General features: G+C 34.9%; 5 protein-coding genes and 3 long non-coding RNA genes across 14 annotated transcripts in view; 4 read left to right on the top strand and 4 right to left on the bottom strand.

Moving 5' to 3' along the window:
* LOC145636324 (putative 3'(2'),5'-bisphosphate nucleotidase, mitochondrial) overlaps window positions 1-2,328 on the bottom strand; it is a 9,527-nt gene extending 7,199 nt beyond the window's left edge. For all 6 annotated transcript variants that reach the window (XM_081687852.1, XM_081687853.1, XM_081687854.1 and 3 more), the window contains exons 1-5: window positions 2,161-2,328; window positions 1,920-2,016; window positions 1,621-1,723; window positions 884-1,095; window positions 318-377 (exon numbers count right to left, since the gene is read on the bottom strand). In XM_081687852.1, the coding sequence (XP_081543978.1) occupies window positions 318-377; window positions 884-1,095; window positions 1,621-1,723; window positions 1,920-2,016; window positions 2,161-2,267 (579 nt within the window). In that variant the 5' untranslated portion in view covers window positions 2,268-2,328. The remainder of the gene's footprint in view (window positions 1-317; window positions 378-883; window positions 1,096-1,620; window positions 1,724-1,919; window positions 2,017-2,160) is intronic.
* A 10,122-nt stretch (window positions 2,329-12,450) lies between these two features.
* LOC145635303 (COP9 signalosome complex subunit 6a-like) lies at window positions 12,451-17,678 on the bottom strand. 2 transcript variants are annotated; one of them, XM_081686584.1, is made up of 10 exons: window positions 17,527-17,678; window positions 16,991-17,263; window positions 16,810-16,898; window positions 15,536-15,629; window positions 14,723-14,784; window positions 14,524-14,602; window positions 14,333-14,425; window positions 13,898-13,998; window positions 13,703-13,758; window positions 12,451-12,881 (listed from the first exon to the last, which is right to left on the bottom strand). In XM_081686584.1, the coding sequence occupies exons 2-10, from the start codon at window positions 17,259-17,261 to the stop codon at window positions 12,800-12,802; spliced, it is 927 nt and encodes a 308-aa protein (XP_081542710.1). In that variant the 5' UTR covers window positions 17,262-17,263; window positions 17,527-17,678; the 3' UTR covers window positions 12,451-12,799. The 2 variants fall into 2 exon arrangements, with proteins under 2 accessions (XP_081542710.1, XP_081542709.1); XM_081686583.1 differs by having other exon boundaries at window positions 16,991-17,271; window positions 17,527-17,670.
* A 1,745-nt stretch (window positions 17,679-19,423) lies between these two features.
* LOC145635302 (protein FAR1-RELATED SEQUENCE 6-like) lies at window positions 19,424-25,664 on the top strand. The gene is made up of 5 exons (XM_081686582.1): window positions 19,424-19,650; window positions 19,852-21,133; window positions 23,587-24,620; window positions 24,744-24,839; window positions 25,095-25,664. Exons 1-5 carry the CDS (start codon window positions 19,606-19,608, stop codon window positions 25,155-25,157), a joined length of 2,520 nt encoding a protein of 839 aa, XP_081542708.1. The 5' UTR covers window positions 19,424-19,605; the 3' UTR covers window positions 25,158-25,664.
* A 3,608-nt stretch (window positions 25,665-29,272) lies between these two features.
* Window positions 29,273-31,315, bottom strand: LOC145636322 (F-box/kelch-repeat protein At1g30090-like). The gene has a single exon (XM_081687848.1). It carries the CDS (start codon window positions 30,661-30,663, stop codon window positions 29,443-29,445), a length of 1,221 nt encoding a protein of 406 aa, XP_081543974.1. The 5' UTR covers window positions 30,664-31,315; the 3' UTR covers window positions 29,273-29,442.
* Window positions 31,316-40,845: 9,530 nt separating this feature from the next.
* LOC145635301 (uncharacterized) lies at window positions 40,846-41,847 on the top strand. Its single transcript, XR_014113831.1, has 2 exons — window positions 40,846-41,342; window positions 41,623-41,847. It is a non-coding gene; the product is annotated as an uncharacterized LOC145635301 (long non-coding RNA).
* Window positions 41,848-44,187: 2,340 nt separating this feature from the next.
* LOC145636320 (vesicle-associated protein 4-1-like) lies at window positions 44,188-53,878 on the top strand. Its single transcript, XM_081687847.1, has 7 exons — window positions 44,188-44,699; window positions 50,849-50,919; window positions 51,111-51,192; window positions 51,307-51,428; window positions 52,810-52,887; window positions 53,269-53,388; window positions 53,488-53,878. Exons 1-7 carry the CDS (start codon window positions 44,429-44,431, stop codon window positions 53,545-53,547), a joined length of 804 nt encoding a protein of 267 aa, XP_081543973.1. The 5' UTR covers window positions 44,188-44,428; the 3' UTR covers window positions 53,548-53,878.
* A 606-nt stretch (window positions 53,879-54,484) lies between these two features.
* LOC145636321 (uncharacterized) lies at window positions 54,485-56,682 on the bottom strand. Its single transcript, XR_014114104.1, has 2 exons — window positions 56,526-56,682; window positions 54,485-54,973 (listed from the first exon to the last, which is right to left on the bottom strand). It is a non-coding gene; the product is annotated as an uncharacterized LOC145636321 (long non-coding RNA).
* A 5,639-nt stretch (window positions 56,683-62,321) lies between these two features.
* Window positions 62,322-63,919, top strand: LOC145635300 (uncharacterized). Its single transcript, XR_014113830.1, has 2 exons — window positions 62,322-62,568; window positions 63,559-63,919. It is a non-coding gene; the product is annotated as an uncharacterized LOC145635300 (long non-coding RNA).
* Window positions 63,920-72,089: the final 8,170 nt, after the last annotated feature.

Here is a 72,089-nt window from a genome sequence, read left to right as displayed (position 1 = left end):
AAGTTAGATTAGTTCTGTTTTAGTCTACACTTGTAATCTATTCCTGCTTTGCCAGTAAGATTAGGGGTAAAATGATAGTTTTACTATTTCATATGTCTGCACCCTTTAGTCCTTTACTTGCCTGTAGTATCCTACAATAGCACGTTGCACTAATAGCTGGTTCATCCACAAGAGCCAGCCTCCATTTCTACAACCCATTCACTTTTTTGGCAGACAGGAAAATAACACTAAATCATCATAATATATTTCCTAAACAGAACTGCAGCAGCAATGTCCACTAATCAGAATAAGAAAAGTAGCTAAAGAAGAGGGCCTACCACATACAATGCCCCACCACCTTTGAGAAACCCTCGTGTCCCATCTATTGGATCCAGCACCTGCAGCGTAAATGCATATTCAATGTATGTAAGAAGTGAGTTTCAACTAAATCAGATAAACTTTGCACATGTTATTAATGGAGGACATGATGTGACGAGTATGAAGACACATAGAGAGTGGAACAAAAGGACCTTAGAAAATATCCTCTAATCACCCCAAAAATAACATTACCCCCTTGAAAACCAACCCTTGTGGTGATTTCGGGGGTGTTTTGTAAGACTCTGCTGTAATGATGACTGGAACCACAAATAGGAGGCAATAACAAAGAACCTTGGGTTCAGGATAAATTACCAGGAGGCAGGGATGCAAGAACTCTAAGAAACTAAAATACTTATTAAAAACAGATAATGTATGGATATGTTGAAGTAATTTAGCTTCGACGATGAGGGCGATACATAGGCATGACAATTTGGTCACAAAAGAAATAGTGAACAGAACATAAAAAGCTCATACTGCAAAATTAAGTCTAAATTCATCAAATGAGTAAAGTTATCTAAAAAATTACCCAGTACGTAGCCGGCTTGGGCTCAAAAGCAACAGCATCACTCCCTCCTCTGTCAATTGCTTCCAACACTTCCTCATCTGTTAATTGTTCATGTGCGATGCTTGTGTTATCTTTGACAACATTAACCACAGCATCAGCAAGATTATTAGAACGTAAAAAAGCAGAATCCTCTTCAGCCACCAGTGGAATCGACGGAAACTGGTTTTTCAGCTCTGTCCAAAAAAAAGACAAAAGGTTGATAATGAGACAACATATAATATAAAACAAATTTATTTAGGCTCCAAGATTATAACCGTGGCCAGTTAGATCTTCATGATTAAAAGTTAAAACCTTTTAGGCTCATTTCTGGATTATTCAACTTTTTAGTTTTATTTTTAACACAAAAGCACTACCAGATAGTCATTTCTACAATGTCAACAAGCTTAGTATCAGCCAACAGCACATAACATGATTTTAATACACGGATACACCTCCATCACATATTGATGTTCTTGGTTTCCGTATTTCAAAATGACATTCCTATGGTGAATTCCCAACACTGTTGGCTATATAATTCTCCAATATAACCTCATAAATCAAATTTATTTCCCAGAATAACTGTTTACATTGCTTTAGCCTATTCAATTGTTCCTTCTTACCAAATAAAACTTGATTTTCCCCAAATTACATAAAAAATCAGAAAGAGTATCAAGTTAATATATATAATAATTCAGAAAGATTTCAAAATTTAGTAGTACCTAAACTAATTAAAGCTTGAACACTGAAATCTGCAATGGTGACTGGAGTATTGTCATTCTTCTCCAAAACCCCCTTATTATCAGAGAATAATGATTTTTGCACCTGCAATTCAGTTAATCATACAACTCCGATTAACAGATTCGTATACGAAGCATATTAATGGTCAAAGACGTGCATTGGAGATTGCGAAAAAGCAAACGAAACAACTAATTAAAAACGGAGGTAGTATCAAACTATCAATCAAGCAATGTAATGGTTAAATTCACAGAAAAAAAGAGGAGAGAGAAAGAGGAAGTACGTCAACACAAATGCGACAAGCTCTATTAACCACATTAACAGCAGCTTCAAGCTCTTTGTAATACTTAGCTTTCTGAGGCGAAAATGGCAAGCTTGACCTAGTTTTGCAGCAAAATAATCATAAAAATTAACACAAATGCTAGAAAATTAAACAGCATAAAAACAATTTAAGATCATAAAACCTAAAATCGACTGAAGAAATTGAGTTATTGTGATTTTGGTAAGGAAAAAGTGACGAATACCTGATAGTGAAGAGCTTAGAGGAATGATAATGGCGGAAATTGGAGGACGAAGTAGGGTTAATGGAGTTGAGTCTAGAAAATCGAAGTGAAGAGAGTTGGAGATTCATGGTGAGAGTTGAGGGAAGGTAAGATGAGTGAAGGAGAATTGATGAATGCAGTGATGACAGATGAGTGATTACCAATGTCAAAACAAATAAAATGTAGTTGCCAACGGTTAAGCAAGCTTCAAGTTCTATTTCTTCCGCGCCTTTGGTTCACGACTTGACACGGGTGTAAATTCAGTACTCCGTACTTCGTAAGTTCGTATACGGAGTATCAATGATCAATTTTTTTTTTTTTTTTTGATGCAGAGGTGGGCAAGGCCCTAAACATACAAACAAAATAGATAAAACTACCTAACAAAACGAGGTGAGGTAACCCCGACTAAATCCTCCCAGAGCAAGTTCCTTATTTCGATTGGAGGAACATCGAAATAAGTCACTTTCTCTTCAAGGACAACTCCTAGATTGGCCAGACGATCAGCCACTTTATTTCCCTCTCTAAAACAGTGATTAATGACTACATTACAAAAACGATTTAAAAGGTTACGACAATTGTTCAAGATGTGATAACACTCGCCTCCTTGATTTTTAGCTTCCTTAAGCGCTTCAATGCATGACTGATTATCCATTTGTATAACTAGCTTCTCAATGTCCCTGTCAACAGCTAATTGGAGTCCAATTTCTAGAGCCAAGAGCTCAGCCCTGTAAGAATTGCACACCCCAAATCGAGCTGCAAAACCTTGAACAAATTGACCAGTAGCATCTCGAATTACGCCCCCTCCCCCAGCTTGCCCTGGAGTCCCTTTGGCTGCTTCATCTGTATTGAGAGAGAACCAATTGATTGGGGGTGCAATCCATTTCACAAAAATTTCGTGCTTAGGCTTTCTTCCCAGAATATTTCCACCAATGGGGTCAGCAGTTAATGCTATCCATGTTTCCTCAACTCTAGCCTTGATGAAGGCCCCTGCATCAGTTGGAATAGCGTCCCCTCTGCCAAACGTAATGTTGTTTCTCCACCTCCAGATCCACCAGAGAGAAGTTGCAAAACAGGTTTGCCATTTCTCTGTGAGATTATCGTTATTGCTGTCCATATTGCGAATGAACCATTCATCAAAAGATCCAGTAGAGAAAGTAGTGGATAGAGCATTACTTCCCACACTTTCCCAAATAATTCTAGCCTTTGGGCAGTCTCTTAACATGTGCAGGATCGATTCTTCTGCATTTTCATTGCAAACATGGCAGCGAGGATCATCCGTTAGTTGTCTCTTGAATCGATTTACATTGCAAAGTAATCGATTATGAAGGCTTAACCAGAGAAAGCTTCGGACTCGTTGCTGAACAGGAGCTTGCCATGCCAATTCCCATTTAGGATGCTTGACAAGATTATCTTGCAATTTCATAATCTGCATTGCACTCTTTATTGAGAATTTTCCTTTTGAAGAGCCCTTCCAAAAACGTAAATCCCCTGCTTCAGGATCTTCTATAAGCTTGTGCGCTGCTATCAATTGAAGGCTGGCATTCGGCAGTAGGTGAGCAAATAACTCCCATTTCCAACCCACCTCATTATCCCACATTTCCTGCACGATTAATCCATCTAATTCAGGTGGAATAATAGCAGTAGCATTATCTCTCAAGGGTGCCTCTGAGGCCCAACAATGATCCCAAAACAAGGTGGTTTGACCATTACCCACCGCAACCTTGGACCCTTTTTTCAACCATTCGGCATTCTCAGTAATGCCTCTCCAAACATTCGACATGTTCGAAGTTGGTGTGAACATGTCAATATCACAACGGCCATGACAATACTTGAACCGTAGCACTCTAGCCCATAGAGAATTAGGCTCTGTGAGGACTCTCCAACCAAGCTTGAGTAAAAAAGTCGAGTTCGATTGTCTTGCAGATTTCATGCCAATTCCGCCTTTGTCTCGAGGTAGTTGAAGCGTGTCCCATGAAAGAAGGTGCACACTTCTTTTATCTTCGGTCCCTCCCCATATGAACCTTCTTGTTATCTTGTCAATATCATCACAAATTGACCGAGGAATCTTGGCGGTTTGCATAGAGTAGTTGGCCATGGTGGAAATTGTAGACTTTGCTAGAGTGATCCTACCCGCCAAGGAAAGGTACTTGGTCTTCCACCCCGATAATCTTCGATCAATTTTCTCACATAAGTGAGAAAAAGTTTCTCTGGACACACGATTGGTGAGAGTGGGCATACCTAAGTAAAAACCCAAGTCATCTGTGCTTTCCATCCCAAGCACCAAATTTATGTTGCGTTGTTCAGCTTCAGTCACATTTCAAGAGTAATATACTCTCGACTTAGGTAGACTTACTCGTTGGCCAGAGACTTTACAAAATCTCTCAAGACAGTCCTTCACCACTGCTGCTTGATCAGGAGAAGCTTCCGCAAATAAGATTAAGTCATCGGCAAAAAATAAGTTGGTCAAGGCAGGGCCTCCACGGCTTGCAAATATCGGCCTCCACTTTTCTAAGAACACGGCTTCCTCAATCACTTGATTTAGGCGCTCCATACATAGAACAAACAAATAAGGGGAGAGGGGGTCACCTTGACGAATTCCCCTCGAAGGATAGAACACTTCTGATTTTTCACCATTCCATAGAACTCTCATAGAAGATGATGTTACACATTGCATTATAACCTCAACTAGCAAGAGTGGAAAATTCATATCGAGCAACGTATCTTTAATGAAAGACCATTTTAAGCGGTCATTTGCCTTCTCAAAATCTATTTTGATGGTCATATACCCTTTCCCTCCTTGTTTACGTTTCATTGTATGAAGCACTTCTTGCACTATTACAATGTTGTCGGTGATTTGTCTACCCGGCACAGAACTCGCCTGAGAATTCACAATTATTTTGGGAAGCACGGGTTTAATTCGATTCACTATAGCTTTAGTGATGATCTTGTAGGCTACGTTGCACAGTCCAATGGGTCGAAATTGGGCTGGGGTTGCCGGATTCTCTGTTTTCGGAAGGAGAACAAGAAAAGTTTCATTGATGGTCTCCGGTAATCCCCTGCCTTCGAGAGCTGCAAGAGCCATAGAATATACATTGGGGGCCACTAATTCCCAATTTTTCTGGTAAAACAAGGCTTGAAAACCATCGGGTCCGGGGGCTTTTAGAGAACCCATCGTATTGATAGCAAGGTCGATATCGCTCTTAGTGAAGGGTCTGACTAGTTTGCACCAGTCATCATGAGCAATGGGTGTGCTCACTCCTGTAGGAATATTGTATTCGACCACCCCACCTTCATCTGTAAAAAGTGAAGTAAAATACTTCACAACGAGAGCTTGGACTTCCGCTTTATCATGTATCCACTGGTCTTCACTATTCTTTATTGCCACAACATTGTTTCTCCACCTTCGAACTATCGTGCTTAGATGGGAAAAAGTAGTGTTGCGATCCCCGTTCTTCAACCATTCGACTCTTGATTTTTGGTACCAAAGGAGTTCCTCTAGGTTAAGCACCGTGTCAAGCTCCCTTCTAAGTTTCGATTCCAACTTGATCAAGCCTGAATTCCTTTCGAATGCCAGCTTTTTTTTAACACCTTCAATTCTCGATAGTAAAGAGCGCTTCTCACGGAAAATATTGTGAAAAACCTCTTTATTCCAATTTTGCAACTCCATTGATAAGGTCTCGAGCAGCGGCATCAATGGGGCTGTTTTATCCCATTTGTCAAGAATAAAATCTCCAAAATTCTCGTGAGTTAGCCAAGCGGCTTGAAATCGAAAAGGTCTATTGATTGAATCCAAGGGAGCAAAGCCGTTCCGTGAGATAAATAAGGGACAATGGTCAGATTGAATTGCAGGAAGGTGTCGAACTTGAGCTTTGTCAAATCGCATACTCCATTCACCCGAACACAGGGCTCGATCAAGTCTAGCACTCCTTCTTGATTCTATTGAATATCCCCTAGCCCACGTATGAGAAGGACCAGAAAATTCAATTTCTATCAAGTTATTTTCGTGCACCCAAGCATTGAATTTGTGACTTCTTCTAGTAGTGTCAGGACAACTAGAATTTCTCTCCCAACTAAAGCGAGTTTCATTGAAGTCACCCGCTAAGATCCAAGGCTTGTTATTCCTAGTAGCAAAATCTGAGAGTGCATCCCATAGCTCCATTCTTTTTGATGGATCGGGGCTTGCATAAATTGCCTAAAAATACCAAGGTTCTTCACCAACCTTGGTAATTTGCATAGTGATATACTGGTTTGCTTGTTCAATTGGATCTACCATAACTAGCTCCGGCTTCCAGTATACCCAAATACCACCACTAAATCCCTGAGCATCGACACGAGTATGACCATTATACCCAAGAATAGTAGCAACACGGTTAGCATGATCACCTCCCATGTGGGTTTCAACCAACGCAAGGACAATTGGTTTATTAATTCGAACAATTTCCTTAAGAACAGAGAGAAATTCTTTATTTCCAGTACCTTGAGCATTCCAAACCATACACGTGATGGGATAAGAATTGGATATCATGTTATGGTTATTATTCATCGGATCAGTTGATTGAGGGAATTTGGCATAAAAAGCTCTTAAGAGATGATTAAAAGCTTGATTAACCTTCCATGGTAACCTCAAAGTCACCATTAGTTCCGGTGTCATTAGCCTCGACACCAACCATGAATGAAACTCCACCTCCATCTTGTGAATCAGGGGGTCGAGAATGTATAGATACGGTTCTTCTGTTGGCAAACTCACGCATAGTATCTTCTCCGGGGGAATATGGAGTTGAATTGGATTGGGCCGTGGGTGAGACATGGGTGGCTAGGGGTGAAATTTGTGACAAATTTGGTAGCTTGGGGGTGGCAGTTTGTGATTCGATTTGAATGGCTTCTGTGTGTGCTTCTTGGTTGGCTTCAATATTGGCTTCGACAACAATGGGGTTATTTTCTTTGCCTAATTTAGCTTGCACAATTATATTAGGAGTGGGGCCTGAGGATAAATTATTTGATTTATCTTTTAAAATATTCTTTGACAAAGATAGATCTCTCTTCCTAACTTCCTGCCAAATTTTCAAATTTCCCATAAATTGTCCACCAATCTTGGGATTTTGATTTGATTTTCCCATAGAAAAAGGAGTCTTGGGTAATTTTATATTATCAATCTTAGAAGTATTTTCCAAATTGATAACATTTTCAACCTCAGCAGAATTATCTCCAAGATTCACTATCAAATCTTTATTAATTCTGTTGTTCAAATCCCCTGCTTCCATATCATCATCCTCTTTTTGCTCCTCTAAAATCACATATCTTGACCCATTTTTGGCAACTGTTGACTCCTTGGCTTCCACGGCTCGACCAAGGTTAACCCCCTTCGATTGACCATCCCTGTTTGACACTGCTTGCACCTTGTCTGGTTTGGATGGCCTTTTTCTAGGTGGAGGCTTCTTGACTAGCATCCAGGTACCGTAGTCCTGTTGCTCCACTGTAGGAATAGCTTCATCTTTCAAAGGAGTTGAAGCTTCTAGAACTAAGCTAATCCCCTCCTCAGTATGTTCCAGTGACTCACACTTGTCTCCTTGATGCCCAATTTTCCCACACTTGAAACAGATCATACGCAGGCCTTCATATTGTACTTGCCAAACTTTCCCTTTCAGCCAGAATTTCGAGAGTAAGGGTTTAGTAAGATCAAGTTCGACACTTAATCTAGTAAATTGTCCGCGTTGAGCCATAGCAGTATTGTTATCAATCCTTATGACCTTGCCAATCTTCCCACCAACTCTCTGTAAAAATTCTTTATCAAAATATTCTACAGAGAGATTTGGAATTCGTACCCAGACCGTGAGGAATCTCATTGGAGCGTCATCTGGAATGAAATTGGGAACCCATTTCCGAATGGTTAGGTAATTATCATCAAGCATCCAAGGACCCTGGGTGAGAACATGATTATAATCACCAATGCTAGAGAAACGAGCGATGAAGTAATCATGACCTAAATCTGTGAGCACCAAACCACCTTTCAGTTCCCATTTGCGCTGCAACCTCTTCATTAGAGACATGTACCCTATTTTGCCATTGAACATTTTTATTATTAGGGTATGTTTCCATGGCTGCCTGAGACGTTTTTTCTCTTCCTTTGTTAGCAGAATTATAGGACATTTTGGATCGTCCTCAATTCCCTCCGAAGGTTCGTCGTCATCAGAAGTTTCATCCTCGTCTTCCAGGATTGATTGCATACCTTGAAAGACTCCATGGCTGTCTGTGTTCACCATATCTCTAAAAGATGTAGATTGATGTTGTAATGGAGGAAAATGTCCCGCCTTATTCCCCTGCTGCATAGCCTTATCTGGATTGTTGTCGTTATTAACAATCCCATGATTAATTTTGCGTTTTGGTTTCTTAGATGAACGAGTGATTAAGTCATCTTCCTCCGAAGATAACCCTTGGTTGAGGGCTTTTTCCATGAGAGCGTTTATAGTAGGCTTTTCCATGAGAGCGTTTATTTAGTATCAATGATCAATCAATACTCTGTTATTAGTAAAGGGATGGCAATGGATATCCACTAACATGCTCCAACCGTTTTAAATAAATGGACGAAAATCCAAATTATATGAATAAGAAGCAGGATTGGACGTGAATGATACTTTTTTCACCCGCTAACCATCCAACCAGCCGTCTAACATATATTAAAATTTTAATTTAAGAATTTTAATGATAAAACATGAAATGTGCAGGAAAATTACTTGTTTTTTTTTTTTTTTTTGCAAATTAATTTTTCAAAGAATATGTTGTTATTGTTGCCTTTTATATTAGGGTAATGCTATATGCAGCCCTTAGGGCTGCATATAAGCATTTAATATCTTTCCTTTTTTAGTATTAAATTGGGAATTTATCAACAATTCACGAGTAAATCGGTGTAATAATTCTATATTTATTGTCAATTCTTTCCACTTTTAGCTTCTTATATGCAGCCCTATCTTTTTCCTATTAATAAAACAAAAAAAAATGTATAAATAATCGAAAATTAGAGTTTGTGTGAGTTATTTTCACTTTAATATTCATCTATTAGAATAATTCATGAATGCGGGTAAAGCTTCACCCGATCCGAATCCGATTCATTACCATCTCGAGTTGCTATCAATTGATTGTTGGTGCAGTGGTGATTGAGATTGTCCTTAGTAGGGAGGACCCGTGTTCGATCCCCTTGCAACAACAATTGGAATGGGACTGAAACCCAACCATCCAGAACTGATTCTCAAATCCGGATTAGCCCAAGGGGTAAACCGGGTGGAACAACCAAAAAATCAATAATCTGTTATTTTTTTTATTACTAATATGAAGTAAAATTATTAAAAAAAAAATGATATTATCACGTATAAAATCGAGACGAATCTAATAATATATAACTGTTGACACCGAAATTTTGTTAATTATTAGGTGTCGGATATATGTAAATAAGGAGATAACATCAAAAATTATAAGATATTTATCTTCTGAATCTCATAGATTATTATCTTTTACTCTACGACTCTCTATATAAAGAGGGTCGAATTTAGGGTTTAATTAGGCTCAGATGGAACAAGTCACATAGACCCCATCTCCTCCCTACTACGCCCAGTATTATAAACAAATATCAAAACCTAGCCCTTTGGAGAGAGGAATCAAGAGATCCACTTTCTACCTCTTTAAATATATATTGCAGGTTTGAATTTTTATGGTTAACAAATTGGCACGCTCGGTAGGACAATTTTCGCTCTTCATCTCCGCTCTTCAAGTTTCAAAACTCGTAGGTTTAATGGGGGCATGACAAATTTGCTTTCAAATTCTACAGGAAAGTTTCGAGATCAAGTTGCATCCGATATCAAATCTCCACAGCAGGTCTCGAGGGGGCATTTGTTGACACCGAAATTTTGTTAATTATTAGGTGTCGGATATATGTAAATAAGGAGATAATATAAAAAATTATAAGATATTTATCTTCTGAATCTCATAAATTATTATCTTTTATTCTACGATTCTCTATATAAAAAGGGTCGAATCTAGGGTTTAAGGAGGCTCAGATGGAACAAGTCACATAGACCCCATCTCCTCCCTACTACCAAACATTGTAGGTACATAGTATGGCCGACAACGCCCCGTACTATAAACAAATATCAAAACCTAGCCATTTGGAGAGAGAAATCAAGAGATCTACGAGAGTTGTAATCCACAAATTATCAATAAAATAATTGTTCCCGTATATTTTTCTACCTCCTTAATATATATTGCAGGTTTTAATTTTTATGGTTAACAAATTGGCACGCTCGGTGGGACAATTTTCACTCTTCATCTCCGCTCTCCAAGTTTCAAAACTCGTAGATTTAATGGGGGCATGCCAAATTTGCTTTCAAATTCTACAAGAAAATTTCAGGAGTCGGAATTAGGGTTTAATTAGGCTCAGATGGAACAAGTCACATAGACCCCATCTCCTCCCTACTACCAAACATTGTAGGTACATAGTATGGATTAAGCCGACAACGCCCCGTATTATAAACAAATATCAAAACCTAGCTTTGGAGAGAGGAATCAAGAGATCCACTTTCTACCTCTTTAAATATATATTGCAGGTTTGAATTTTTATGGTTAACAATAACGTAATTATATATATATATATATATATATATATATATATATATATATATAATAAAATCAGTAAAGGTAGTATTACAATACAAAATATACAAAAATATACCTCGTATTAAAAAGAAAAATTATGCATGCTTGACAATGCGAAACTTTGAATAATGATATCCTCAATGTTGAAATTTGAAAATTTGCATTTAGACAATTCTAACAATCAATTATAGAAATATATTCAATTTTATTTACTTATAAAGCTCAAAAGGTGATCAAATCAGTGCATGTGAATAGTATCGAAGACAATTTAAGCCACTTAACACAAAAACAGAGGGATTATTTGATAATAAAGAGTTTGTTAAAATGTTCAAATCCAATGCAGACCATAACAATGGATCGAACCAAATATGAAGAGAACCAGTCCATGTTATTATTAGGGTAAAAAAGAGAGGAAACAATCCCTAAAGAGAAACAAAACAATTTAACAAACCAACACTAGGGCAAAAGAAACAAAGGTTATGCCCAAATGCCTAACTCAAGGATGTCGGCACTAAACGAGACAGAGTCTCTCCACCCAAGTCCTCCAACGAAATAACCTCATCTCAAAGATCACCACCGCTGAGTGTGAGGGATAGCTCAAGTGGTTAAAGCTCCCCTCCCGATTCCAGGTGATATTGGGATCGATTCTCATCACCCGCCCTTTTGGCTCTCTAAACACCAAAAAAAAAAAAAAAAAAAAAAAAAAAAAAAAAAAAAAAAAAAAGAAAAAAAAAGAGATCACCACCGCTTAAAAGCTAGCAAATCGACTACATGGCTATAGAGTAATTTTTTAGTGGCTTGGTCTAATTCCAAATCTAACATAAGTAGCTTGGTCTCCAAGTCTTGAATTTTGGTTCTTGGTACAGTCCAATACCATTTTACGCCATCTCAAATAACTGCAAATGAGATAGGAGGTAATCTCCAACTAGGGGTGTTCATAAATCGGTCCGGACCGAACAAATGGACCGGACCACCCCGGACCGAACCAGGACCGGACCAGACCGAATTAATCGGTTCGGTCTTCGGGTCTTGAAATTCATTTTTCCTGTCTTCGGTCCGGTCCGGTCCAAAACTCTATAAATACCGGTTTTGGACCGGACCAATTTTTTTATAAAAAATATGTGTGAAACCTTAAATAACGTTTAAAATTATCCTTAATAAGCTTAGAATACTTTAATTTTATAAGTTTTTTTGCACTAAATATACAAAAAAAGACGCAAAAATGACGTTACAATATCGTTTTTCCAATATTTTTTTTGTGTTTTCCTTGACTTTATTAAAAATTAATATTCTTTTTAAAAAAATTCTTAAATCGGTCCAAAATGGTCCGGTTCGGGTTTTGGACCGATTCTTTCGGTCCGGTCCGGGTTCGGTCCTAACTTAATCGGTCCGGTCTTCGGTTCTTAAAATTCTAATTTTCGGTCTTCGGTCTTATCCGGGTTGGTCCGGTCCGGTCCGGTCTTGGACCGATGAACAGCCTTGTCTCCAACTTCTAAGCATAAATTTTAGGGAAGCCCTCGTGGGATAGTGTCCTTACTCCTTACCATAGAAAATAAAAATTCCAACTACAAATAGATACACATAACAAAACAATGAAGGGAAAATTTTGAGATGCCACACCAATTTCACTAGAACTCGCTGAAATTTTGCTTAACTGCCTTAACCCGTTTTCATCACAATATTCACAAAATAACCCATGAATTGGCCCACCACAGTAAAAATAATCATAGACACAATGCACTTAAGAAACCACCTTGCTGAAATGGAGACCTAAAAATCACTAGAAAATGCACTGTCGAAGTATTCTGTAACAAAGAGCATAACTACTCTAACAATCTACTTTTGATTGCCGCATATTTCAATCATAGACACCAAAAATCCTGATCCCAAATCAGCTTCGGAATGAATTAGACTTCTTCAGTATCAAAAACTCAGCTTCAAGTAAAAAAAGATTCCTGTAGAAATGAAGCTGCTGCGCTCATATAAAAGCACTTCGTCCTCCCCTTCTACCGTGCCTGTCATATGCAGTATTGATTTTGTCGACAAGCTCATTCATCGAACTGCAATGAAGAAACAAAAGTCAGCCTACAGACCTGAGCCTTACAAGCATAATAAATTGAGAATAGTAAGCACAAATGTAGACATAAAACAGAACAAGAATCTACAGCCAGTTCAATCCTACTTACTGTCATTAAAATAAACATCATCAATTTGCATTCAGAATTACAGACCCACATCAATATCCCTCAAAAAAAAAAACAACCATGCACTACAGTAGGCCTTCCAACTTGAGTTAAAAAAAAATGACATCGTTCCAATTTCATGTCTAGAAGTCTCAAGCAGTAGCACAGTTCAATTTCACACATCTCAGTACAAATGGCAACAGGGATTGGAGAGACAATTATAACCTAATTTTGTGTATCAGATCTAGGGAGAGAGACCGGATATTTCTTCTACGCACGTATCATAGCCGCTTTTGTTTTGTCACGTTTGTACATCTTACTTTGTTATACCTCTAAGTATAATCATTATACTAATCCCCCTCAACTAAAATAAACCTCATATATGAACTCATAAGCACATTTATGATTTATCTATAAATGTTCCAACAGTCATGGTGAACACATCACTATGGTTAGCAATGGTCTTATCAAGTATGAATTTCTTAGTAGTAATTAGTAAACTAGTAGTGAAAACAGTAATTGCCAAAAATAAATGTAAAAGCATTGCTAGATTTTTAATAGCGAAAATTAATTGGGAACCGTAGAGGGAAAGTAAGCATATAATAAATAAATAAAATTAAAAAAAAAATTGCAAAATCAGGACTGAGGAGGAGAAGGAGGGGGGTTCAGGAAAAGGCTTAATATTGAATGTCTATTACCTTGAGCAGTTGGTCAACATGGCAAGATAAGTAACCAGCACAGTGTCATTGTATTCCTGTAAAAGTAAGATCTCTAACTAAGAAATTTCTTTTAGCATAACTGTAAATAACCAAAAGATGTATACAAAAATCATATCTCTGAGTTAAAAAGTATATTCACAATCCTATAAGTTGACAGCGTTGAAAAGTATTCACCATCAGAAAATCATCTTGAAATTTCACAGATTCGATAGCAGGTAATCTCCGCAGAAGGCTTGAAACTTGTCTCAACAGTGAATTCTCACAAGGAATTTCACCTGCAATGAAGAATGAAAAAAATTAAAGACCAAGTTAATAATTCAGCCCACATTAGTCAAACCGATACTATACCTCTCATCTCACTTTTATCATGCTAACATAACGACATAATAAGCCTGTACCCAGAAGTGATGTGAGAAATTGTTATCATTAGACTAGCAGCTTAGCAGGATTGTATTGAACAACATATGAACTATATAAACACCCACTTCTAAAAAAAAACCATAGACATGCTTCATCCTAGATCACTAAAAAAACTAGCTGTAACCGCGTCCAGCAGCCCAAACTTAATGAATGTTCTTACCAAAAGAAAAGAAAAGAAAAATAACCAACCTTTCTGCATTGAAGAAAGATACTGAAGCAACACTTTAACTCGGCTATTCAGCATCTTTATTGCACTGTGAATACCAGTCAAATGAGCAGCCACTGCATACAAAAAGCAATTTGAGAGAAGCATAAATTAAACCTATCCAATTTTGTTTTATCTTATGTCATCAAAAGAGAAACTTGGCAGATGAGCTCACATTGGGTAGCGGCAGATCCACCATCAGCTGGTTTTAAATGTGCAACATGGTCAACTGAGATCCTTTCTGCTTCTACTGTCTTCAAGGAAATCAAAGAGAAACTCAGTCAAGCAGCAAAAACCATGCACAGTATTTGAGGAGACGCCAGGAGAAGGAGAAAGTTAACACTAAGCAGGGATGATTATGGGATCTAGCATACCTCGATGGTGTAGCTTGAACGAACAAAGATCAACTGTGGAAGACCATCAATGACATGCAGCTCTGAAATAAAAAAATCACAACAATTAGAATGACATGGAGGGAAAAAAAAAAGGCATCGCCTTGTCATAAGCTGCAACTTGGAAGAGACAAAATTCCGATTTCTTAATCCTACCATCTAATTCAAGGGACAAGTAATAAATAAAGTCAGGTTACAATCAATTTAGAAGCCGAATAATTATTAACAACCACCACCTCCACTTTATAGCTCTTGCAGATAGACCAGCCTAACTGGTCAAAATTAATAAGGGATTGTTTTATTAAGAAGTAGACCATTAGAGAACTTATAAAAGAGTATTATCTCTTTAGTTGAGAACAAAATATACATCTCTATATAGACACAGTCCAAGTCTTGCAGAATGGGACGGAGAACCTTCACGTTAATCTCACACATTAAGCCAACAAATACTAACCTTAACTTCACAATCTAAGTGCAATACAATATATCTTTCATGCAAACATCATCAATTTCATCAGCAAAAAAAAAGCCTCGAGAGTATCTTACATAAATAAAGAATTCTAATTTGCAACAGACATCAAGCATATAAGCAAAGCGTTGAAAAACCATTTGGAACCAAGCTTAAAGAGTTAACGTAATTGCCAATAAAAAATTTCTGAAATAATGATGATACATTCATAAGCCAACTCAAGTTAAGAACAAAAAAGAAAAGGGGTACTAGGAACTCAAGTTCACATGAATCACATCAACATGCCACAAGTGAAGAAAGAGATGGATAGGAGAAATCAAACATACCGCTTTCAAAGATGGACACTGGGAGATCCTTCTGTGCATGGTTGATGGAAGGGTGGAGTAGGACATAAACAGGACTTTCGTTGATATCCATCAGCTGTACCAGGACCACAATCAGAATTTGTTACCAGTGGAGAAAGAAGTATCAATAATGCCTCACACGTTCATGCTTCTTGAGCAAAACATATTATAAACCCAAACAACAAAAATAACCCCACAGTGGTGTTCTATGGAAGAAGGAATATGGTACAGAGAAAAAGAAAGACAACATGAAGTATGTCACAAACTGCCCTTAAGTCTTAGTACCTCTAAAATTGATGGCCGTTGAATAGACTTCTGAATCAAGGGTCTAACAGAGTCACTATCCAACTGAGACACTGTTAGACCCTTGATTACCAGTGGAGAAAGAAGTATCAATAATGCCTCACACGTGCATGCTTCTTGAGCAAAACATATTATAAACCCAAACAACAAAAATAGCCCCACAATGGTGTTCTATGGAAGAAGGAATATGGTGCAGAGAGAAAGAAAGAAAACATGAAGTATGTCACAAACTGCCCTTAATGTCTTAGCACCTCTAAAATTGATGGCCGTTGAATAGACTTCTGAATCAATGGTCTAACAGAGTCACTATCCAACTGAGACACTAGTGCATACATTTGACCCCTCTAGTGCACTCTAGATAGAGGTCCTGTAAAAGGTATAGGACATTGGAGTAATGACATAGAAGTATAGAACACATCGATTATTTTTTTTATTGTTCTTACATTTAAGGACAGAGAGAGTGGATAATAGAACACCATCAGACCACATTAGTTTACAAAAAGGCAGCTTCAATGATGGCTATATGAAAACTACTCAAAACTATGTTTGCTAGGAGTTAACCCTATTCGAAACTCAAACTATGGCATGATGAATGCTACTATTCAAGCTCAAACTGACCTCCTTTTCCCTCTTTAAAACTCCAACATCATCAGTAAATTCTCGGCTATAAGAAATTAGGCCAAGTACTAGAACATGACGTTCGAAGGCTGATTTCTTTTGAAATATGATTTCCATAGACAATAATTGTAATCCAAGTGTCTTCTTTCAAACCAAATACAGCCTAGATTAAACTCATAAATAGCAACCAAACACTATGATATTAAACTATAAAGTAAAGGGATATACCAAGAGAAACCCTATTGATTTAATCAATCTACTTAAAACCCATATATTTGCACATTATTATTCAATCAAAGAGCTCTAAATTTAAAGGAGAAACATAAACAACTCACAGCTTTATGTATATGCATATCAGATTCTTGAGCATCAATCCCAGTTGAATACCACCCCAATATATAAAAATTTGGGAAAACCTTCTTATCTGTCCAAAAAACACAAAACAAACACCCAAAAATCAATTCGATCATTCACAATACCAACTCAAAAAACAATTGAGCAACAAAAGAGGCTCACAAAGCTCCTGCTTCTTTTCGAGGAAACCGCGGTCAAGCGAATGAGTGGCAGAATCATATAAAAGCTCAAAACTATTGAAGATCTCAACAGTTCTTCCCTTCTGAACACCAATCACACAACCATAAACCCTTGGCGGAGGCGACGGTTCGCCGCCATTGGAGTGAGTTGGGTGCTGCAATTGAGACTTGACTCGGGTGAAATGATCGGAGATGTTGAGAATTACAAGAGGATGAAGCTTGAAGGTTAGTCCACTACTTGATGATGCCGCCATATCTACAAAACTTCAGAGGAGAGAGAAAATCGCAAATTAGGGTTTTTGCGCACGAATGCTGAATAACAATCACAAAAGTGAGGAATCAAAAAGGGGAGAGAAGTGAATTGCGAAGATTCTAGGTTTTGAATTCCAAGTTTTTCAATTGATTATGCACAGAAATTTGAAAAAATTAAGATAAACAATCGTATTTTTTAAAAACAAACAATATAATCAGAAATTGAAGCAGAAAATAGATGAAAGAGAAGAGGTTGAAGATCATCACCTGAAAGCAGGAATTCTCTAGAAGGCGGTAGGGCAAGGAAGGGAGGGAATACTGTGATTCGAACTCCAGGTGCTGGAGAATTGTTTAATTTTGAGGGGAAATTATATAAGCTTTGAACTTTGGAGGGTCAAATAGGGATGTCAATGAGCCGATGCCAATAAGTTTCGTCAGACTTAACCAGGGCCGCAAAACTCGAACCTAAACAAATGAGTTTGGACAAAAATCGCTCAATACTACAACTCACTTTAGCTACTTTCTTTTAGTATATGTTATTTAAGGTTGAAAATTTGGAATAATATGGATTCGTGTAAAATTTGGAAATTGTAATCAAAGCAACACTTAAAAAATCATAATTCTTTATTTTTATACATAGTATATCTGTGATTGTTATATGTAGGCAAGTTCCAAAAGAGGAAGAAAATACAACAAACAAAAATCTTTATATCAGGCACAATGCAATCCAAATGTTTCTAAAGGCGAATGAGCTTCATGTTTGCACAAGTTGGGATGGTTAAACGAGCAATAGAGTGTGTAGAGCAACAGGTCAGTAGTATGAAAGTGCGGTGAGAAGAAGCTGCCAACAAGTGGTGTTTCCCAAGAGATAGTTAAGGTTTTTTTTTTTTTTTTTTTTTTTTAACAATCAAATAAGCAAAACAGGGGAGATACAAACTAACTACCCTTCCTTGCTGCAACGACAAGGTTATGGGCCTCTACTACTTTACATCTCTTTACTTTCTTAATTGAAAAACAGGTAAAAAAAAATCCTAGTGTAAGACTTGAGTTGTTCCACCACTTGCTTTACCTCCCTTTTCGCGTTGCTTCCGTCTTCGTAGCTCTTACGAGGTCCAAGGAGTCAGTGAGAATGGTGATGCCTTTTCCAGCCAAATTAGGATTCTTTACAGCTTCGAGTGCTGCAATAGCTTCTGCTTGTGCTGGGGATATTGCAAAGACTGGTGCTTGGCCTCTATCAATTAACATGATACGATTACTGCATATACTTGTTTAATGTAATTTACTATTTTATTCATATTTTATTATGAAGAAAACATATATTTTCTTTTATCTTTCTTTGTGTTTGTTTTTAGTGTCTCTTAGTTTTTTTTTTTTTTTTTTTTTGGAGAGAGTCCCACTTCATCATGATAAACAAAATCATTTACTTAATGAGTAATGACATCTCTGTAAATAAATCAACAAAAATTCTCAATCAACATAGCATTTTCGTAAATTAATCATTCACGACACCCACATTTGTTAATACTCCCTCCGTTTCTTTAATTACTTAGAAGAACCTATTTGGTTTTTTCAAGAAAATTAAGAAAGATGGTGGAAATACATAAGTGCATGTGGGGTTAAAGAGAAAAGAAAAAAAGTGGTTGGGAATAATTGAAGAGAGAGAGAAAGTGTTAGAATTTTTTTTTTTTAAAAAAATCATTATTAGAACAGAGTATAAAAAAATGATGACAGCTCATTAAAAAGTGGAGAATATTCTCAAATAGTATAGCCTTAAAATAGAAATAAGTTCTTAATTTTGATTTGCCAAAAAAATAATACATGTCCTTAATAAAAAAGCGCAGGGAGTAACTTGTTTACAGAATTGTCAATAAATAAATACTAATCTTTGTGTCATATAATATATTTCATGTTTTCCTTTTTTGGGGAACCATAATATTATTCATGTTTCCATTTTGGGATTGCATATAAAGATCATTATGCCCTCACTTTTTAAATTTTATTCATTGTATTTCTTCATTTAACCTTAAATTTTGCACATGTCTAGTATTTTTATCCACCTCTCTCTAACTTCGAGTAAATATCATGGGATTGAAGGGATAATTTTTATTATTATTTTTTTAATTTTTACAATGAAGATCAACTTCTTTGTGTTATGGGCTAAAAACAAAAACAAAATTGTTCTATTCACTTGAAACAATCCCCACCACCACAAAACTCCCCACCACCGCCATCCACAAATCACACCACCACCAGCTCCGCAGCTCGCCACCCCACTTCCCCTGAACATTCAATTGGGTCTGTTCATAAATTCGCGCAATTGGGTAAATCATAAACAAAAAAATTTCCATGGAAGAAAGCTCTAATCAAACTGGGAATTTCCATCATTTTGAGGTATCTAATCTTTCTTTCTTATTTTTATTCTCTATACAATACTCATTAATTTTCATGTAGTGTATCAATTTTTGATAATCAATATATTTGTATCTATTAAATCAATATTTGGTAGTCAATACTTTTTTATGAAGTGAATTATCCAAATAAAGTTATGAAATTGGAAAATGTTGTAATGGGATGAATTCAATTTCTATGTAGAACTTGTTTTATGAGGAAGGTGAGAATGAGGAGGATGCCGTAGCGGAGGCGGAAGCCGAGGAGGAGGCAGAGGCAGAGGGGTGTGAGGGTCAGAATACTGTCATAGATATAGAGACTGATTGTAGGAATAATGGGTTTAGTAGTGTAGTTCCTCCACCATCTGTTGGCATGGTATTTCCCACTTGGAAAGATGTTGATGTGTATTATAAACGATACGGGAGGCAGGAAGGGTTTCGTGTTGTTCGTTCCTCCGGTGCTTATAAGCAACAAGGAGGACAGACGACTAGAGAGAGGAGGAATTATAGTTGGAAGTGTGAGTGTAATGGCAAGGTTGATCGTAGGCGGAGGGTCAATGGTAAAAGGGTTGTTGTAGGGGAGGATGTTATTCACTTTGGCTCTAGGAAGTCCAAGAAATGTGATTGCCCGGCTATGATGTATGCCACTGTGAGTAAGGAGGGGGAGTGGGAAATTAAGAAGGCTGTGGTTGAGCATAATCACAGTCTAAAACCCTGCCAAGAGGACGACGTGCCAAACCATGTGGAAAGTAAGCCTTTGATTGACCATGCTTTGGGGGTGAACATACCCCAATTGCATAGTAGCTTGGGTGTTAATGGGGTGGAGAACATGACAAGTACACATATGGATTTTTGTAATGTCATCGATAAAGAGAGGAGATTGAAGTTAAGGGACGGTGATGCAAATGCCATGCTGAAATTTTTCAGTATAATGGCTGCAGATAACCAGAATTTTTTTCATATGTATAGGCTTGATCAATTTGGTGTGTTGAAGGATGTTATGTGGGTTGATGCACGAAGTAGGGTAGCTTATGAGGAGTTTGGCGATGTTGTTTGGTTTGATTCAACATATTTCACCAATGAGTACGAGTTGCCATTTGTGACTTTCGTCGGTGTTAATCATCATGGACAATCTATATTGCTTGGTTGTGCATTGATATCTAACGGAAATGTAGAGACGTTTCAGTGGTTATTCAGTACATGGTTATTATGTATGGGTGGGAAAGCCCCTAATGGTATCTTGACTGACCAAGATGTTGAAATGAGGAAGGCCCTCTCAGTGGTAATGCCGCAATCTCGACATCGTTGGTGTTTGTGGCACATACTCAAGAGGTTCACTGAGAATCTGGGAACTTATGTAAGGTATAAAGATTTTAAGGAGGTTTTACATAATGCTATATATGATAGTTTGACGCCTGAAGAATTTGAGGATAGTTGGAGTTCTGCAGTGAAGGAATTTGGACTCGAAAGCAATGATTGGCTTGCAGGTATGTTATAACACATTATCCTGTTTTCAGCAACTTGTATGCATATTCCCATGTTGGCATTTTGTCTCCTGAATTTTCATAGTGTAAAATAAATCTAAAACTCAACAGTATGTTGGATAAAAACAAAGTTTTTGTCTCATTTCCCTATATCAATATACAAGCTGATGCGATTTTGGAGATGCAGCTGTTTCTATGCTGGATGATTTATGTATGATGCAGATTTAGAATTCGTCTGTGAACTCACTTGGCTCATATACTAATGAGTAATGAGAATTTTAGTGTGCTTATGTATTGTTGAATAATGATGCCTGTAAATAGCTTAAGGTAATAAACAGTTAAGCAGGAGAAACATAACTAGAACTCTTATCATGTGAATGCTGCTATTCCTTAATAATAAATGTTAAAAGTTTCATCATCAACCAAAACTGTAAATGCTGCTATGTCTTAGTACTAAATGATTTATGTTCATTTACTAGTTGGGCTAAGATGCCTGAAGTAATGACTCGAGCTCTTAAGTAACTCCCTTGCTTTCAGCTTTCCAAATGATACTGATTCAGGTTTAGCATTAATCTATCCCAAAGAAGATGATTCAACTTGCTCCGTAAACACTGTCAAACACTAATTGTAGATTGAAGCTGACAAAAAAAGTAGCCAATTATTACACGCCACTAGGATGTGAAACTATATATTACCACCCAGACAAAAAGATTTGGTGATCGGTGATCCAAGAAATAAGTATTGTAATGCCATCCATTGAAATGTAGCAAGTTTTGTATTGATCCAGAGAAAAATTCCAATTAGTAACCCTTCTTTTGCTGCCACTTTATAATTAGTTTTTGGGTTTTTCTACGTGGTACCCCTGAGTTATTACCAATTCTACGTTGTGCCCTTCTAAATAAAATATTCTATACGGTGCCCATGAGTTCAATCATTTTTGTAAATTGTACCCTTATTTTCAGCATTAGAAATATTAGCTAAAGCATGGTTATATAATAACCACACTCCCTATAATAAATTGGATTTGAAGTTGCAGTGGGCAACACTCTTAACAACAAAGTGCAAATGAACCGGATTTCGCAATTACGAGACAATAACATGCACTACATAGTGTCATTTCTTCCCATAAAAGATGCAGTAAGAACTTCCCATTTTGTCCAAGTCCTGGAAAAGAGTATGCAGTTCATACTACTATAAGATTTGGTTCCCTTTATATTTGGATCATAATTCGTTTGCATTGCAAACTTAATTACTGCAGAAAGTGGGAGAGAACCTAAATCTATGAAATAAGGGACAAATTCATGGAATGTGTAAGAAGTGAGCTTATAAAGTTGAGCCAACAAAATTCACCAGTGCTAAAATTGGTATTGGATATGGCTTTAATTAATAATGAGTATTATTATGTTGATGAGTTGTTAGAATTAATTCTCAAACTAAGGTTGAGGAGCTGTATTATAGGGAGTGTGGTTAATATTTAACCATGCGTTAACTTATGTTTTAAAATTGTTAAAATTAAGGGTACAATTTACAACTACGACTAAACTCATGGGCACCGTATAGAATTCCTGATTTAGAAGGGCACAACGTAGAATTAGCAAGAACTCAGGGGTACCAAGTAGAAAAACCCTTAGTTTTTCTTTTTGACTTAGCTGACCTTCAACATCCATTACAAGTTTTCAACAATGTCTATAATCAGGCCTACCCCCAATTCTTTGGGATAGTTATGAATTAATACTTGGGACAGCATTTAAGTTCACTGAAGAGTGAAGATACTCTTCTTCCATCTCTTCAAATCCGAGGCTTTGACAGGTTACCTGATTTCATTTCCATATCTTAGAAGAACTGGGGCAGGAAGAAGACTTTATAGATCCCTGGTTTACTTTGGGAAAAGGATCTGTATGCATAGGAATGACTGTGAGGGTGCTTTTGAATGAATTTTCAATTTGTTATGGGTTAATTTGGCTTAATATACATACATACACACACACACACACACACACACACACACATACATACATGTACCAGGTTACTTAATACGTTGCTTTCTTTAATTTGATTGAATTTCAGAGGAAGAAGAAGCTGAATTTCATCTCTAATTCTATCTAATGTCCTCATCTTGCAGCTCTCCCTAAACCTACTTAAAAGCCCAAATTAATGCTATGCAAGTTGTACACTTACAATACTGTATCTACATATTTGTATAATTTCTCCGGCAGCTTTTTATCCTTGGTACATAGCAGTCTTGTAATCCACCAACATTATCATCAGTTCATCACCATTCTGATCTTGTCAATAAGTTCCATCATTCTTTGCACCTCCTCCGGTTACCACTTGGCGTAGTTGTTTGTTCTCCGCATTGCACTTGTTAATTCATTACTTTTTTCTAAGTTGCAGATTAAATTAATCTTCTTCCTTAACTTCATATGAAACTAGATCACGTTCTATCTTGTATGCAGGATTGTTTCAAGAGAGGGAAATGTGGGTACCAGCCTATATGAAACAGTTTTTTTGGGCTGGCATGAAAATAACTCAACGCGTAGGAAGTATTAACAGTTACTTTGATGGGTACTTGCAAAAGCACACCCGATTGTTTGAGTTTGCAGTACAATATTGTGAAGTTATGGAATCAAGGGTGAATGATGAAAGTGAAGATGATGCAAACACCAGTCGCTATGTAAGGCAAATTATTACTGAGTTTCCTGTTGAAGGTGTGTTCCAAAAGTTGTACACAGATGCAAAGTTCAAGGAAGTCCAATTAGAGTGCACAAGGGTGTTATATATAAATGGTGTAGAAAAGAAGGTTGTATCAGACCATGTTGTGGAGTACACACTAGAAGATAGAGTTTGGGTGCTATGCACATCCACGAAGAAGGAATTCCCTACCAAGAAGCGGTGTACTTACAAGGTTGTGTTCAATCTCGAATGCAATAAAGCTTGGTGTGACTGCAAACTCTTTGAATGCCACGGAATAATGTGTAGGCATCTCATTAAGGTTTTTGACATCTATGATATAGCTGAGGTCCCTGAGATGTACATTTTGAGGCGATGGAGAAAGGACATACAAAGGAGGCATACTCAAGTAAAAGTTGCTTACCACAATCCTTGTAAAACCAAAGAGGTGCAAAGGTATGATAGAATGATGGCCGCCTTTGAATCCATTTGTCTAAAAGCATCTACATCTGAGAACAACCTAAATATTGCTATGGAGTTGATCCAATTGATGGACATCCGTTTAGATGAGATCAATGTCATGGCAGGAAGGACCCAAAATGGTGATTCACTGACCCGAACTCCATCATGTGTGGGAAATAATAGGTTTTCAAACATAAAAAATGCAGCTTCTGGAAGTAAAGGTTTTGAAAATTGCACCAAACGGAAGGAGGTGTCACCCCCTACTGAACAAGAGAGCTATACACAGGATCTTTCATCAAGTAGTACACAACATGTCAAAAATCCAGTAGCTCGGAAGAAAGCTAATAACTCTTGTGAGGTTTGTTTCATTTCTTGCATTGAGAAGCCAAAAAGAGCGCATACTAACACAGCAGTGCAGCCAAATAGGCTGAAATAAGTTCATATCTGCTTACATTTTGACTCAAATTTTTGTCTAATGCAGGTTTCTGCAAACTTGCAGCCATCAACTGATATGGCTATGGTAGACCAGCCACTCATTGGCAAGCTTATCCCCAATCTGTTCATGGATAATAGACAGGTAATCCGTCTCAATGCCTTCTTTAGTATCTGTGTCAGTGTATGTCTATATGGCAGCTTTTTAGTATGGATTATATTTTTATTGTGAAATTGAATCACAACCTTTCAGCTTTCACTAAACCTTCTTTCCCGACCTATAGCAACTGTTAAATAACATTTCACAATCATAGTTCAGATGTTGAAGAGTTGTCATTGAATTTGAACCAGTCATTGCATTTTTTTTAAATACACTTAACTAATGACTCCATTGTCACAGGAGGGTTCAACCTATAATACAGTTGGAGGTGAAGCCAACCTAATCTTCAGGAATGCTATGTAGATTAAAAGGAACTGAGTTGCTTCACAAGGAGTGAAGAACTTTTTGGAATTAGTCAGGGTTCGATCCCATTTTAACCATTGCTGCGGTAGTGTATAATGCGACTGATGGTTCTGATAAGGTTATGAGGCTTTGGTAATGTGTATTTAGGGCTGTATGTATGCTTATGTAATTATGTCAGTAGTTGCCGTGATGCGCCTGGGCGTATGGTAGTTTTGGTAATACTTTTTGTCCACAGAACTAGTGAGTTAATTGAAGCATAGTAGTATAGGACACTTCTGTGTCAAAAGAATGGGTGAAATACCACTATACCAGCATAATTTAAGTGGATCAATAGCAAAATTAGATATCATGTAATATCAAGGTGGCCCTGGGAATGTACAGGAATTTGGGTGTAACCCCTGTTGCTTTACTATCAACTGGTGTTTATGTCAACAAAAACCAAAGTGGGACGCATATTATCAATCTGTACAGAACATTGCGACCCAATGCTATTAGGGACATGTAATTGAATAATAGATACTTTCAACTTGACAAAATAATTGAAACTTGATGTCCTGAATATCGTTGTAGTCACACAATCATCCGGGTTCATTCAACTTCTCACAGGCATACTCTACGTTCTCTTGCATACTACAAGTTAAATCAGCCAAGGATTGCGAGTAGAAGAAAGAACAAGTGGATACAAAAAAATACCATTGAGAGGGCTTAGTATTACCATTGCTAATTTAAGTTTGAACTTTGTTCAGCGCGTTCCTTCATACATACATTACAGCATCATTACTATGAAATATATCCTGAATGATTTATGGAAGAGATAGACATAAATGTGATATAAACCAATAGTGTACTCGTAGCTTGACAATGGCCTTGCTGCTCTTTCTTTGCAACGTCAACTGATTTAGGTTCCCAGTTTTGAAATTTACCTTCATGCCGTCATTATTTTAATGTATGACATCCATTGCATCAGTCTCAAATGAGGGAGTATCAAACTCCATAAGACTTAGAGAACCACTGAATAAACAGCACACTAAAATAGATCGACCAAGATTCATAGCCAAACAGCTGTCTATGGAAAAAAATGAGTTGAGAGGTACCACCATAGACGGATTTAACATAATACGCTCATTTCTATCTGCTTACAACTTTGTTTGTGTAACCAATGCCATCTGAAAGTATTGACTGTCAACACAAGGAACAGGAAACATAATACACTCATTTCTATCTGCTTACAACTTTGTGTGCGTAACCAATATAATGCCATCCGAAAGTATTGAATGTCAGCACAAGCAGCAGGAGAGAGGCTGCATACTGCAGGCTGTAGAGTGTAGGGCTTTAGCAATTGCTTCAACAGTCCATGTCACTCCAACAGAGTAAAATCCTCAATTCCTCACTACAAAACAGGTACAGATGTAGAATAGGATAGTAACGTAAACAAACGAATGAGTAATTCAACTCTAAGCCCGACATGAAACCAACCAACAGTTCACTAGTTAGGCTTCTCCCTTTGTCACCCCATACCAAACAATTTTGTCTGAAGTTGAATACCTGTGCCTCGTAGTGTGATCATTCACCAGACATGAACCCTCGCTTTCCAACCTTAACAATCTTTTCCTTATGCCATAATATAACCCTTGCTGTCATTATACTCTTGATCTGGGTTACTTCTGTATCCAAAGGCATCAAACAGTTTGTGATCAATTGCAGTGGGCTTGTTTAGTGCTGCTGCGATCCAAGGTGAATTCATTGCCCAAATGCCCACATATGAATGAAGGGATTGATAACTGATACCAACCATAATATTTTTTTTTTCAGTACTGCCCTTCTTGTTCCATCAGGTATACAAGATATCTTCCATGTAACGACCTATTATATCATCAGATTCAGCAACTAAACCTGCCAGAAAATTTTACAGACGTATTATGAAGAACTCAGCTAAGTGACTGTCTTTGTTTTTGTCAGATATCAGGCTTCTAACCCTAACCAGAGCATTGACTAACCATTTATAGAGGAGAAATAACAGGAAAGCTAAAAAAAAAACTCTGATTCAAGGAAAAATGATAAGCTGGTAACACTTTGAAAAGCCAATTTTGTAGATGCAGAGGACAAAAGGCTACACAAGATAAAACAGAGATTCACTTCCAAGATCATCAAAGTGCCTCTACATTTTTTTATTAATTTTTATGCATAAACACTGAGGTCCCTTCTATTACATGTAAAAAGAGGACTGCAACACAAGATAAACAGTAAACCAATTTCCATGAAGAAATGGAGAAATATTAAAAGCAAAATTCAGCATAACGTAATCATTTATAATTAGTACTAAATGAAATTTTTAAGAGGAACATAAACAGGACTCGTATACATTAGCTGGACTAGAATATTCAATAGCAGCTGAGAAATTGAGTTATGATTGCTCTCGTTAAAGGATGCAACTCACACATGCTTTTGAAGCAGGCTCTAAATCCATAATGACGACAGTTGATGCCACAAATGTGTATTCATGCAATAAAAGTCCACACTTGATATGATATAAAACACATTCATTGTCAATGTCTTAGTAGGCAATTCTAAAAACATGAAATGACTCTACTGTCCCACGGTGTAGGACCTGAAATATTTATAATCAGATACAAAAGTGATGAAATTGAAACAGAGGGGGTAATGGAGTAGATTTAATGTCTCACTAACTGCCTCCGAGGAGAAAAAATTGCTTAGAGATAGCAATATTACTATATTAGCACTGAAAGGAAAAGCAAACAGGAAAAATGGATCCTAGTGAATGACGACGACAAGTATCAGGGGAATGATGGCTCATTCACCCAGTTTCTAAAATCTAACCTAAAGCTTCCAAGGAATCTGATCTTTCAAAGTATTTGAATCTTCTGAGCTCATCTTAGCACATTACCAATGAATGTCAATGAGCTGACAGACAGCATCTTCTTTCAATTATGATATGTTAAAGCCCACAACTAACAACCAGAAGAAGTTATACATTCACATACAAGACACTTTGACAGTTGGACCTTTTGCAAGTCCCAGTGACCACATCATTGAATCAGCACCAGCAAAGATAATATTTATGGGATCAATTAATACAAAATAAAAAATTTCAGACTATACAAGATAGTATATGCAGACGTCAGTAAAAAATAGCAAAACACTGATAACACATAAAGATAATTGTGATATTGACGATAGAGTCCAAGGATTACAAGGAACAAGAAAGAAGGCTAGTGTTTCAATAAAGATGACAAATATAGCATAGCTAGAAAGGCACATGTACCATGCTTGGCCTAGCTAAAAGCAAATGCAGTTTCCCTTGGTGGGTTAATCGCTTGCAATAATACTTGAACATCTATTAATCTATCCTATACCAGTGAATCTTGAATATCATTAATCATTAGCCACAGTTGTGCTGCATCAGCTACGGCAATTTGGAATGAAAGAAAAAAGGAGGGAAGTCATGTTCTCACCTTTGTTTCCAGTGAGAAAAGTATCACGAGCACAACTTCTTTCCATCCATGCTTGCTCAACTCCCAGCTAGCTTCACTAGGGACTAGCCAACAAGATTTTGAATGCATTGGGAGGCCAATGGCTATGTTCAAACCTTACAAACGATGAATTGGCTCATAGAAAAGCAAATAATTTCTTGTTACTTCTAATCATAGTTTCTTCACCTCCTGTTCCATTGATGTTTTTTTTTTTTTTTTTTTCCCATTTGTTCCCATGACATTTAAATAATAACAAATCAACTCCTAAACTAATACAAAGTATGTAAGAGAAAATTAGACTGATGAAAGTAGGGGTGGGGGGAAGCAACTCAAAGTTAATTTAGAACTGGACTAAATCTTAATGGTCTCAATGGGCACATCTACAGACTACAAGAATATCATGAATGTAAAACTTAGCAGATAGCAATATGACTGACAGCTACCTCATTAATTTATCATACACTTCATACATGTTTTACAAGAGTTAGTAGAGAGTTTGGCAAGATAATTGTATGTCCTATCATAGCTCATCCATAGCTTAGAGTACATGGAAGGGAGATGATGAGACGAATGCACATCACCAAATTTCTAGAAAGATTATGGTATGTGTTTGATGGATAAATATTAAAGACTTAAGAAGTTTTGTAACTACACATATTGTCAACTCATAAATTTCACCTTTGTATAGATTTAAACAACAGACCTTTCTCGAAGGAGCAATTACAACTCTACAATCTCAACAGTTACATATCATTACAAATAATTTAACAAGAGTGACAACGGAAACAAACAAGCTATGCAAAGAGAACCTGGGAGCTTGAGGGAGTCAAATCAGAGAATGCCATAGGAGCATCTTCAACATGCCACTGAACAGCAAAGCTCAATTTCTTTTCAGAATGGCCTTCTTCTAGGTTCACTTTCAAAATCTGACCCACCGCTACATGAAGATCCCGACCAACAACATAGATTTTGGAATCATAGGAATTTACAGAGAAAGGCTTGCATATTTGTTCCGGTAAAGGCGGGCCTTCCACAGTATCCCATGAATCAGAATTTCCATCATAGACCTTAAGCTTCATCCTTTCATGTTCTGAGACAATAAACAGACACCCATAAACAACAACACTTGAGCCAGTCCATCCTTCCCTTAGTCCAACTGCCATATTCTCCCAGTTATCATTTATAGGGTCATAAACCTGACCCCGAGGCGAAACAAAGAAAGGCCACAGCCAGCCTTCAGTCACAAGAAGCTTCCCATCAAGAACAGCTGCATCATATGAGGCCATATTTGTTCCCATGTTAGCAATGGGGTGCCAACACCCCCTGACAGGATCCAAAACCTCAGCTGCATCAAGCTCATAGAGATCTGCACTATTCCCTCCTGCCACATAAACCATTCCATCAATCACTCCACTTGCAAAAAATGATCGAGCTGTTATCATCTGATTCATCACAGTCCATCGATTCTTGTGGATTTCATATTTCAAGACAACATCGAGGGGGCAGTCCATGTCAGACACCATACCACCACAGACAAAGAGTGTTCCTTCACTCGGTACAGAGACACACCTAAACCCATGGGGACAAACTTTATCCCTACAAGGCATTTCAGGAATGGTATGCCATGTGAAATGAGTAAGGTCAAGAACAAGCCATTGTATTTTCCCAGTACATTTGTGAAAGGTTAACACAAACAACCAAGGATCACATAACCCTAACTCCTTCCTCCGACTGAAAAACCGTTCCTTACTACCAAGCAACAAATGCCATCGTTTACAAACCGCTCTACACGAACCATGACTTTGAACAGGAAGCCTTAACAGACAATTGAGAGCAACATCATCTGGAAGTCCTGGTATTAAGGGCTGCCCTTTTATAGCTAACTCCAAATCTGAGGAGGGATCCACTAAGTGTGATTTTATTGCTGCTACTCTAAATTTTGGGGATAATGACAACTGAGAATCACCAAGCTTAAAAACTGGTGAATGCTTTGAAGATACCCTCACTCTTTGCATTTTTCAAAACCTCAACTCCAATTTAATTATTAGCTATGCAATCATATAAACCCCTTTTTTTGCCTCTTAAATCTTCAATAAAGCACACAAACTACACTTCCTCTATTTTTCTTAACCACAAATGGAAACTAAACTACCAAAAGAACAAAATATTCAAATGCTAAAAAAGCACACACATATGAATATTTATATACAATTAGAATTCAGAACAAACCTTAATGAGTCAAGTCACCAATTCTCAATTTCTATAATAGCAAATAAAATCACAAAAAAACACAAGGTAGATTACCAAATGAACAGTAACCCAAGAACAGTAACAAAAACCCCACCAAATTAAGATACCTCAATACCTTATTCTTCAGCAAAAATTGAAGCAACCCCAGATCAAAAACCAAATAAAGATCGAATTTTTTAACAGAGTTGATCAAATTTCTGGATAATTTCCAACCCCCACCAAAAAAAAAAAAAAAAACCAATAAATTAAGCACAAAACATTACCATGGAAGAAGAAGCAAAGTACATGCACTTTACAGAAGAGAGAAAGCTGGAAAATCTGTGTAAAACTCTGTGTTTTTAAGGCAACTTGACGAGATTATTGCAGAGAAGGAGACCAGGAAGGAAGGACCCTTTCTTTCATTTTTTTTTTTTTTTTTTTTTTTTTTGGGGGTGAGTTTATATTTGATGATGATAATAATAAATTAAATTAAAAAAAGAAAATATGTGGGCAAAAATTCTTTTTGGAATTATAGGATGTACAAGAAATCACGCGCCTAAAAAACGCGAGTAGATTGGACACAAGAATTGCTGGAGTAGGTCTGGTTTTGTCTCTATGAATAAATAGTGTATATAAAAGGTGCGGCCGTGCTGCTTATTGTAACTTGCAGCTGGTTTTTTACGTTTTACGCCAACAATTTTTAACTCGTTCTTCGATTAGGACGGCTGAATTGGAGTTATGGTGAGAGATCTGGTTCAGCTAACTCGATTCAATTTTTTTTTGGTAGGTAAGGCGAAGGCCTAGCCGCAGCCTTTATTAGTCGATTGATAAATGAAGAGCAACAGTGATCACGGGTAGGGTCGAGCTTTTGTAAGAAATTAAATTGACTTGTTTTGGACTAAGGTTTTGGGTTGTTCATAATTTTGGGCCATAGGTTGTGCCCAAAGTTGTTGTTTCGGGTCAAGAAGAGTGGAGTTTTTAGGCCAAATTGACCATGCTCAAAATTTTAATTAGAAATGAAATTTTAGACGGCTTAGAACCTTAAAAAACAAAAAAAAAACTTTAAATCAAGCCAGTCAGGTTAGCAGATCGGCCATGTTTAATTAGGTCTATAATGAGGAATTTTTTCCATAAATGATGAAGGATTTCATGATCAATTTTTTTTTTTCAATTTGCGAATTCTTGAAGGTCTATCCTAGAACAATGTGAACCGTGAAGCTTCTCAATCAAAAATTCTATCTACTTAACAAAAAAACTACAAACAATTTATTTTTTTAAAAGCTAAGCCAACTCTTACTGAGAACAAATTTGTTGTTTCGATTTAAGATTTATATTTTTGAAAGGACAGTTACTTTCTTGTCAGTTGAAAAGGCTGATCTAAAAGTTTTAAACAAACGATAAACTCATTATCTCAACATATGTAATGATCTACGTCCAATGAATTACAAAAGACAAACAAGATATTACGCGTACACTTTAATAATTTGGTGACACGTCATGCTCATGTACTCTATTTTGCACGTAAACTATCATTCTTTAATTTTGCGCATCATATTCATATATTCTATTTTGCACGTAAACTATCTAAAAGTTTTAGCTGATGAATTTTGCACGTAAACTATCATTCATTTATTTCATGCATTCTCAACTATTGATCTTTACTATATATGGCCCTACTCCACAACCTCCATGATTCCATGAACGAGGAAAATGTGAAGTTTAGAGGTTATAAAACCTTTGGCTTCGTGTATGCTTACGTAGTCATCATAGCATATGAAATAGTGAACTAATAACGTAGAAGATTTGGTCTTGGCTTACTCCATTCCATGCTAGCAAGCACGTGATCTAAGAAGAACAGTCAAAGCTTAATTAGAAGACAGTCAGCAACAAAGTATCTTCGAAAATCGAGACCAAAATCATTATAAGAATCCAAGTATCCAACTATCTTAATTTGGATGGATATCATCTTAATAAGCTTTGTTCAAAGCATCTATAATACTTCGTATCTGATTTCCTCAATCTTTACCCTTAATCGTTACTCTAATTGGACAATTTCCTCATATCTTTCTCTCTTTTGCGCCCTTATTCCACAACTTATGAGATCTTTGACTTGGTCTACAAATTAACAAGCACTCAATATATTAAATTGTGTATCTTACTCAACGAACTATAGCTTAGCTAGCTAGTTTAATTTATTACAAAGTATGCTTATTCATCCCAATTTAATCATCACGAGATCGAAATTTTTCAGGTAATTTTTAGGTGATAAATTGTCGCTGACTTATCTATACGTACTCGTACTACTTCATGTACTCAGATAATGAATTTTTAAATGATCGATGATCCTAATTTTACACAACTATTGGACAATTTAGTGTGAAGATTGTTGGTAAAATACCTGTCGATTCCAAATAACAAAATAGAGAAGATGAAAGGGAAAATACTTGATTGAAGATCTTAAACTCACAGTCGCGCCGTGGAACAATAATCCATTGCCTTAGAAGCAAAATAGGCCACCATCGGTACAAGTTTCCTAGTGACGCACGACCCCCCAAGTTTAACGCAACTCTCTTCGTAATCCGTGCACCCGAACCCGAAGAGTGGAATTGCTCAAGAACTGTTCAGATCTCAAAGGGTAGGTTTGTGTTTGAGGTTTTTTTTTTGTTAACGTGAATGAATGAAAACAGGAAAGGCAATGCTCGTATTTATATGTGTCCCGAAATTAGGAGACAAATAAACAAACCGGCCTAAGGAAAAAAGGCGGGCCCAATCGGGCAACCAGCCGGCCGATCGGGCGCGAGATGAAATTTCCCAGACCTAGTGTCTTGCCCGATCGGGCCACACCCGCCCGATCTGGCTCGTCAAAACTCGACTCCGTCGCCCGGTCGAGCGCAAGAGCCCTCTTTTTTCCTTAGCCAACTCCGCCCAATCGGGCGCGAGAATCCGTTTGCATTACCATTTCCAACAAAGATTAACTTGGAAATTGAGTTGATCGAGTTCTAAATTTATGTTGTTTTACCTATAATGTAGTAACAATAGACGTTTTGCACTCGTATATGCAAGATTTCTTACTTGTTTTGATATTCTCAAACTCTAGTCATGAATTAAACGGAGTTTTCGTATTGTCTTAAAATTCGAGCTAGTTTTATTATTATAGCCATCAATTTGTTCCATAAAATAGCATGCCTTGATTAATTAGATAACTATTACTAATAATCTGATAATGTTGAATGTATCCGTAAACTAACATAGCAATTAAAAAATAGTTGACAAATGACTTGAAACATTAAAGGAAGAACTCCATAATCCCACTGAAGATATTTTGTTGGCCAAATCCACAACCATGAAATAATTATGTTAAAACAATTTCAAATCATTTCCTATATCAATCATGTCTAAATTTTCAAATACTAATACTTGTACTTGTTGTTTTCAAAAAAAAAAAAAAAAATACTCGTACTTGTTATAATATAAATATTATTGGAATCTAGCTAGTTAATTCAAATTCAAGTCAGGTCATCCTTCAATTAAAATGAAGACTTTCCCAATAGTTCAAAATTAACAGTTATGGCCTGTTATATTCAGCTTAATTTAAGTTCATTTTAGTTCAATTCATCCTCAATCAGATCAATTATTTTCAGAAAATCGGAATAGGACCTTAATTATGTTAAAATTAGGTTCTTTACTAGTTAATCTATGCACTTAATAGCTAATAGAAATCAATATTCGTAAATCCTTATGAGCTTTAATTTTTCACTTAAGGCATGTTCCGATTTACTGAACTGAACTGAACTGAATTGATTGAGGCTGAACTAAACTGGAGAATAGTGCTAAAATGAATTGATTATGAAAGAAGGAAATTAAAAATTGAATTGACCTGATTGGAGCTGAACTAAACAGAAATTAAGCTGAACAAAACATATCCCTAATAATAATTAAATGAATTTAATTAACCGGTGTTAATTTTTCAGTTAGTCGTAGTTAAATGAACTAACCTAATGATCAATCTCATGTTAGTAAACACCATCACTCGTTTACCTTGTGCAATCACGTGTGCTAGGATAAGTCAAAAGCAAACGTAGCATATTCCAAATAATGTGGAATCATCAACTCATCAAGAACTACAATACAAACACCAAAGAATCTCCTTAATTGTTTTTTAACAAGGAATGGAAAAATCTTCTCATCCTTACCCAAAAAATAACTGCAACTTCAATATTATTGGACCCCTTCCTAACATTTTGTCACACTACTTTTTCCTCCATTTCCAAAACTTTGAGATTTTTTGAGATAAGAGTAACATGTAATTCATTACCAATATATCATACTATCACTCTTTTCACATTTAGTCTTACACTCTTCTTTACATAATAATCTTTCAAATTTTCTTTGATCTTCCTACAATCCTACATATGACGACCCTAAAGTACGTTGATAGAATTTTGCATGACCAATTGTGTACAACTTCATGCCGGCATCAGTCTTGGCAGGAAGCTACCATATCATCACCAACCACTGCCACCGCCCTTCCGAGCTCCTCCGCCACCTCGAGTGTTATCGACACCGCCAACAACAACGAGGTGGTGAAGGCTAGGGGCGGTTCTACTATTATGAGAGATCAAGACTCGTTTCGGACTGCTATGTTCTTTAGCTGTTGGACTTGTTCCTAGTTAGTTGATTGATCTCTTTAGTGCTGAAACTGATGAGTTATGATCATATACATATATATCATATATGCTATATGTAGTATATTGATATGGTCAATTCTATGCTTTCAGTATTTTATTTTTTTTGCCTGCCCGCTGAAAGTCACGAGCCAGTGATGTAGACAAGATTTGATCTCAAGTTTTGGATTACGTAGCATCACTAGAACTTTTAAGTCTTTAATCAACTTAGCAAGTTAGCATCCACTTCAATAACTTTTTTTTTTGTTGAAGGTTTGAGATGTCATAGTATCTACTTCAATTATGTGCATTCGCAGCTATGTTAGTCCCATGTATAATTATATACTTCGTATATATATATATATATATATATATATATATATATATATATATATATATATATATATATATATATATAACGAGTGTATGTTTCTATGTTGATTTTTTTTTTTTTAAACTTTCTGGTTATTGGTTAATTAGTAGTATAATTATCATTGGTCAAGCCTTTATTCATACAATTTCTTTTACTCTCTATTGGTATACTACCAATATATATATATATTTTTTTTTTATGTTTAAAGAGTCATAAGGATGGGTGATGAGAATCGATCCCAAAGTCACCTGAAATCGGAAGAGGAGCTCTAACCATTTGAGCTATTGTATAATACGGATTACTTTTTTGTTTCTTCCCTACTAATTAATGACTTGACTTATTACGAATTTACAATATTCATATTAGCTCTGATTTCTTTTTGTTTATACTAAAATAGTATATTGAGAACTAACATTATTTAGATATTGTTGAACCGGTCTTAAATCTCTCACTGTAGATTTTCAAAGTACTCAATTTTTATGCTACAATTGTGCATTAACAACGTAAGAAACATATAAAGTAATAATTGTGCCACAAATTATCAAAATTGAACCTCTTCATTTCATCCCTAAATTTTTGCCCTATTTGACTTTTTACAGTGTTCAATACGCATTTTAAAAATATATCTCCATTATAAATGCATGAAAATAATACAAACTTAATATTAATATAATATGCAATGAGACAAATCAAACAAGATTACACATAATGATTATATTATTTCTTAGAGAAGGTATTGCGTCATTCCAAACTAACGAAATGCAGATTTTGATATACTCAATTACTGGATGATATCCTTTATTGGCTATATGATACGGAGTATGTCATTGCCGGATGATATCATATAGCCAATAGAGGATATCATCCAGGCAATAGAGGATATCATCCAGCCAATAGAGGATATTATATATATAGCCAATAGAGGATATCATACAACCAGTAGAAATATCATCCAGTCAGTAGAGGATATCATTCGGTTAATTGAGAATATCAAAATCCGCATTTCGTCAGTTCGGACTGACACAACGGTTTATGTATTTCTTATACATTAACAAGAATTTGTGTTCAAAATTGTTATAATTTGACTTATATATTGACAATAGAGCAAGAGAGTAAACTTCATAGCAAAGACAGCTCTCTTTAGAAGGAGCATTGCAGCTTGAGTGCTTGAAAAGTCGACATACAATGGATCATCCTTAAAAATTAGGCAAGAGATCAAATGGATTTGGTTGGAAATTAACCGAAATTGCTACAACACAAAAACACTTCGTAGCTTACTACAAGTAAGATAAACACGAAATACGATGTGGAAACAAGTTCCAAGTTCCAACGTCCAAGCAACGGCCTTCGTTCGTTACTTGCACTACCATAAACCATCACTTGATTGAATAAACCATTGATAGGGTGATGGGGTGAGCGTGGGCTTATGGTTGTACCCACTGTTCGCCCCACACCCTTTTCAAACATAACCATCTATTTCAAATACCGAGTAGTGACTAGTGAGTATTACGGAGTACCCAAAAAAAAAAAAAATAGTGAGTAGTACAAATATATTATTTTGTATATACGGAGTATTTATTTTTTAATATAATGTAGAACGAGTATGTAGAATGAGTCATTGTACTAAATATGGAGTGGGTACACTTGTAGTCTGTATAGGTATTTCTATTAAAATTTTAAAATTGAGTGGATAAGGTGAATACATCAAGAACAAGTGAACAACAGGTGATACGATAATGTCACATGATCTTCACATTACATATTTATAGTTTAATTAAGTCCCATGTCACACCCAATTTTTACTACTCGTAGATGTTATAATAAAGTCCTATCATCTTCATCAATCTTCACTATATTCACATTACATTCAAGTCATTAAATTCTATTTTATTTTAAGCCTACAAGTAATACAATTCAATGAAAGCTTGAAAATAAAAGTCAAACTTTCTTGACTATGTTTTATTGGCGTTTGTCTTATTCCGTCACCCCATTTACTTAATACGTAGTAGTTGGATGTCTCTGTATTTTTAGTGGTTCATATTGACTTTTGTCCAGTATTGACATTATTGCGTAACATATGAAATATGAAATATGAAATATTTATCCTTTTATTTATTACTCACTTCACCCCCTAAATTAAAAGTCTTCTTCTGCTAATATGAAACTTTGTATTAAAGGAGTACTCCCTCCGTACCTAAATTACATTTTTATTTGAAAATTTACACGGGAATTAAGGAGTACTCCTTCCGTCCCTAAATGAAGCTTTGTAGCCGATAGATTGGCTAATCTAGGAGTTGTCCTCGAAGAGAAGGTGTCTTATTTCAATGAGCCTCCAATTGAAATAAGGAAACTTCTTTGGGAGGACGTAGTTGGGGTTACCTCACCCCGTTTTGTTAAGTAGGTTTATTTTTTAGCGTTTGTGTTCGGGATTATACCCTCTTTTGCATAAAAAAAAAAAAAAAATTAAGGAGGAAAGAATAAGACAAATAACAATAATTAGATAATACAATGGGAAGTACAAAACATTAAATAATGTTTTTGAGCAAAGATAGATTAGTGATTACTCATGACATGTCATCAATCCTTTGCAAAAAAAAGGATCAATCACATGCTCTTAATTGAAAAATTTTAACCAATCATATTCATTGTAATTTGGCACAATGATTCTGAAAAATTAAAGACTAAAAAAGTACATTAGCCAACCAAACATTAAAAGTGGAATGTAAATACATTAATTATACATTAAAAGTACAACTGAAAAAGAGAGTGTATTTGGGATATTTAGAAGAAAAAAAACTTACTAAAAATGAAAAGGTGGAATGTAATTTTAGAATACCCAAAATAGAAAGGAAGATTGTAATTTAGGGATAGAGGGATTACCTATTATTGATGATATTAAAAGTCAAAACTTTACATTGGCAAACATATGTACATGGAAATGAAACAATTAAAAAGATACTCCGTACATCAAAAGTGTTCTGTACAATAATAAATTAAATGGAGTAATTAATTTTTGAATGAGCATTGCTCATTATGATATTCTAAATGAACATATTGTCTTTCGAACTAAGCAAGACCTTTCTAGAATTGAACAAAGTTCTTCATAACAAGCATATTACAAGTCAACAACGCGTTTATCATAAGTGATGTGGCGGGGTTAAACTTAATCTCCACGTCATTGCCTACCTTTTGTTCTTTTCTAATTTCCCATATAAATTCACAAAATCTGCAATATTTTTATACAACAGTGCCAAGAATCAACCAGTAAACACAAAAAAGCAATATTTTGCTATTCCAAAAACTTTCTTATAAAAAAAACCTTGAATTTGTTAGCAAAAATATTTATTTTGTTCAAATACTACTATGAGCTTGAGGTACTTAGGGAGGGTGTTGTACCAAGCTGCAGGAAATACGAGGGTGATGTTGCAAGGCACCAAACTAGACCAAGCTTCTTCTAAATGTGATTCTAACTTCATCGTGTCTTTCAAGAATTCCTCCGGCTTTAACCGCCACACGAGGCGGTTAACCACCGATGCTAAGGTTGCTACCACCACCTCCGCGGATAGGCTTGCCGAGGAGTCTCTCCGGACTGTCTTGTATTTGAGTTGTTGGGGTCCATTTTAATCATTCAATAATTATTCTTGTACATATATATATATATATATATATATATATATATATATATAGTGCATTTATTTTTGACATTAGCAATATTGATGACGATGTCAAGTTTGCAATAAAAACTAGTTTAAGGCTCGGGCGATACTTCGGGTATTTAAATTACATTATGTTTAAATACTTGTAGACATTATTATGTATAATTGCTTAATTGGTATTGAATATAAAAAAATAACATCTAAGGAAACAATCATTAGCATGTGATTGATTTCATTCTTACAAATTAAATTAATTGAAATTTAATGTGCAGAGATTTAGAAGTTAAATTCTATAGGAAAATTAAACAAGAGGGTTACACATATGAAGAGTCTTGAGGTGATATGTAGGATGACACATAACAATGACATGACGCCAAATCACATTGAGGGAATAATGACACATGACAATAGCATGTTATCCCTTTGTGTTTTAATAATATTATTATAGAGAAGCATAAATGAACTTCTAGCAAGCAAGGTTGGTTGATCTTCCAGGAAGTATTGCATAGAAGTAGTCAAGTAGTTAATTACTTAGATTATTTGTAAAATTGCAAATCAATATACCACAAAATATAAATTGATAAAGGCTAAAAAGCATTCCCTTATTCAATTCGATCTTCATACCTCTTCAAAATCACACACGATACAATATGATATTGACATATGAGACTATGATCAGTATTCACATGCACAAATCTAATATAGGCATTTATACAAATTTAATATCTGACATTAATGAACCTACTCCGTATTATGTATAAGGATCTTCCTGAATAAGCTATATCGCGTCTAACTGATTAAGTAGCCTTTAGAGCATAAGGCCTAAATTTCTTGTTCATCCCTTCAGCTGAACTATGAGGATGGGTGAGTATGCGTCTCCATCCTTTATTATGGGCAAAATTGGTTAAAGGGTGAGTCAATTAATATAATTATTATTCTTTTTCTTATAGAAGTACGTACAATTATGTTTGAATATGATACAAACAATCAACATTATAACTGATGCTTAACTTAATTTAATGTAAAATATAGGCCCTTTTCAACTAACTGTATTATCTTAGTGTATACTCCATATTTTCAAGCTTGCCATAAGGTACGGAGTATTCTTTGTAAAATATACCGAGTATAAGTATTAAACAAGAGTACTCCGTAGTTGTATTACAAACGTTGGCATATCAGAATTATTTTTGGATGGGAGGAGTAACAATTAACTAATCAATTTTTTTTAAGAAAAAATTTAGGTGAATCGGACTCACGGTGAGTCTGATAAACGCTTTTATTATTTTATTTTCGAACTTGAAATATGAAATATTACTACATTAGGTTGTTTTTATATGCGGACAAATGCCGAATTTGCAAGTAACATTATCTACATAGTCTATCTTTATTTATTCTTCATTCATTCCTACCACACAAAACTTTGCACCTATTTCACCAATTACTACATACATACCCCAAACATTCTTCTACAATCAACACAAACGTACATAATGAACACACTCAAACCTTGCAAATATTCCAATTACAATAACCATAATTCATCATTATTTCAGTCCATCAACTCTAAGTTTGCATTAAAATCGATAAACACGGTTAGATTTTATAGGCCAAATGTTAATAAACTTTGTACTGTTAGAGCTAGCTACGCCGGCGGCGAAGCTCGAAACAATGAAGATGGAATTGAAAGGAAAAGCTTTCTTTCTCTAGAGGAGGCCGGTTTAGTGGAGATTTCTGGTTTAAGTGTTCATGAACGTTTCCTTTGCAGATTAACAGTATGTTTTTTCTCCTCTTTCCTTTTTTAATTTTTAGTAAGGGTATGCTTATTTTGCTAAGGTATACTTGTTGGTGACCATTACTTTTTTGAAATATATTAATTTTATTAATAAAAAGTCATACCACATTTACAAATGAAATTTAAATAAACAAATATATAAAATTAAATGGTATACTTGTTAAATTAAAAAAAAATATATAATATAAATGTGGACTATAATAATGCACTTTAGAAAGAGGGTAATTAATGACAGTTTAAAAATTGAAATGATGTGGCAGATATCATCTTTGAATCTACTGAGAGTGATAGCAGAGCAAGAAGGATGTTCAATAGAAGAGCTAAATGCAGGAAGAATTTGTGATTGGTTCTTGAAAGATAAGCTCAAAAGGGAGCAGAATATTGGCTCCGCTGTACTCCAATGGGATGACGATGACCCTTTTGCTGGCCAATTTTAATTACTGTACTTTAGTGTATTACTAATATAATAATTATTATTATTATCATATCATGGCATTCAATTTCATCATTTTTTTTTATTATTTATATGGTCTTATTATTCCGATCCATACTAATTTGGCATGTTAGAACATTATCAGTGACAAAGTTTTACATGACATCCTAAAATAGTTACTCCTCTGGGGAAAAAAAATTGAATGATAGATACTTCATGTACTTCGCATTTGATTAAGGTTATGCAGGCATGAGGCATGACGTGATAATAGTTATAAAGATGGCATTTGCCGAGTTATGGCACGACATGACCCACTACGTAACATGACATGCATGCTAACTTATCTGATCTCTTATTAGATTATGTTCTCTTCGCTTTATAAAAATAAAGTAAAACAAGTTCAATAAAAATAAAATAAGTTAAGTATAAATAAGTCAATAAGTAAAATTAATTTAATTATTCAATACAAATCAAACTTTCGAGAACAAATAAGTTTTAAGTAGTTAAATGAGTTTAATTTCAACAAAAATTATCTAAATTCAACAAATGTTTTTTAATATTAATTATTATCAAGTGAAATAAAACCTGATCGTCTTGCCTAATACATTCTCTTCAATCTAAGCACAATTCTTCTCAGAGAGGTATGAGCTTAATTGCGTTGGACTTTATACATAGTTAAGGTTGAAGTTTTGTATAATTAACTACTTAATTAATAATGTCACTGTATACAATTTTTAATACATGACATAAAGCGATCAAAGTGATTAAGCTAGTTAGCTAGGTACAAAATGATTACCTAAAAACGAATGAGCTTAGGTGACTTGTCGTTGGCAAACCAAAATTATAATATAGTAGTCACTCAATTTATAGAATTTGAGACCCCTAGATGACAGTCATTACACGATGAATGCACCCTTTTTAAATTTTGTTGGCTTTGCCTTTTGCCATTTGCACGCTACATTTATTTCATGTGTTGGAGTTTTGAGTCTTTTAACTAGTTCATTCAAAACTTGAACTGGGTTTTTTTATTTTCTTTTTCAAAAGTTTTTTACGTGTATTCGACACCAAGAGTTGATCATTTTATTAGAAATTTATCAAGATATAGAACCATTTTCTAGCAATGTGATGCACTTGCTATACACTATTAGAGGCTTAGAGCAATAACACTAGGAAGTTTTTGGACTTATAATTTCATTAGTACAATTTAAGCTACTATCATATAGTATCAATTATCAAATATCAATATCATCACTTAATAAACTAAGCTAATAGCACATGTTGTGCAATGTTGCCTTAGCTTGCATGCTTGTTAGCTTGGCAAATTTTAAGGGTTCCAAATAATATATATCCAACAATCACGGGTAATATATGTATACATCTGAGATTTAACCGTTGTGGCTTATCATTAGAAGGGTAATTATTAATTTAAAATAATCTCATCTTGAAAATTCAGCGTGGCACAAAAACCTACACTAGTTGTAACCATTATTTTATGCCATTAAAATTACTCTTTTTCTTTTTGTAATTGTTATACCTACTAAAATCAAGATAACATACCAATTTAAGTATAAAATATGTTAATTACATTACTATAGAAAAGTAACAAACGTTTAGGCCACCTAATTATTCCTTTAAAGTAAGTAATCAAGCACCTCAATCAATATTATGAAAACTACGTACCTTCCAAATTTGAAGACTTTGCAAGCTTTCAACTTCAGTTTTATTAAAAACCCTGTGGTTTAAACTAATTCATAACTTGTCAATTTTAGCTCATAAATGTACCTCCCAATCTCTACCAAGTACCAACTTTCATTATTCAACTACCTTTCTATTTGTTTATTTCGATTTCAAAAACATTTATTCGACATCCAACTCCATTTATACTACCATTCCAAATTTGTTAAAATGTGATTCGTTCAAGTATCACATGTACCTATTTAAACATTTATTTTGTAACTTGTTTGTCAATTCTGATCACTTGTCACCATTTGTCAAAAATTGAAATATCATGACAAGACACAAATTAAATCCAAACACCGAATTATATATCTGTACTCCCCATAACTAACCTAATTAACCTCTCAATCTCCATCGAATTATATTGAAGTATATATTTTTGACAAAAAAGCGGATTGTATTAGTTAAAATCTCAAGTTTCAACTAACAATTTTTCAACAACCAATACCACTCACCTCACCATTTTAAACTAGTTTTATTGCACTAAAAATACCACCTAAAATGGTCTATTTTAATAATTTCAAACAATGTCTATTTATTTTAATAATTTCAAACAATGTTGAATTTTTGATTAATAAAAAAACAAAAGTTTTGTTTGATTTTTGAAACCAAATTAGTATTGGATTAGTAGAAAGTTAAAGTCTAAAACCGCAATCTCCTCCCTCACACAGTCATCATCATCATCTTCCCCACTCCCCGGCCCACCATTTCCTTTTTCTCTCTCCAAAGTTGAAGAAAAAGCAGAAACAACTCAAACCAAAAAGTCTTCTTCAACTCCATTTTCTCTCTCCTCTTCCAAAATTGAAACAACCCATTTCAATTTAAAACCAGCAAAAAAAACCCAAAAAAATTGAAGGAAAAATAATCAAAATTGAAGCTTTTTAAATGGTGTAAAAATGGCGATAACTGAGGAAGGATCTGAAGGAGGAGGAAAAGTTTGGGGTCTTTTTAAGATCCCATTTCGTCAAAATAATCCCTCAATTTCATCTTCTTCTGTAACTTCTGCTAATTCTGTAATGATGCAAAGTGGTCATAATCACAACAATAACAATGGTGAAGGCTCAAATTCTCAACCTGCTGCTCCTTCTGTTACTTCTGTTGCTAGATCTTTGCTTCCTACTCGACGCCGTCTTCGCCTTGATCCCTCCAACAAGCTCTATTTCCCTTGTATACTCTCTTTCTCTCTCATTTGACTCACTTTTCTCAAGTTGACTTTTTAATAGATTTTTTATTTTGTGTTTTTGAGCATTTTTGTGAATTGGGGTTTTGTTTTAGTGTTGATCATGAATTTTAATTTTAGCAAATTTTGGTGATTATGTTCTTGTGAAATTTGACAAAATACAGTTGTTTTTCATGGAAGTAGGGTTGTAACATTTGTTTTACAAAAATAAAAATAGGGTTGTACATTGTATGAATGTTGTTCTCAAATATTCACATTGCTAGTGCTTTGATTGGTTGTTGTATTGTTTGATTGACTAAGTGTTGGTACTTGGTTGACGTTGGATGACTATTTGGTCTGAATTTTATAAATTCACCACAAGTTGATGTCATTCAAAGCTTTGATTTTTTCACCCTGAAATTGTGCTTATCTAGAATTTGTTCATTGTATGAGTTCATAAAATTATAAAAGCATGACCTAATGTTAGAGTGTTGAGTGCGCGTTGCATGTTCCAAATTATGTCGTATCGGATTAAGGAAGGTTCCATACTTTGATTGAGGGTGAAGGGTGCGTGCCGCTTGGAGTAATGATAGGCTGTGTTGATGTTTCTGCCAAAGATAAACTGGTTAATGGTCTCCTGTCGTTAATCTCTCCTGTTTGATTAGACATAGTCAAGACATTTGATTCTAACTTGACTTGTTTGATTTGAGTATTAAGTATTTACTGGTGTAACTTCTTGAATGAAAATATTTTAAATCTTGTTCAACTTCATATAGGTTACACTTCACTATATGCCATGAGTCATTATAACCCTTTACGTAGAAGCTACCACGAGTCTTTGTATGCAATATAAGTCTAGTGCACGTGTCACACAATAATTGATAATGGAGTTTTCAATTTATAGTGGGAATTGTTTTGTAGAAAGAGTCGGGCTTTGCCTGAAGCTATTAATGTCAGATATTAACTTTGTCCTCTTGGAAACTTTTGGTTTGTAGCAAGCTACATGTATTTGCATCTCTTTGTGTCACATACATACATTGACGGTTCGTTTGATAAGCAATCATAATTTGTAGGAACAAATCTTATTTTTGTGTTTGGTTTGTAAGAAAAGGCTATGTTTTATTACCTTGGTACTGAAAGTATAACCTCAAACTTATATTTCTCTTAATAGTTTTTTTTAATTACTGAATACCACCTATTGATTGGTAATGTATGGTTGTGAAGATTTATTAAGGAAATGATTTGGGGATGGATAATCATTACCATGAATCATGATGGCATGAGAATTTCCTGATAACATTAATTTCATTTACCACCATTTATCACCACATACCAAACAAGTTGCGAAATTACGGCTAAATAACCATATTGTAAGAAGATATAACAGAGTGATGATAGACAAATATGCTAGTTTTAGATTTGTGCATATAATTTGCATATTTAATGAAAATGCAGTTGGTTGTCTTTTGATATCTCTGGGCACACTAATTAGATAGAGTGGTGAAAGATGGGGGTAAATATATCACTTATACAAAGTTTGTTTTGGTGAAAATTAATGTTAAATTCATAACTATTTTGTGTTCATTTGAAAATTGTTCTTGATGGAAAATGTGGGCGTCTTCTAGATTCATTTCATCTAGTAAGGTTGTGACTGAGGGAGTTTCTATAGCTCTATATGGTATCATTGCTATTTTCAGATTGAAGGTTTTTAATTTAAGAGGTTGTTCATAAAAAAGCCTGCTGATGAGCTTCAAATTAGTTTACCGCACTAGTCTTATCTCATCCATTGTAAAGGGGCAACTATAAAATCAGTGTGACTTATGCTGATATCCAAAAACTTGATCGTAGTTTTTGAGAAAACTAAAATTTAAATTAGGCAATGCTTTTAGCTAGCAATTACTCATAGATGCGTACGAGGATCGTGAGAGTGGCTAAGCAAGTGTTAAAACATGGGATAAAGAGCAGTGTGAGGATCATGGAGAACCAATTTGGCTTTATGCTAGGAAGATCAATTGTAGCCCCGTAGGGCTGTGGAGGCATTTCAACTCATAAGATAACTAGTGGAGAACTATTAGGATAAGAAAAGGGTTCACTCAAGTCTTCATTGATTTGGTGAAGGCCTACGAGAAAGCTAAAATTTAAATTAGGCAATGGTTGTAGTTAGCAATTGTTGATAGATGAGTGTGAGGATTGTGGGAACGAGTGTTTAGACAAAGGATAAAAATGAGTGTGTGGATTGCGGAGACCAATATGCGGTTGTGGAGTTGAGGCATTTTAACTCATAAGATTACTAGTGGGGAGCTATAAGGATTAGAAAAAGGATTTGCACAAGGTTCTCATTGATTTGGTGCAGGCCTATGATAAGGTACCATGAGAAGTACTTTGTTAAGCGTTAATAAGGAAAGACATTTTATTGAAATATGTTAACATCATTAAGGATGTGTACTACGAAGTTACCTTGTGCGTTCAAATAATTGTTCCTTAGATAAAAGAGTTCCCTGTAACGTTCAGAGTACAATGGTCCGGCGAGTCTACACTTAGCCCCCTTTTTTGGCAATATCTTTGGACGAATTGAAGAGTTCAATTCAAGAAGTTATACTATGGTGCATGATGTTTTTTAATGTGACAATTAATGAGAGGAAATAAGGTGTAGGAAACAAGTTGGAATTGTGGAGACATAATTGGCAAGGCTTTGTGTAAAACAAAATGTTTGTAGTGTAAGTTTAGTGCAATAAGAAGTTTGGGAGGCAAGGGAGATATTCTAGGACGGTAGTATTTGGATGTGAGTAATGTGTAAAGGTTCTGAATGCTTTAAATCAAAGCAGCGGGTGATAGGTTCCCATGTGGTTAATCCTATGGCTTATGTGAATATGGCTTGCCCTATTGAAGGTAAAATACTACCGCGCGACAATTAAACCTTCCTATGTATGGTATAGAGCGTTATGTTGTGCAACATTGTTACGGAGTATTTTCAAGATGGATGTGGCAGAGATGCGTATGCTTCAATGGACGCGTGGTATATTAGAAAGGATCGGCTACGAAACCTTTGTTGTTGTTGTTAACCATTTTTTTTTTTGGCAAATAACCTGATTTGTTTTAACAAATTTAAAAAATACAAAATATTACAAATAGGTTTACAATTATTCAAAATCCCAAAATATGTCTTAGGAAGGATTTAAATAGCTTAGTTGTGATATTTGTATTCTACTTAGGGCTCGTTGACATTTACTTAATTTCAGCTCAGCTCCAAGCAGTTCAGTTCACCTCAGCTCCAAGCAGTTCAGTTCACCTCAGCTCCAAGCAGTTCAGTTCAACTCCTAATTTCCCTCTCTCATAAAATATTCAGTTCAGCTCACCTCAGCTCTAATCTTCAGTTTAGCTCTAATCAGTTCAGTAAATGTGAACAGGCCCTTACTCTGTTTCCCTAATATTGCAACATAGGGGGTTGGACACGGATTTTAAGAAGAGGAGAGAGATACGAAGGAATAAAGATAGGGATCCATGTGATGAGGAGGGAGAAAGAGAGAAGACATGTGCAAATAGAAAAATGTTGCAATATCTGAAAAACTTTCTAAAATGGTAATTGTTATAGTATTAGGGGAACCGAGGAAGTGTTATATTAAATTCAAGTAGTTTAAAAATAATATTAGACTTCTGATATAATTTTTTTGTTCGGTATATTTGTATATAAACCCCTTCAATTCGTTAAAATCTGATTTTTCAAAAATTTCAATCCGATCTGATTTGATTTACAAAAATATATTCGATTTGAATTACTGATTTGGTTTGGATTAGATTTGATTTGTTTGTTATTTGAATAATGGACACGACATTACGTTTCATACACTTTCGTTTACTTTAATCCTTGTGTATTACTAGGTTTTCTATGTCACTTATATTTAATTTATTCTCTTTCTTTTCCCAGACTTTTTCATTTAATTTTCACATCTCTACCGTGTACTTGGTATGTGTTTTTTTTCCTACTCATAATAAATAACCTACTTAATTTGTTTCTTTATAGTTGCAACACTTCTCTAAAATGGAAATGTCACAATAGTTGCAACACACTATAAAAAAAAGAGTTTAATGGTGAAAATTGTTCTATTACCTTTATTTAAAGCTCATGACCCACTTGATTATACTTATAACAAACTCTTAACCCCATTTTAAGTGTATTATATCATGTGAGGTCCACTTTTCTTAAATACTGTGATAAAGTATTATTTATAACATTGCTTTTTTTTGTCACCCTCATTATCTATCCCCGTGTGTTTTCTCTAGCCTAGCTTTCTATGATCTAACTTTCAGACGCTGCTTAGTTTACTTGAACATTTCACGGACGATTTCAAATGATGCTTCATTTTATCTGACCCCAAAATTCTTTTGGGATTAATGCTTGTTTTTTGCTGTTTAATATACACAATCTACTAATTTAGTATTATTAGTTCTGCCACTTCACTAGTGTACATAAAGTCACAAACTCAGCTTTCTTACTTCACAAGTGGAAAAATAAGCTCTAACACACTACATTGCTCATGGTAGAAAATCAAATTTTCTTGATAGAAGAATAGCAGGAAAGATCTCTGAGATGGTGAGTGAATGTGGATCTACGGGCTTTTCTGTGTTTGGGAGGATCTCAAATGATGATTTTATTCTCATTATAGTTACTGACTTTGGAGTAAAAAACCAGGGGTCCCAACATCCATCATCGGCTGGAGCCAGGCCACTGCTATTATCAGCACATCAGTGACCTAATTCTTGCCATCCTTCTGAAAAGGGTAGATTCAATCTTTCTTTCCCAATCACTCTGTCTTGCTCTCTCTCTGTTTTGTTTTAATCAATCTCTTCGCTCTTCCTGATGGGTACTTCACCTACTAAGTACCCTAATCACACCACAGTAAAATTGTAGCAGGGTATAGGGCCTTCTCTGATGGCCTGCTATTCGTTCTGATTAGGATCTACACCGATGAGTTATGGCAAGTTGGCAACGTATATCTTGATGCAAAGATTCGTTTCTATAGCTGGGAACTTCTCATTAATCACTATGCTGTCTGAAAAGTTATCTTCTTCGTTCATCTTGAGTTGTGCTCATAATTCAGTATTCAGATTTATCACCATATATATATATTTTTAAAATTTTTTTATCTGGGCATTTGAGTATTTCTATGCTCTCTTTCACTTTGTGTAACTGCGTGCATGTGTGATGTGTTTACTAGGGTTATTGGTGATTGCCATGCATATCTGCAATTTTACATGTATACCGGTGTATGTGCAAGGCTTGCTTTAGATTCTGGAAATTCTTTATAAGTTCTGTTGATTAGGACAGAAGTGTCTAAGTTCTGTTTATTGGTGAATGCCATGCATATGTGCAATTTTCCATGCATGCTTGGTGTATGTGCAAGGCTTGCATTAGATTTTGAAAATTCTTTATGAGTTCTGTTGATAGGAAAGAAGTGTATACGTTCATATTTGAGAATACCAATGATGTCCTTGAAAAGCATTACTCGTTACTTTTTTAAACCAAACCTCTCTCTCTACTTCCTACACTGAAATATCTCAAACCCAACATTACTTCAACCAAACCCCTCTGGAGTTTCTATGACTAGATGTGCAAAGTGCAAACTGCCCATCACTTCATTAAAGGTGGCTGTTTAACCTGTTTTTTTAATCTTCGTTGAGAGCTCCTTGCATCCTAATCTGTTAACTAAGTAGTTCTCTTTTTATCTTCAGTGGTCACAATTAGTTGGACTACCCACATTTTACTGTTACATAAAAGTTACCGTGGTCTGTTTGTTAGGGTCTTAGGATTGAGGGGGAAAGTGCAGGAGGGCTGTTCATGATAGATTCAATATGGCCTGAGTGAGCCTCGCTGTATTTAGTGCTGCGAAGCTCACTGATGCTCTTCATAGGAGATCCAGGGTTGCATGCAAATGCTGATTGCTAGCTCAATAGTGACTCAGGGCTGGGGTTTTGTGGAAGGGAGAGCTTGATAGGGAAGATGGAAATGAGATAAAGAATGGGAGGAACATTTAAATGGGGAAGGGATGAGAGGTTGTTTCTTTTTCTATATAGACCAATTTTATGTAATTGTTAGTTTAATATTTATGTTTTTGTGGAAAGCTGTGTAGCTCTAACGCCCACTTTGTCCGTCTTACAGATGAACCTGGCAAGCAGGTTAGGAGTGCCATAAAGATTAAAAATACAAGCAAGTCTCACGTAGCTTTCAAGGTATGGATGCTGACTTTGAATAGATTGTCATTTGACATTTTTACAGGCAACAGATTTGTACCCCTTTTGCTGCAATTATTTTGGATCTGGTAATTGTGCTACTGTTTAGTGGTTTATGTGTGGTGAGTCGTCAAGTCCTTCTAAGCCAAAATATGAATCTCAATATCTCATTATTGAATTCTTTGTTTCAGTTTCAAACAACTGCTCCAAAAAGTTGTTTTATGCGTCCACCAGGAGCTATTCTTGCTCCTGGCGAGAGCCTCATTGCGACTGGTATAAATCCCTTATGCCTGACTATTTTTTTTTTCATATCTTTGCAGCTAGTGTTATTTATTTATTTATTGGAATCTAATCAGTATTCTTTTTGTTGTACATGGATTCGGCTAGTTTTTAAGTTCGTTGAGCATCCAGAGAACAATGAAAAGCCCTTGTTAGAGCAGAAGAGCAGGGTGAAGTTCAAAATCATGAGCTTAAAGGTGAAAGGACCGATGGAATATGTTCCTGAAATGGTGCGTCTATACTGTTTTACATTTGAAGATGTTTTTTCATTTCTTTTATTACAATATATAGCTACTTTAAATTTAAAGGGTCCAAAGACTGAAATTGCTGTTTGGTGCTCTTATCTTGATGGGATATGTTATATTGAATAGTTTGTGTGATTTTTCTCTCAGATCAGCAGGTTTAGGACAGACTAAAATGTCTGACCATTGACCTCTTTCCTGAAATTGTGCAGAATCCAGTGGCATAGACAGATTTTGTGAAACATTTTTTTTCTTTGTTGGGTAATGTAGTAATTCTTTTTTTTTTTAATGAACATGCTGAGTGTAGTTCACTCTAAAAAGGTCAACTGCAACTTCCAGTCAGTTGATTTTTTCCCCCTTTTTTGTTGAACATAAATGTCACTCTAGTTGTCCTGTCTATTTTTCTTATTCTCTTCTTCCCTTATATCCATTTTCCTTTTTTTTACTCCCGTAATTTCTCATCCCTTATCTCTGTGTACCTTATTTTTTCCTCCTGTAAGCTAGTAGTAATTCATAAGCCTGGGTTCCTATTTGTACTAAGCCTAGTACTTCATTCTCGTTGCTGCTTCTTCAACTTGGAGGATTCCTCTCTTTAATTTTCTTCATTTACTGCCAAGTTTAAATTTTAGGCTTTTTGATTCTCTAAAACTGCTTTTGCTTCTTTCACTGTCTCACACAAAGATCAAATGTGAGCTCCAAACTTTATATTTTCTGTTTTTTTTTTTTTTTTTAAGAGAGAAGGTGAAGTTTGAATATCAAGCTATTGTGGCTTGTTTCCATTGAGAGAAAGGTGCCGGCTTTGATAATTTTTTGAGCCTTGAAGGTTGCTTCTATGGATAGATACTGTTACACTAAATTGAAATGTGTAGGCCATTAGAGCTTTGTACTTGCTTTATCCAAATCAAACATGGTTCTTCCAATCTAGGAAAGATTGAATAGCATTGCCAGTATAATGGAGAAAATGTTAAAGAGGAAAAGTTTATGCTCAGCAAACCATACAACATTAAAAATAAAATTGAACCATAAACATCATAACACTTGCTCGTTTAAGTACAAAATTAAACAGCAAAGTCCTAGTTTCATTTCCCAATATTTTCAAATGTATAAAGCTTGATTTAGATTGTCTCTAATTATACTTTTCAGTGAATTGGGTTCTGTAAGCTTAGTTTGCCAGAGCAATGCTTCTCATGTACTTTGTTCATATGTTGTATGGGATTGTTTGCTATGCTGGTTCAGGTTTTTAAAATCAAGGAAGCCTTATGATTAGATCTTCTTGAACGTTTTTTTCCTTCCGCGTCCATTTCGTGTAATATTTAAATAAAACTGTGTATCTTATCAAATTGTTTATCACTTTTTCTCTTTTATGCAGTTTGATGAGCAGAAGGATCAAGTAGCCATAGAACAGATACTGCGTGTTATATTTCTAGACACAGAGCGTCCCAGTGCAGTAAGTGCTCTGTTTTCTTTTTGTTAAACTACAAAAGTGCTCTGTTAGAGCTGATCATGGTTAAGCAGAACCACGTTTGGGCAATAAATAATGCCCAAACCTGTTAAACTCAAGCTTAATTCTAAAGTAGTCTAAAGAGCAATTCTTAGGCCGTACCACACCCCAAAAAAATCCTTCCATTTTAGGCCATCCTTAGCTGCAATTCGGGCTGAAAAAACAGCAGCCTCAACCCAGCTTGAGCTTTGACTGGCTAGTTATAATCTGCTCTACCTTACACAGAAAACACATAAATGTGCACGTTTTGACTAAAGCACAATTGACGCTACAGACATGGTCTGTCTCTAAAGCAGTTTTTTGCATTCTTTTGTTCTGTTTCTCAAGGCTTTTGAAAAATTGAAGCGCCAATTAGCGGAGGCAGAGGCGGAGCTTGAAGAACGGAAGAAGCCACCAGAGGACACTGGGCCGAAGATCATTGGTGAAGGACTTGTTATAGATGAATGGGTGAGTTATAATAGAACACAATTCTGGTTTTGTGAAATTTGTTCATAGCTGGTATTGCACCCATATGCTCAACTTCTGTCTTGTCATGCATTTTTACAGAAAGAGAGAAGAGAGAGATACCTTGCTAGACAGCAGGGTGAAGGAGTGGACTCTACATAAAGAAGACAGTCCAATTTTTCAGTAATCGCAGCCCTGAGGATGAAGTCATAGCGTTTGATCTCACAAGGCATTGTGTATTTGTGGCATCACCTAGGATTGTACTATAAAATGAGATGGTTGTTTAGGAAAACATTGTCATTGAGTGCTTGAAAGGCTGGAAAGGGTTTGAGGAAGTTGCCCTAGTCAACTTGTTATTTACCTGTAGATAAAATTGTAGCTTTGTACTAAGGAGAAATGATAATTGGGTGTAAGAATGTAATCAGACTATATTTCTCGATCGTGTTGTGAAGATGTTTTAAAATAAGCTAGCTTCATTTATTTCGTGATTTCACTTTACTCTTTAATTCGAATAAGTGTTATAAATCTTGTTTGGTTCACCTTTAGGTTTCAAGTACGAGGTTAGGAATCATTGAATCAAAATACATAGTAAAGGAAGATGAGGTGAAAGAGTAGTATTTCACAACAGAAAAGAAGGCATATGTGATATGTAGAACACCACCACCACAACAACAACAAAAAAAAAAAAAAAAAAAAAAAAAAAAAAAATCTAAAATATTATTATTACAAATTACTAAAGGTTAAAAGTGCAAATACAATAAGTAAAGGACAGGAATTGCAAGGTTTTTAACAGTAACATAAAACCTTACATTTCCAATTTTTGGTCCAACATATTTTATAACTTGAATTTGAATCATTGATCTACTTTTTGTTTATAGAAATACATGTAATTTTATAATTATAAAAGGCATGTAAAACTTGTGTACTTGTATTGGCAATTTGATTTTGAAGAAAGAATGTTAGCTTGGAATCTTTGATGATCAATATTGATGAGAGGTTTTACATGTTCGTCATTCTATCATCTAAATTATGAAACACATTTCAATTCTTCTTTTAAAACCGTTCAGATTTATTAATCATTGATGCAAAGTAAACGAAACTACATAAATGTACGTTTATTCAAGCTAAGTACGTATCACATACAAAATACAACACATAGCTAGTTACATAGTACTTTTGTCATGCTAGGAATAAGATAGAGCACGTATATGATACATTACTCACCCTCATATGTCCTAACACAAGACTTCATTCACACTACAAATTCGAAATAAGTTACTACATCAACTATAGATCGAAATACTCCGATCCCAAGTACCGTACCATTGGCAATGCAATCGATCTTACGAGCAAGCCCAATCTGGATATTTAATCCGCTTACACGTAAGGCCTTCACAACAATCTGACGACTGTCGACAAAGCCCATATTTCCTGCTGCAATATGGGGACGGCTCTACGACCATTGCCAGCTTTGGTTCGTCCAAGCCATAATAAGCAGCAAGTTGTTCCTTTCCGAGTTCATGTATTATAGCCTTCATAACTTCCGGGTTTGTCTCGGTGGTTGGTTGCAACCTGCCGAGCATAGGACCTGTGTGCAACATTTTAAAAAAAAAAAAAATCATAATAAGTATATACGGAGTAATTAATTAAATAATTAACACGAGTACTCATGAAGCAGAAACTAATTAACCCAAGATTTCAACACGCTGGATCTTGATACCATGTTACAATAATTGCTTTTGACGACTTTAATCAATTAAGCTAAAAGACGGAAAAATATATATATATATATATACCAGCCATAGTGAGCATAAAAAATGCTAAGAGAGCCAACTTCAAAGTGAACGAAAGTAAGTGATTCGCCATGATTTTCTTTTGCACTTTTAAAATGATTTTAACTGATGATGATAAAGAATTGGAACCCAGAATATATATAGTAGTACTACTTTTTTTTTTTTTTTTTTTGAGGGAACATATAGTAGTACTACTTATTATTCACTAAATTTGTAAAAAATTAAGAGATGACTAATTTCCCTATTATTTAATCATTGCAATCACGTTAAATTAACTAATCGATATTATTTTAAAGACCTTGCGATACTCGCAATTAATATTTTACTATCATAAATCTACGTGAAAATAATTCGAATCCGATGGCGTATTCACATCATATCTCTTGCACCTTCCATTTATTTAAACAAGCTAAGAGCAATATAAAATCTATTATGCTTGATTTATCTACTTTTCTTTTTCTAGAAATGGTATCCTCTGTATTATGATTAAAAAAAAAAAAATATAGTGAAAAATTGTTGATAAAAAACAATTATTTTTTTTAATAAAAAGAGAAGAAATGAGTAGGGTAATTTGGGGATAATGAAATTTATCACCCAAATGCCCTTTCACTTTATATATACAAGCTAAGAGGTACACACGTAGTGTGATCCTCTTATGGTCTGTTCACTTCAGCTTAATTTCAGTTCAGTTTACTTCAACTCCTAATTTCCTTCTCTCATAAAATATTCATTTCAGCTCTGTTCAGTTCAGTTCAGCTCCAATCAGTCCAATTCAGTTCAGTTCATATCAGTTTAGTAAATGTGAACAAGTCTTTAGTTATGATTAAAGAGATTATTTTTTTTAACTAAAAAAGGTGATATATATGTTCTTTATTTTGTTTTTTTTTTTTGTTAAAAATCAGTTTTTTTATTGGTGGGTATTTTTTTCTATGTAACATAAATTACTGTTTTAAGGATAGTTTTTGTTTTGGGATTTTATCATTGGTACTCTCAAATATTTGACTTTTATCAATGGTGCACCTCATTAAGTTTTCATTATCAGCGGTGCCCCTAATATTTTCACCTAATTGCTACAGTGATCATATTTGATTAAAACGTTAATTAAACGTTAAGTGTGGGTATTTTTTAAGGAATAGGTCAGCAATTGAGTTGACAAAAATGCCCCCCCCCCAGTCATTAACTCTAGCATGAATTCTAGAATGAATTCAATCAAAATCAAACAACATTACATCATTATTCCCTATTCTAACTCATAATTGAACACCCAAAAAAACCCATTCAATACCCTAAAACATAAGAATTTTTACCAAATAATTTACAAAATAAAAATTGAAGTTGAGTACTAACCTTAATCCGCAATTTGTCAAAGCAATTCTCCACAATTTATGCTTCAATTAGGGATTCTATGGAGCTTCTGAGCAGAGGAGGGAGCTAAGAAGTTGAACGATCAAATTTTTTTGCCTTTTTTTTGTGATAAATGAAATTAGTTGGGCTTGAAGGGAGAGTTAATGATTGGGGGGGGGGGGGCATTTTTGTCAACTCAATTGCTGACCTATTCCTTGTAAAATACCCACACTTAACGTTTAGTAAACGTTTTAATAACATTATGATCACTGTAGCAATTATGTGAAAATATTAGGGGCACCGCTGATAATGAAAACTTAATGAGATGCACCATTGATAAAAGTCAAATCTTTGAGGGTACCAGTGATAAAACCCCTTTTGTTTTTTTTTGTGAAACATGAATAAGCTAGGGGTAGTAATTTTTTGGGAAAATATTTAATATTTAATTGTGGATAAAACATACTTCGTACGTAATTTTGCTTTTCAGAGGGGTATTTTGAGGAATGCCAAATTTATTAACCAAAATACCTTTTCTCTTTATATAGTATTATTGGTAGGATTATTCTTTTCATTATAAATTCAGCGCGACATATAAAATAATCCTGTATTTTCCTTTATTTAGGTTCAACTTTATAAACTCTTGACGTTAAAAATTCACAATTAGTCTATTATATTACTTCCTCCGTTCTTTTATTATTGCACCACTTGCCTTTTTAGGAAGTTTCACAAATATTGCACCATTTCCTCTTTAGGAAAAAAATTATTTGTGTTCACACTACAAATACCCAACATACCCGTGCTTTTTCACACTTACTTTTTAGTTTATCAATATATTACATGGGCAATTTTGTATTTTTATCTTTCTTTCTCTTACTTTTTTCCACTATCAAAATATTTGCACCCAACCCTTATGGTGCAATAATAAAAAAACGGAGGAAGTATAATGATCAAAACCATAGTATGTAGGATTTCAATCATCTTATCTTTAGATTTATTTTAAAATTTATTTTTAAAATATTATTTTATTTTATTTTTTTGTAATTTTTTTTTGTTCATATCATATTGATTATATATGTGTTTAAGGTGAAAATTCTAATGTAGTCTTATGACTTTTGTCTACGTTATCACAATTTATTAAAAATAGATGGCTGAGATGATTTATTTTTAGTTATTGGTAACTTTAATTAAAATCATTTTTTAATTATTTTATACTTCGTATAAAGTTATTTATTTCCAAAATTTCAAAAATATTAAAAAATAATTTCTGAAAGATAACAATATATTTAAAATAATTTAAACATTATTTTTAATTAAAATTACTTATTAAAAATAAATCAAAATTCAAATAATCACAATCGTTTATTTTTAAAAATTATAGTAATAAAAAATCATAAGACTACATTAGAATCATCAGTGTTTAGGAACGTGCATTGAACACCGTGAAAATCAAATTATAGAGAATAAAAAGGAATGGGGGGAGTTCAAATATATAAATTAAAATTATTTATCATTTATATATCTCTCATCGTGTGATATTGTCTTTAAATATATGATACTAGATGAAGCCCGTGCGATGCACGGTTTGTTAGTATTTTTTTTAAAAAATATTTTTCATATTTATGTGATTAAAATTGTTATTATATTAGTTTTAAAATATTAGATAAAATTCCTAATCTCAAAAGATAATTTTTTGTATTTTATTAATTTAAATTTTAAAATCTCATTCGCCAATTTTGCTTAAGTGGCATTTGAATTATTTAATTGTAAAAGAAATTAATAATCTCTTATTTAATTGGCTACCACTAAAATTTATAATCCTACATGGCGCACTAAGAAAATTAAATCCTACGCGACTCTCTAAAAATTCGGGGGAAAACTCCCCTTTATGTATATACTAGTTTTGTGCCCGTGTGATGCCCGGGTTGTTTATTGAATTTTAAGATTGCCCAAAAAAATATTATGATACAAAAAATAATTTATTAATTTTTAAGAATTATAATCTAATAATTTTTTTAATAAAATTATAATTGAATTTGTACATTTGAAATATTGGTATTTTATCGAAAATAAAACTAATTTTATCCTAAAATTCTATCCAAATGGAATTCTAAATTAACTTTTTTTTTTTATCTTATGAGGTCTATTTAAATCTATTTAATGTGGCGCGACATTTGGCGAAAAGTTAGAACGCCAAGTGTCGCAGTCTTGTGACCTGACTAAAAGTTTAGCTTTATATATTAGTTATATGATATTAGATTTCTATTAGGGGTAAATATGTGCTACGGACTCCGGAGTACTAAAAGTTTGTGATAATCAACCATCAACACAACAAAAAAAAAAGATTTTACCCGGGAACCCGAGTGTCAGTACACATGTATGCAACACGTAAATCAATGGATGACTTAAGGATAGACACGCAAGTGTGGAGTGGTGTGGAGTGGTGTGTAGTGTGCTCATCAACAACTTAATTAGTTTCCCTTCAAAAAATAAATACTACTGTACTCTCTCCATTAATACTAAGACGTACTCAAGGAGTATATACTAAAGTAATCACCAGAATAGCCTAGAGTTACACGTGTTATGTTCATATTATAAAATTTTCTGGGGAAATTTGCAAATTGCAGTCATTTAAAGTTCGTATTTTGCAAATTGCAGCCCAAAAGTTCGTATAAATTGTAAATTGCTGCCCTACTACAAGAAAAATCACTTTTCGTAGCGATTATTTCGTATCGATTGTACATTCGCTACAATATGCAAGTATGTTTGTGAAATAACTAAGGATATCGTATCATTTTTACAATCGCCATGGTTTTCCCATATAAAATCGATACGGAAAATATAATAATACATATCCACACTATTTTACACATTTATATAATTTTGAGAAATCGTATCATTTACAATCGCCACTAAATCCTAAAAATCGATACGAAAAGCCTTTTCAACACTAGATATATAAATATTGTTTGACAAAGAGTACATAAAATATGTCATAGCTTATTGGTGAAACATTTAATATAAGAGTTTGAGGTTGCATGTTCGAATCTTGTAAAGATCATACACAAGTTTTTTTTTGAAGAAAATGAGTTAAACATTTATAGCGATTGTAATCGCTACAATAATCACCACGATTGGATGTAGTTTTTCGTATCGATTATTGAGGCCAACTCCAGCGATATTGAAAACCACTACTAAAGGCTAAGGCAACGGGGGATATTGTATCGAATGACCATTCGTTGGGAAAGCTTTTTGTTGCAATTACAATCGATACTAAAGGTTAAAATAATCGCTACGAAAAGGTTATTTTCTTGTAGTGCCCGATTCAATTTTTTCATCGGTTTACATGTTGAAAAATCTTCGGTTAAGGTTTTAGGGGTCATTTTATCCCTTAGGGACCCGAATTGAGCTCAGAATCAGAAAAAAAATAACGTAAGTATCTCATATTTACAGTTTTCCACAAATCGATACACTTTTATTACGCAAAATGAGATACTTGCGTTATTTTTTTGCTAATTCCGAGCTCAATTCGGACTCTTAAGAGCTAAAATGACCCCTAAAACCTTAATCGAAGATTTTTCAACTTGTAAACCGATGAAAAAGTTGAATCGGGCTGCAATTTACAATTTAAATGAACTTTTGGGCTGCAATTTGCAAAAAAAAAAAATTTAATGGCTGCAATTTGCAAAATACGAACTTTAAATGGCTGCAATTTGCAAATTTTCCAATTTTCTGCCAAAAACTTTTTTTTTTTCCTTAAAATACATTAAGATAATTGATGAAAAAAGAAAAAAAGGGATTATACAGACTAAGGGCCTGTTCTCATCCGTTGAAATTCAGTTCAGTCCAGTTCAGTTCGGTTCAGTTCAATTCAGTTCAGTTTAGCTCAGCTCCTAATTTCCTTCTCTTATAAAATATTCATTTCAGTTCAGTTCAGCTCAGTTCAGATGAATTCAGTCAATGAGAACAGGCCCTAAGGGCCTGTTCACTTCAACTTAATTTCAGTTCAGTTCAGCTCCAATCAATTTAGTTCAGTTCAGTTAAGCTCTAATCACTTTAGTTCAATTCAGCTCCTAATTTCCTTCTCTCATAAAATATTTATTTCAGCTCAGTTCAGCTCCAATCAGTTCAGTTCAACTCCAATCAATTATGTTCAGTTCAGCTCAGCTCGGTTCGATAAATGTGAATAGGCCCTAAATAATAGATTTTTTTTGACAAAAAAGTAATAGAATTGAACAATTACAACTTTAAATAAATAAAATATTAAATGTATACAAAATGTATAAGCAAACACAAAAATATAGTAAATCACATATAAATATAGTTTTTTTTTTCCCCCTATGAATATCCGAGCATTGCTCGGGCAAAGAACTAGTCCTTTTATCTAGAACTAGTTTCCCTTCACCACAATGTATGTAATAAATGTTAAAGATGAGATTTTATAAAAGGACGGAGGGAGTAAATGAGTAATTAGTTGGAGAGACAATAATCTACCGATTATTTTTAGCCGTATGATTTTTTCATTTAATTAATCTGATTGTATTTGAAAGATTGGTAATTAATTATTGCGATCTCGCATAATTTATCACCAACAAAACATTTTTACAATAATCCACTAGATTTATGATTCCATATTAAGATAAGAAATGTCTCTCTCTTAAAAAGAGGAGACAAACATTGTCTTTTGTATGAGATCGGTAAAATAAACCTTGTTTATTGGAAAATTTGTCTTTTGAGAGAGAAAAAGTTTAGTTACAAAAATTTCTTAGAAAAATTTTGCAACTTTCCATCGATAAAAACCAATGAAAGCTTCTTCAAAACTCAACAATGGTTTGGACGCACATTAGAGTTTACTTTAGGAAAGAGCTAAGGATTGGCCATTTTTTTTTAGCTTTGACCATTTTTCTCTCACAAAAAGATTTCATAAGCCAGGTAAAGATTAATAAGAGATGAACCGGTTAATATTGTTCCCTTATTGTTTTCAAAAAAAAAAAAAAAAAAGAAAGAAAAAAAAGAGAGGTTAATTTGTACTTCGTATTACTTATCCTTAAAATTATATTACCTTTAACTTATGTATAGTGAGAGTGAGGGATAACTCAAGTGGTTAGAGCTTACTTCCCGGTTTCAAGACATCGTGGGATCGATTCTTATCACCCGTCCTCTAGCTCTAATAAGTTCAGTCCAGTTTAGCTCCTAATTTCCTTCTCTTATAAAATTAAATATTCAGTTCAGTTCAGCTCTAATAAGTTCAGTTGAGTTCAGTTCAGCTCTAATAAATTCAGTTGAGTTCAGTCAATGAGATTAGACCCTTACTCCTTAGATGTTCCACATCCTACAAACTGGAAGAAGTCACTTATGTATGTAAGCTCATTATACATACTACCACCGATTTTTTTTAGTTGCAATTTTGGGGTATTATTTGAGAGATATAAAATATTCTAAAGTTGCAACTAAAAATCAAAGGTAGTAATTGAAGTTTTTAAAATAATTTCTATCCAAACAATATTATCCCATTTCCTATCCAAAATACTACTCCGTAGACTTCTTGTACCAAAATTTACTAAGTTCAATTAAATGACAATGCAATCAATAGTTGTTCAATTAAATGACAATGCAATAAGTAGTTTTTGGAAACTGAGGTATTACTATGTTAAGCTAATTGTTGGAACTTCTAGGCAATCACCCCAATTCCCAACCTTCTAAAACAGTAAATGATTCCAATTTGTTTCAGTTAGCATTAATGATTTCACGTGCTGATGCAGCAGATAGATATATTTCTAATTGAATCCAGTAATTATCATGGTGGGGTGTTTTGATTAGCCATACTAGAGGTTGATATATTACTTAACATTACTTAATTAATATGGAAATTTTTTAGTATAAATAGATGATATTCGGAGTTATAATTCTTCATCTCCAATATAATCAAAGTAATATATTATAAAAAAAAAAAAAAAAACAAAATCAAAAACAAAAATCATGGAGAAGCAATCGATTTCATCCACTTCTAAGTTGGCTCTCTTAGCCTTTCTGTTTATCACTATCTCTGGTATTTTCTTTCCCCCCTAATTGGTTTTAATTTATTTATTAAATTTTGATTAACCTAATTATTTCTCTACAAGTGATCACTTAGAAATAAATACGGAAAATAGTCAATATACACACTTCATATATGGTGTAATCCCTATGTTCCTATATAATTGATACGTTTGACTTTTTTTCACTATTTACTTACAACACTAACAAAAATTATATCATGAATCATATTGTTAAACACAAATTCTTATGTGGCCAGCTATAGCGTGTGACGTTAATATTATAGAGTTACTTTGTTAGTGTTATAGGGCTTACTCAGTTAGTGTTATAGGAGTTATTTCGTCAGTGACGATGTTTACGGGTTACTCAGATCAATCAGTGTTACAGGGGTAATTACTCGATCTAAATCTACAGCTAAAAGTTACTCAGTCAACATTACAGGAGTTTGTCTCTCACAATAAAAATACTAGTTTAAAGTACACAACTTTGTATATTGTTTTTTTGTTGGTCTTTCTTTAGAGAGCCACAAGAGCGTGTGATGAGAATCAATTCCAGAATCACTTGGAACCGAGAAGAGAACTCTAACCACTTGAGCTATTCTTCACTCTCAAATACCCTTGATATATGATAGACGTGCCTGGGCTACACCCGTCACTACTATCCCCTTTATAGATCTAAAGAGGTTCCACCTCAAAATAAACCATATGGCAATAAGGGGAGTAGCACCTTAGCCTTATAAAGTAGACACAACTTTCTTATTTCTTCAATGTGGGATATACATTTCAATACAAACTCTCACTTGTAAACTCAACCAATGTGGAATAACACACCACTCACATGTGGATTTTCTCATAGGCTCAACAATATACTCTATTAGCATGGAGTTATTTGATATTATATTATGTATATATATGCATGCATGCCGTCCACCAATTTAAGCAACAATGTTCGTTCTTATATATATAACTAGCAAGCAAGCTAATAAATTTATCAATACATACAGCTCCAATAGCAATGGGAAAATTTCAAGCAGAAGGCGGTGTGAGTGATGAGGCAAGGCCTGAAGTCGAAAAGGTTATGATCATTCAAGAAATGATGGAACAAGGAAATAAGCTGGATGAGCTACGTCGTCCTCATCATCAACAACCTAATAACAATGTAAATGCAAATGCTTATCACCAGCAACTCATGACTAGTAGAAACCCAAATGGACTGAAAGAAGCCATGATCGCTTACTCAATCGCGCAACAAATGGGGACACTCCAGTGTATGGCTGCAGGTACTAGAGGCCAGTGTTTCATGAACCTCCAGTGTTGTAATTGGTACTGTGAACTCTTCTTTAACCAACCTTCACTTTGCCATTAAACTATCCCTCGAGTCGTCTTCGATCTTGCACTTGGAAGTGATTACAAAGGACCTAATGCTAAGCTAGTGATCTGATGTTCTAGTTTTAATTCAATTAAGCTCCTGGCAGGCCGGCCTGGCCTGGCCTTGTTCTTTTACTTCTGTTTAGTTTGTGTTTTGTTTGAATTATGCATAGGAATAAAGGTCCTTGTTGTATACTCGGGGAGATCCATGATTTTCTATTTTTTTTTGAAGTACTAATTCGCCTTTTTATGTTCTACTCGGCTAATAAGTAATAATGTAGATACATGATAGAGTATAAAACATATTACTGGAGCTCAACCATAAGTTTAAATTTTTGGTTGAGTTGATCCTATAATATGGTATTAGAGTCAAGTGTGACATAAAGTTCACGGGTTTAAATCTCATCCAACCCCCCACTTTCAAGTGGAATATTTTACGCTGGAAATGAGGAGGGTCCATGCTGCATCCACATTCCAAGTCCAATGGGGAGTGATAGATTATAAAACATATTTTTTAGCCTGAACCTTCTATTTAAGCTTTTAGTTGAGTTAATTTTATAACAAACCGAAAATTTTGGGAAAAGTGGGTAGGCTTTAGGTAATATTTAAGTTTCAAAGTGATGTTCAATGCACAAGCATCACATTCAACACACATAAAACATACTACTTACATTCGAAATAAACAACATCTATAGATTGACGCAAGTGCCAAATTTCCCTATAGGAAAAACATAGGCACATATAAGACCAGGACAACACTCAACCCAAGCTAAGAGATGAGAATTGACGTTTAAGCTTAGTTTCAATAGGCGAGTTAACTTATAAAGTCGTTAAGTCAAGATCCGAGAGATGCGATTTAATACCGGTAGATTAATTTTGTGATTGTAATACGTAGCGAAAGCCCTTTATGATCTAATTAATTATAGCATTGGTGATTTGTTATTATGTTTTCTCATGGAATATTGTTTATTGGTGAACCTATACCCTAGGCTTTGATTAATTGATTTCTCCCTACACTTTAGTCTCCTTAGTTTAATTATCTCTACACCAATAAATTGGTTACTTAATAATTTATATCAGGGCAAGATTATGTTAATTAATTAGGAATAGAAAGACTTGTTTCCCTGTGGATTCGACCCTACTTCCTATCTACATTAGTTAGAGGATTTAGGTAATTCTTTTGATTAGGAGATACGATTTTATCCTGTCAATCACCACTCCACCAACAACCAATTGGTAGTATTGCATTATAAAATAAAGGGAGTAAATTTTTGCAAAAAAAAAAAAAAAAAAGTGTAACATTTAAAAACACAAACAACAAAATTTTCATATAACACATGGCATCACAAGTTACTCATTACTGCATATGCCACATGTCAGCTTCCTTAATATTTATTTTTAAGTCTTTATGCATTCTACAACTTACAAATTCAAGTAAGAAAATAAAGTGTTTCATTTCAACCATAATAAAATAAAGTTCAATTAATTAGTACACATTACAAAAATATATGAATTATAATAAAAATTGTTTTTTTTTTATCTCATAGACTTTAAATATAATTTAAACTCATATGTCATTTCATATCCCACTATCTTCATGTATATATATCTAACTAAGCTAAATTCCTTCATCTTTTTTCACAGTTTTATCCACACTCTTTTTTTACTTTAAAGTTTTAGAAATAAAACAATTACTTCGTATAAAAGCATACCTAAATATTAAAATAATTAACCACCCAAGTAACAACCCGTGCATTGAACAGGCCAAAAAGTTGGTTTAAAATTGAACACGACTGCATTTAGTTAGTGTAATACTTAAAGTAACATGGATAGAGTATTTTTTAGATGACTAGAAATCTATTAACTAAAACTAAAGCAAATATGCTCATATATATTATCTTTCTCCAAAATTGTACACATGTCGTTTTCTCATGAAAAAAATATCCGCCTAAATGCTTTAATGACATCATCTTAATTTTTTTTTTGGAAAATTTGTTCAAAAGGACCTATTAAGGAAAATTTTGTTTAAAAGGACCATAAAAGACAGTTTTAGTTGTTGAGGGGGACCAAGGCAAATTTTCTGGCAAGTTAACGTCGGAATCCAACGTTAACTGTCACGTGCCAAGCACATGCTTCATTAAGTTGACCCAAAACAAAAATTCCCTTCCCCCCCTCTTTTCCATGAATCCCCCCCCCCCCAATTTTTCCTTTTCTTCTTCTTTCTCTCTCCTCAAAGTACAAACCAGCATGAACCTAATTAAACCATGAACCAAAATGTTATCTCATGAACCATTTTTTTTCCTTCCATTTTTTCACGATTTCCCTCCATTTTTCCCTATAACCCCAATTATCCCCTTTTCCCTTCATTCTCTCTCCTCATTTCTGTAAGAAAAGAGTATATTCAACTCGTAATTTCGCAATTTATTTCCAAACTAGTTCATCCACACTGCAATTGAGGATAATTCGCACAAGGTTAGCATTGTGGGTTTAGGTGAATGTTCGTTAGGTGTTATTGTTTCGGCTGTTTGGTGGAGATACTGAGGTGTTTTGGGCGGTGCTCTAGTTGCTGCCGGTGGTCAAGTGGTAGGAGGGTAGTATCACATTGTGGGTTGATGTTGTGCGTTGTTGCTACTTGTTTGGATATTCAAAAAACAAGCTACTCTAAAAAAGTTAATATTCATTAGCAATTTTACTTGATGCCTTGACCTCACTAACAATGGAAGACATGAGGAAATGCCATGAATAATGCTTCTAGAGAAAGAAAGGAGGAGAGAGAATGAAATTGAAAAGTGTTAAATTAGGGTTAATTGGAAAATTAGAGGAAAATTTTGGAAAAGGAAAAAAAACTTTAGTTTCGGTGAAATTACACTATTAGAAAACCGGCCATTTCCGACGGAAAAAATCCGTCAGAAACATCCTGAAATCCGTCGGAAAACACGTTTTCGACAAAATTCCGTCGAAACTGGTCGTCGGAAAAGTATTGGTAGGAAAAACCACCTTTTCTGACGAAAATTCCGTCGGAAACACCTTTCTGACGGAAACACTTTTCAGACGGAATTTTCCGGCACCGGAAAAATCCGTCGAAAATTTCCGACGGATTTACAATTCAGTCGGAAATTTTCGACGGGACTTCCGTCAGAAAACTATTTCGTGAAATAAAAAAAATACTCCGCGCCACCACCGGCACGACGCATCACTACCTCCAACCACCCAAAATGCCGATGTCAACCCCACCCCCACCCAACTAACCGAACCACACCACCCACTACCCACCTTAACCGAAACACCACACCACATACCTTAACCGAACCAAATCCACTTCCCAGCCCTAACCTAACCACAACCACCACCTTAACCCACCCCACCTACCCGTAACCCTAACCTAGATATAAAACCACCCACCACGCCCCACCTAAACCCAGATCTAAAACCACCCACCTCGACCCCCCTAAACCCGACTTACCCACCACGACCCCCCTAAACTTGACCCACCCACCACGAAAAAAATACAACATAACCAAAAATGTTAAAAAAAGCCACCACATGACAAAACCACCAGCCACTACGACACCAAGCCACCACAACCGAAAATGTTAAAAAAAAAATCAACAAATAAGTACTCGAATAAATACCTTATTTACCGAAATTGGATTTGAATTCTTGAATTTGGTATAAATTGGCCAAATTCGACCATGAAAAATTTAGATCTACACTTTTCATGGTCAAATTTGACCAAAAAACCATTAATTTCGACCATGGAAAACACCAAAGAGAAGAGTATGTAAAAAATTTTAAAATTCAAATTACTCAGTTTCGACTTTAACTCATTAAGGTAGCTTACACAATGGAATTAAAGAGGGTTAAAACAAATATACCAGCTATAGTGAGCATCAAAAATGCTTAGAGGGCAACTTGGAAGTGGTTGAAATTGATTGCTGAGCCATGCTTATATACACTAATTTCGTTTTTATTCAGTTGAAACCTTTCTTTTACCACGTTTTTCAATGCATTATTTTAATTATAAATTATTTTTTATATTGTAAAATTTTGAAAATTAGATATTAATAAAATATACATTGAGATGATTCAAACAAGATCACACTTGATTATGTTTAATCGTAGCTATAGGCTAGGTGTTAGAATCCAACTCCTTTTGATGTATTAGATTCCCGCTAGATGCTTTCTTAGAGTTTAGTTTATGTTTTCTTAGCTTGAGGTCCCATTATTGTGTTACTTCTAGTTCAGTGTTCACTAGGGATTCTCCTTGTAAACAATTTAAAGCTCTTTAGAGGGTGAATGATTAATGAAATCTTAAGCCTTAGCTTCTACCAAGTGTTGCTTTGCTTTTATATATGCTTGTTTGTTGTTAGACCTTTATAGATATTGTGTCTTACTTGCATAATAGCTCCCCTCCAAACCAACTTGATGCACTAAGAACTCGTGGTTCGGACCCGCTTGTGCCCGCCTTGAAGTATCGGCCGTCACAAGCCCCGACCACCCGCACTCCGTCGCCCAAATAGACACGAGTGCTCCTTTGATTTAATTGCCGCTTGTGTTGCTTTGTGCTCACAAGCCCCTCTTCCGCTCAAGGCTAGCGTTCTTGCCGCCAAAAGGCTAGAGCGCACCGCACGTTTCGGGGTCCAAACTCCCGGAATGTGACACTAGGGTAATGCTATATGTAGTTCTAAAGGCTATATATAAGCATTAAATACATTCTTCAAAGTTGTATAAAATTAGGAATTCATGACAAAAACACGCATAAATCAGTATAATTAGTGTTTATATTTTTATAATTTCTTTACTTTTTATGATTTTCTAGTGTGTATTTAATGCTTATATGTAGCACTAAGTGCTATGTATAGCATTTTCCTTTATCATAAAACATGTTGTTCGAAATGTATTAATACAATGTTTTATAATATAACTTTTTTCTTTTAATAATTTGCATTAATATAAAAATAAGGTAAAACAGCTAGTACATGGACATTATTTGTATTCATTTATTTTGCACTGAAACTGTGATTTAAGTTGATGACTTGATGGGGATGAAAACTGGAACCCAAAATTTCATTTAGATATATAGGTAAATAAGTAATAACTCATTCTTCAGATCTATAACAATTTTTTGAAATAGAAAAGATAATAACAAATGTAGATGCATGATTAAGGTCATTATTATTTTATTTGTAGTATATTTTAAAAACCTTGCGAAATTCAAAATTAATATTAAAAATCTAGGTAAGATGATAAGATTCGGATATGATCAGCATCCTATCTTCTTCCATATCTTCTTCCACCTCACAAAACATCTTCCCACGTGCATAAAGACCATTAATTTTCTTGACAGTGTATGTGTTTTTTTTAAACATATATTTATAGAATTGTAATTAAATGCATTAAATAGTGCAAAAGTCAACTATTGCGATTACTTTTTTTGGTGTTTCACCCGATTTACCTTTCGAGCTAATTCGGATTCAAGGATTAGTTATAGGTAGTTAGGTTTCAGTCCCCTTCCAACTGTTGTTGCGGGGGATCGAACACATGTTCTCCCTATCAAGTGCAGTCCCAATCACTGATATGTCTATTTTATATAGTGATTTACCCCCGTCCCTTGGTCATAATTTGGAGTATTTTTTGGCTCTTTAGAGCCACTTTTATTACTAATATGTGTTTTCTAGTGTTTTCGTAGTTTTGGTAGTGTTTTGTAGGAAATTGCAGATTTGGAGCATTTTCTCAGATATTATTTGGAGCCATTATGAGCATTAGAGAAGCCAGACCACCTTTCATAGCCCAACATCGGTTAGAGTTTTCAAACCGGTGATTAAGGGGGCATAGAAGAGTTGAGGCATTGGATCGAGTGATTAAGTCCCGAAGAGGAGATTAGAGTTTGGGCCAAGTTTTTAGCCCAAACAGAAGTCCAAGCTTGCCCATGAGCTCTGCCCGGCCAGATGGAGGCTCGCCCAACCGGGCGGGGCTGAAGAATTGGAAGGAAGAAGCAGCCTTCGCCCGAGCTAGCGCCCGACTGGGCGCGTGTTTCTAGAGGACTTTTTTGACGATTTTACTTAGTTTCTAATTAAGATTTTGGATGCTTTGTATAAATACGTTTTATTTAGTCTTGATACAATTATCTCTTTCAATAGCTAAATTCTCATACTTAGTTTCTAAGCTCTTAGACTTCTCTCTTGTTTCTCTTTCTACAACTCTTGGTTTTATACAATTCATTATTTCCCTTAATTTTGGTAACGATGTCTTCCCTTTTATTTTCAGTAATTTATTTGCTTTAATTCATCATGTCTTGTTTAATTGCTTTGATTAGTTTAGATTTTATTATGTGTGAGTAGATTATTTTCTAGGGTTGTGGCCTGTGGGGATCCATATATAAATAATATGAAGGGATAATTTATTATTGTTGATTGTAAATGCTTGATTAATTTCCTATTGATTGATTTAATGCTATGTGATTAGATTAGGCCTGATTTAATTGTATGAGTTATGCAATATTGATTCGAGAGATGAAAATTGATGTTTAGGCTTAGTTTCAATAGGCAGGTTAAATTAACTTATAAATGGTTAAGTTTAGATTCGAGAGATGCAATTTAATACTGGTAGATTAATTATGTGATTGTAATACGTAGCGAAAGCCCTTTATGATCTGATTAATTATTGCATTGGTGAATGGTTATTATGTTTTACCCTGGAATATTGTTTATTGGTGAACCTATACCCTAGGCTCACTACAAGAAAACAACTCATTTCTGACGGAATTTTTCCGTCGAAAACACCCCAAAATTCGTCGGAAAACACGTTTCTGACGGAATTCCATTGAAAAAGGTTGTTGGAAAAGGGTTTGTAGGAAAAAGGGTCTCCTATGATGGAAATTCTGTCGGAAACACTTTTCCGACAAAATTCTTTCGTCGAAAGGGATTTTCCGGCACCGAAAAATCCGTCGGAAATCTCCGACGGACACAAATCCATTAACCCCATTAACCATTTAACACAACCCCAAAACCCCATTAACCTAAGCCAATCATATCGGGGTAGGGGAGTTCGACGATGCGGCTGGAAATAGTGGACGGGGGAGATCGATGTGGCCAGAATCTGGGGATGGGGGAGGTCGGCAAAGACAAAATTGGGGAACAGGCCGGGGATGCAGAAGGTCAGCAAGGTAGAAATCGTGGTGGCTCGCCTGGGTTTTCGCGGGGGAAGGAGTGAGGAAGAGGATTGGTGGTTCAGGGGAGAGGGTAAGTCGCGCGCCGGAGCCGCCGCTTGGTTTAAGGGCTTGCAGGTCGGAGCCGCGTGGATGGGGTTGGGGGTTGGCTTGGGTGGTTCACGGTTTTTAAATATTAATTTTTCATTTTATTTTATTTAAAAAAATTATTTTATTTTATTTTTATGTTTTTTTGACCAATTACAGGCCGCCACGTGTACGATAACTTGTTATTATAAGTTATATGACCAGTTGTGACCATTTATAGCGGAGTGGGTATAAAGATGGGATTATTTAAAAATAATCCAAAGGTGGGATTATTTTCAGCGGACGGTCCAAAGGTGTGATTATTCTGGGCAATTTTCCCATATATAAAAGGGTGGGCAAATAGCAACCTAGCTGGATGTAATTGTGTGACGTGTAAAAAAAAAAAGTTACAAAATATGTGAAAAGATGTAATTATAGTGTGGCTTTAAAAAAAAAAAAAAAAGATGTAATTATAGTGTAGTAAAAGAGGTACTCGTAAATTATAAGAGAAGCCAAAAAAGGAAAATTTTAAAATTACCACCAAAAAATGTATTCATTTTCAAAATAACCATCCGTTTAATTTTTTATTTTATTTTACCATCCCTTAAATTAAAAAAACCACTCAGATTACCACCCATTTTAAAATTCCGGTGGATTTCAGTTATGTGGACCCACCCAACAGCTAGTAACGACTATATCTAAGCATTACAAGCAATAAGCCCTGTCTTGACTCCTCCTCCCTCTTAAACCAGTTTATTGAGTACAAGACAACCTAAAACCAAAAGAAAACAACTAAAAAAAAACCAAGAACTTGCTATCTGAATTGTCACTAATACTGATCATCTTCTTCCAGTCATCACTAAGAGTCGTTGGGTGGGGGCCCACATAAGAGAAATTCACCAAAATTTTAAAATGGCTGGTAATCTGAGTAGT

The sequence above is a fragment of the Chenopodium album genome, chromosome 6, assembly GCF_948465745.1.
Source record: "Chenopodium album chromosome 6, dcCheAlbu1.1, whole genome shotgun sequence".
In the NCBI taxonomy this organism is placed as follows: Eukaryota; Viridiplantae; Streptophyta; class Magnoliopsida; order Caryophyllales; family Amaranthaceae; genus Chenopodium; species Chenopodium album.
This window is presented reverse-complemented; position numbering and strand designations above follow the sequence as displayed.

Coding starts and splice junctions, on each gene's coding strand:
- LOC145636320 (XM_081687847.1), top strand. CDS start 44,429: ATGGCGATAACTGAGGAAGGATCTGAAGGAGGAGGAAAAGTTTGGGGT. Junction 52,888..53,268: donor ACACAGAGCGTCCCAGTGCA/GTAAGTGCTCTG, acceptor CTGTTTCTCAAG/GCTTTTGAAAAATTGAAGCG. Junction 53,389..53,487: donor GACTTGTTATAGATGAATGG/GTGAGTTATAAT, acceptor GCATTTTTACAG/AAAGAGAGAAGAGAGAGATA.
- LOC145635303 (XM_081686584.1), bottom strand. CDS start 17,261: ATGGCGGCATCATCAAGTAGTGGACTAACCTTCAAGCTTCATCCTCTT. Junction 16,899..16,990: donor CGAAAAGAAGCAGGAGCTTT/GTGAGCCTCTTT, acceptor TTTTTTGGACAG/ATAAGAAGGTTTTCCCAAAT. Junction 15,630..16,809: donor ATATGCATATACATAAAGCT/GTGAGTTGTTTA, acceptor GTCCTGGTACAG/CTGATGGATATCAACGAAAG.
- LOC145636322 (XM_081687848.1), bottom strand. CDS start 30,663: ATGCAAAGAGTGAGGGTATCTTCAAAGCATTCACCAGTTTTTAAGCTT.
- LOC145635302 (XM_081686582.1), top strand. CDS start 19,606: ATGGAAGAAAGCTCTAATCAAACTGGGAATTTCCATCATTTTGAG. Junction 21,134..23,586: donor AAGCAATGATTGGCTTGCAG/GTATGTTATAAC, acceptor TCTTGTATGCAG/GATTGTTTCAAGAGAGGGAA. Junction 24,840..25,094: donor TGTTCATGGATAATAGACAG/GTAATCCGTCTC, acceptor CCATTGTCACAG/GAGGGTTCAACCTATAATAC.